This window comes from Aegilops tauschii, chromosome 6 (genome assembly GCF_002575655.3).
Source record: "Aegilops tauschii subsp. strangulata cultivar AL8/78 chromosome 6, Aet v6.0, whole genome shotgun sequence".
Lineage (NCBI taxonomy): Eukaryota > Viridiplantae > Streptophyta > Magnoliopsida > Poales > Poaceae > Aegilops > Aegilops tauschii.
In genome coordinates this window covers 375,962,297-376,023,244 of record NC_053040.3, presented here as the reverse complement: position 1 = coordinate 376,023,244, position 60,948 = coordinate 375,962,297, and the positions used below count along the sequence as shown (strand labels likewise).

The 60,948-nt window shown below is 46.4% G+C and overlaps 1 protein-coding gene and 1 pseudogene across 1 annotated transcript; one reads left to right on the top strand and one right to left on the bottom strand.

Annotated features, from left to right (window-relative positions):
* Window positions 1-24,692: 24,692 nt before the first annotated feature.
* On the bottom strand, window positions 24,693-32,471 carry LOC109741495 (uncharacterized). The gene is made up of 6 exons (XM_020300587.2): window positions 32,284-32,471; window positions 27,522-27,649; window positions 26,395-26,903; window positions 26,123-26,296; window positions 25,690-25,828; window positions 24,693-25,181 (listed from the first exon to the last, which is right to left on the bottom strand). The coding sequence occupies exons 1-6, from the start codon at window positions 32,356-32,358 to the stop codon at window positions 25,139-25,141; spliced, it is 1,068 nt and encodes a 355-aa protein (XP_020156176.1). The 5' UTR covers window positions 32,359-32,471; the 3' UTR covers window positions 24,693-25,138.
* LOC120966534 (cold-regulated 413 inner membrane protein 1, chloroplastic-like) lies at window positions 27,660-30,955 on the top strand (annotated as a pseudogene).
* Window positions 32,472-60,948: the final 28,477 nt, after the last annotated feature.

Below are 60,948 nucleotides of genomic sequence, written 5' to 3'. Positions count from 1 at the left end.
TATCATCAGATTCGCATTCATGAAGAAGATATTCCCAAGACAACTTTCAGAACAAGCTTTGGTTCCTATGAATATACTGTCATGTCTTTCGGCCTTGTCAATGCTCCTCCAACATTCTCTCGGATGATGAATTTCATCTTCAACCCCTATACCAATGAATTCGTCCTGGTGTATCTCGATGATATCTTGGTCTTCTCCAAGAATAAGAAGGATCATGCCAAACATTTGCGATTGGTGCTCGACAAGCTCAGAGAGTATCAATTCTATGCGAAGTTTTCCAAATGTGAGTTTTGGCTTGATGAAGTTCTTTACCTTGGTCATATCATCTCTGCCAAGGGCATCGCTGTTAATCCCGAGAAGGTGTCTGCAATTGTGAATTGGGAACCTCCTCAGAATGTCAAGCAGCTTCGCAGTTTCCTTGGTCTTGCAAGCTATTGCCGAAGATTCGTTGAGAATTTCTCTAAGATTGCAAAACCTCTTTCCAACCTCCTCCAGAAGCATGTGAAGTATGTCTGGACTCCTGAGTGTGACGTTGCTTTCAACACTCTCAAAGAGAAACTCGTCACAGCTCCTGTCTTAACTCCTCCTGACGAATCCAAGCCATTCGAAGTTTTCTGTGATGCTTCTCTTCAAGGTCTCGGTGCTGTGTTAATGCAAAAGAAGAAAGTTGTGGCCTATACCTCTCGTCAGTTGAAGCCCAACGAAAAGAACTACCCCACTCACGATCTTGAGTTGGCGGCAGTTGTCCATGCATTAATAACATGGAGACATCTCTTGTTGGGAACAAAAGTGGACATATTCACCGATCACAAGAGTCTCAAGTACATCTTCACTCAGCCCAACCTCAACCTCAGACAGACTCGATGGGTCGAGATGATTCAAGAGTACAATCCGAGTATTGAATATACTCCAGGCAAGGCCAATGTCATTGCAGATGCTTTGAGCAGGAAGGCTTATTGCAACAGCTTCTCAAGCCATTCCAACCGGATCTTTGTGAAGCTTTCCGCAAGCTGAATCTCCAAGTTGTTCCTCAAGGCTTTCTTGCCAACCTCCTAGTCTCTCCTACTTTGGAAGATCAAATTCGTGAGGCACAACTTCTTGATGCCATGGTGAAGAAGGTGAAACGTGGTATCGACAAGGGTCTATCCAAATACAAGTGCTATCGCATTGATGACAGAGACACTTTATTCTTCGAGGACCGGATTGTGGTTCCTAAAGGTGATCTAAGGAAAGTCATTATGAACAAGGCGCACAATTCTCTTCTTTCCATTCATCCTGGAAGTACGAAGATGTACCATGACCTCAAGCAGTCGTATTGGTGGACTCGAATGAAGCGAGAAATCACTCGATTCATGAATGATTGTGATGTCTGTTGAAGGGTGAAAGCAGAACACCAACGACCAGCTGGTCTCCTCCAACCTCTTGCTATACCAGAATGGAAGTTTGATCATATTGAAATGGACTTCGTGACTGGATTTCCCAAGTCCAAGCGCGGAAATGATGCTATCTTCGTTGTCATTGACAAGCTTACTAAAGTGGCTCATTTCCTTCCAATCAAAGAATCTATCACAGCAGCTCAGTTGGCAGAGCTATACACCTCCGGGATTGTCTCCTTGCACGGCATTCCACAATTGATTTCTTCAGATCGTGGAAGCATCTTCACTTCTAAGTTCTGGGACTCCTTCCAGAAGGCCATGGGCACCAACATTTGCTTCAGCACAGCTTTCCATCCTCAAACTAGTGGCCAAGTCAAGCGAGTCAATCAAATCCTTGAAGATATGCTCAGGGCTTGTGTCATTTCCTTTGGCTTGAAGTGGGAAGATTGTCTTCCATATGCCGAGTTCTCCTACAACAACAGCTTCCAAGCGAGTTCGGGCAAGGCCCCATTCGAGATTCTATATGGCAGAAAGTGTCGTACTCCTCTCAATTGGTCAGAGACTGGTGAACGCCAACTTCTTGGCAATGACTTAATCACAGAGGCTGAAGAAATGTGTAAAGTCATCGGTGAAAATCTCAAAGCCGCGCAATCGCGCCAGAAGAGTTACTATGATAGCAAGCACCGTGATGTGGCTTTCGAGATCGGAGACCATGTCTACCTCCGCGTCTCTCCAATGAAAGGCACTCGTCGCTTCGGTATCAAAGGGAAGCTTGCTCCTAGATACGTGGGTCCTTTCAAGATCATTGGCAAAAGAGGCAACCTCGCCTATCAACTTGAGCTTCCCTCCAACTTCGCAAACGTGCACGACGTGTTCCACGTGTCACAGCTCCGCAAGTGCTTCAAGACTCCTGAGCGCACCATCAACTTTGAAGAGATTGACCTCCAAGAAGATCTGTCTTATCATGAGCACCCCGTTGCTATTCTTGAAGAAACTGAGCACAAGACTCGCAACAAGTCAATCAAATTCCTGAAAGTGAAGTGGTCACACTGTTGTGGAATTGTCACGGCAGATGTCCTCATGCTAGGACTTAGTCGTGGAGCCATCGCCGCTAGGAAGCTTGAAGGGGTTAAACGGGACAAGGAACACGAGGGTTTATACTGGTTCGGCCCCTTACGGTGAAGGTAAAAGCCTACGTCCAGTTGAGGTGGTATTGATTAGGGTTTCGATGACCAGGGAGCTTAACCGCTATGCCTGGCTCTCGATGAGATCTTTCTTGTCCCCAAACCGCTGCCGGGTCGTCCCTTTATATAGAGAGGTTGACGCCCCGCAGCTCTTAGAGTCCCTCGCCGGCTCATAAGAGTGTCCGGCTCGGACTCTCTACTATTCTTGCCTTACACTACAAGTTCTACCATAATAATAATTGTAACTACGGGCTTTAAACCATCTCCGGGTCTTAAGCCCATCTTTGGCCCACTGTCTTCAAGCTTGGCGCCGGGCTTCAGGTGATGACCATTATGAGTAACCCGGCCCCGGCTGGCAGGTGACTCTAGGGTTTATATCGTCAACATTAGGCCCCAGATTGACATGGGCCGGCTCATGTCAATCTTCAATTCTTTCGACAGAAAAATCTTCGACTTACAATTGCGTGAAGGCCATAACCCGGCGTGACGTCATCCTTTGGAGTCCGGGTAATCCGCCGTGACGTCATCTTCCATTAATCCGTTTTTTACTCCACCATATCCGCAACGGATCTTATCTTTACTGCCATCCCGAAAATCGAGGCGTTTTATGGTGAGATAACCGCGCCGTGGCCTCCTCGTTTCTCGCGCCCACTTATGAGTCTGGCCTTATAAATAGCCCGGCCCATTGAGCCTCCAGCAGCCCGTCTTCCTCCTCGCGCCACTGCTCCTTCGCTCGAGCTCTGTTGCTGTCGCCGCCGCGGGTCTCCTCCTCCTCACCAACTCCGGCCGCTGCATCAACCTGTTGTGTCCAGAGAGAACGGCGGCGACCTCCGCGACTCACCAGCACCTGTAAGTCCTGGCTGCCCCGTAGAACAGATCTGCGGTAGGGTTCGTCCTGTTCTTCCGTGTTCTTCGCCGTCGCCCACGAGCTCTTGGTAGTTTTTATTTTTACTACCCTTCTTGATCTTAGACCTGTATAGACCTGCCGCGGTAGCTGTTTGGCACCCATTTCAAATGCAAATATATCTCTCTTTACTGCATAGAATCCCTGTTTGAGCCTGCGAACTTCTCCTGCGTCTGCTTTAGGTCTAGGAATTTTTCCCTTTAGTCGACCATTTTGATCCGAAATTTTCACTGCGATCTGTGAAACTTGTTTTCACCATACTTAGTAAAAAACTGCTTCTGCTGAGCTATGGCGGCTTACATTTCCGGCTCAAAGAAACCACGCGCCGTGAAATTTCCGGCTTATGATGAAATGATGAACAATTGAATCACTCTCATCACCTCCAGCGGCTTAGATAACCCAATGCAATTAGATATATGTCATTAGGCCCCTCCATAAGCCGCCACTTTAACACTGAACTGTAAATTTCCTCCGGCTTATAATTAAACCGGATGTTTCCTTTCATCATAGGCTTCCGACTTTCACCATGCCTCCCAAAGCTCCCAAAGCACCCATCACATGCAATTGGATGAGGTCCAACGTCACCGACGAGACCTTAGCGGACTTTGTAAAGTCGGGTTACCTGCCCAAGAAGGACGTCATGTCCTACCGTGCCCCTGACCCATCAGAGGAGAGACCACAGCCAAGGGACGGGGAGGTGGTAGTTTTTGCGGATCATATGAGCCGGGGCTTCGCACCGCCCGGCTCAAAGTTCTTCAGAGATGTGCTGAATTTCTTCGACCCGCGGCCTCAAGACATAGGACCCAACTCGGTGTCAAATATATGCAATTTCCAAGTGTTCTGTGAGGTCTACCTTGGAGAAGAACCCAGCCTGCTGCTCTTCAGAGAGCTCTTCTACCTGAACCGTCAGAACGAGTGCGCCAACGGGCCAAGCTTGGAACTTGGTGGCATCTCCATCCAGCGACGGAGGGACTACCTTTTCCCTTACGCCGAGCCGCCAAGCCACCCAAAAGACTGGAACCAGACGTGGTTCTATTGCCAAGACACGTCGCCGGCTGATGAGAGCCCGCTGCCCGGCTTTCGCCCCTCGCGTCTGGAACCAACACACCCTCTGTCAGACAAGCTAACTCAAGCGGAGCGCCAACCTCTGCTCCCCACCATTAACAAGATCAAGGCTCTCCTGGGCAATGGTCTCAACGGAATTGACCTGGTCCGGGTCTGGATCTCGTGGCGGGTGATCCCCTTGAGCCGCCGCCCCGGCTTAATGTGCGAGTACACAGGCCGGAAAGATGACCCCCTACGACACAGCCGCAACGATCTTCCTGAAGACGTTGCTGAGGACATGACCAAGGCTCTTTTGAACAAGAGCTTGGCAGACTGCGGAAGGACCGGGTTAAGCCCCTTCTGCAAGACCAACCCAGCCCTAGCGGTAAGCCGCTGATCTGAACATCTTATTTTCTTCTGTAGATAGCTTTCATCTGAACTTTAAGAAATCGTCATTGTACTTTTCAGGCTGATGACAAATTCTGGAAGGTCAAATATGACCATGAAGTGGCCAAGAAGGCCAGGAAGGCTAAGAAAGCCGCCAAGAGAGCCGCTCCCCGCAAGAAGGGAAGCAGGCCTACTGCTTCAGAGCTGCTGCAACTAAGCGACAGCTCCGAGTCAGAGGTAACCCCTGAACCTGTAAGATTTTGTTGTGTTTGTTGTTTATCTCTGTCCGCCTTATCAATACTGTTCATCAACAGGATGACACCGGAGCCAGTAACCCGGTGGTTGACGAGGTAATGACACTTTCCTCTGACTCGGAGCCCTTGCCAAGGCTGAAAGTCCGAAGGGTAACCCGGAAAGTAAGATTTTCACATCCTTTAGCTTATCAAGATCCTCAATTTCTTTTGAAGCAACAGATTCATGAGAGCAGGCGGCACACCCGGACCAACAAGGACGCCGACCTCTCTTCCGGCTTACCTGATGCGTCGAGGAAACGCTGGACCGAGGTGATCTCAAACTTGTACCCTTTTCATCCTTTGGCGGGTGTTATACGTCAACCGCTCAACTCTTCTGACTCAAATTATCAGGAAACTTCCCCCTCTTCTGGCGACTCTATGCAGTCGAACCTGCCGGCTTTCAAGACCGTGCCCGGGTAATGATGATCATCTCATGTTGTACTTGTCTTTACTTACACTTTTGTGCTTTAACCTTTTTGTCTTTTCAGTGCCCAGGCAAAACTCAGCAAAAGGGCGAAGAAGAACAAGCCGGTCGAAGAGCCGGACTTGCCTGAACCGGAGGTAGCCGCTCAAGAACCGCCAGCTGCCTCTGCTCCGGAAGCCACTGCTCCAACCGACAAGCCAATAGCAGAAGCTTCTGCTAACTCGGAGGCCTCCAGCTCGGCTCAGCCGGCAGATGACCCGGATGTGGTAATCACCCGGACGGAATTTGTTGAGCTGGGGAGACCTACTGCGCTGGCCAAGTGCTCCGCTAAGGAGGAGTTGTTAGGGCGCCACCGGGCCAATCTGGACCTCACCGACTATGCCAATCTGAGCATCGGAGAGATCATCTCCGGCTATGTCAGCCAGGTGCACAAGAGCCGGGACCTAGAGATTGCCATGGTGAACCAGATTCTGCAGAAGTCTGAGGTATTACTCTTCTGTCTTCTTACTTACTGCATAGTTATCTTGTTATTCTTACCATACTCTAGCCCCCAAGTCTACTACTTATGATAGAATATGTTGTAGACTTAAGTTCCGGTTTACTCGTTTGACCCGGTAATTTGTAAATAGAAACGTTCGATATGCATTAGCCCCCAAGTGCCAAGTGTCTTTGCTTGGAAAGGGCTTGGGACTTTAAAATTGCATAGTAACTGTTCATCCTATGATCCGGAAATTATGCAGGCTGCTGGCAAGAAGTTTGAAGCTGACATCTCCGATCTCAAGACCCGCCTGAAGACGGAAGAAACTAAGATCCGGAAAGCCAATGCCAAATTTGTGTCCAGTATTGCTACGCAAGAAAAGCTGAAGACGGACTTTGACGCTAAACGGAAGGCTTGGGCTGAAGAAAAGGCTACTCTGGTGAACCGGGCCGAACAGGCGGAGAAGGCTCTGACAGAGAAGACCGCCGAACTCTCCGGCTTAAAGCGCCAAGTGTCCCAGATGGTTGCCGCAATCTTCGGTAAGTCATTCCACCGGCTTTCGTCCAATTTATAATTTTTATGCCTCGTAACCCATCATTGCCGGCGGCTTATCTTACTCTGTTAAACAGGTCCCAGAAGCGCCAACCTCAACCAAAGTGTGGTGACCAAGCTGAAGGCCGTGTACACCCTGGTGGAACAACTCTACACCGGGTCACAGCGCGCCTTGGCCGTGGTGGCCCTATCCAATGAGGTGCCGACTCACCTGGCGGAAGTTCTTCGCCGGCTTGCCGTTCTTCCTCAGCGGGTCCAAGAGCTGCGACGGGCCTCTGCAAGAGCCGGAGCCATAGCTGCTCTGAGCCGGGCCAAGGCGTTCCTTCCAGAACTAGACCCGGCGGACATTGCCCTTGGCTATCCCAGTTTGAAGGAAGACGGCACCCCCTTCGACCAAAGGGACTTTGCAGCCTGCGTGAAGATCGTACGCCCGGTGGCCACTCTGATAGGAAACGACACGGATCTGACCAAGTATCAGCCAGGTTACGACGCAGAAAATCAGAGGATTCCCACTCCGCGTTATGAAGCCATCCGCTTAGTCCCGCCGACTCTTAAGCACACCTTTGCCCCGGAGATTGACCCGGCCGGGTTAATTGATGAGGAAGCTCAATTCGAAGCTCTGAGCGGCATTGACTCGAAATCGTCAACCTTCCAGGTCTTGGGAACAACCGGAGGAGCGGAGAGGGATGAGCCGGAAGCGTCGACCCAGCAAGCATCGTAACTCTGTAGGCGGCTTATTTAAACAATGCTTCACCCTTTTGGACTCGAGGAGTCTTTGTAATAGAATAGTACCAACACTTTAATTTTGCCGGGCCATCGTGCACATGTTGAATGCTGAATTCCATTGAAGTTGCTTCCTTATATTTCTCCGGGTCATAATTTGATCATTCATTTTCCTTAAGCTCAAATAGTTGCCTTTAACTATCCTGCATAAAAAGACAAATCACAAGTCTCTAGGCGGCTTACCGCGCTGAGAATCATAGTTTTATACGTATAACCCGGAATATGAATCAAAAAAGACTGGTCCTCAATTATGTCCTTGATATACCCATAATAACACACTTACCGGCCTGCAAGCACACTTCCGGCTTACATAACCCGGGTAATAAGGTTGGCACCTCAATTCCGGTTGACCAGTCTTAATAACACCGATCGTATTCGACTAGTACTGTAAATCAAAGTTAAGCCGGCAAAGTGATACCCGCCATGCGCATTATTGAAATAATCAGAAGAACTTTTTGTAACTCAGAAAAGCTTAGGGGCTTCCGGTTCGAATACGACCAGAGACCCGTCCCAAAGGGGTTATGCTAAGATTCGAATACAATCATATAGCCCCCAGTGGGTGTGGCGATGCCAATCAAGAGGGTACCGATAGCCATGTTCTCTTTGGTTCGAATACGACCCATGTTTGAACAAGAAGCCCCCAAATGACCTTAAGAATTGTTTAACGACGCTGATTCGAATACGATCCACGTCGGTTCCCAAAGGGGTTAAACTATGATGCAAATATGATCAAAGAAAAACTCCCCAATGAGCTCGGCACTTTGCCAATCAAATGGGTATCGACAACTATGTTCTCTTTGGTTCGAATACGACCTATGTTTGAACAGGAAGCCCCCAAGTGACTATATTGTGTATGGCTAGATTCGAATACGATCATAAGCCGGATCCTCCTTCAAGTTATCACATGATCTTTGTAATGAAAGTAACACATTCATCTTTGGAGGAGAAAAAAGGACAGAAGTCCTGCTTTATTGCTTATCATAATATATACATGGCTTAGAGAAGTATGTACATTATGAGAGCCGGTGGCTCAAGTGTAATAAGGCCGAAGCTGAGCTATGTTCCACGGCCGACGGGTCTCTTCCTCCGACTTACGTGAATCTTTGTGCTCCCGAACGTCAATGAGGTAATATGACCCGTTGTGCAAATTCTTGCTGACCACAAAGGGCCCTTCCCAAGGCGGGGATAACTTGTGCACATCTGTTTGATCTTGGATGAGCCAGAGCACCAGATCGCCTTCCTGGAAGACCCGGGTTTTAACCCGGCGACTATGATAACGGCGCAGGTCTTGTTGGTAAATCGCTGAGCGAGCTGCTGCCACATCACGCTGTTCGTCCAACAAGTCAAGAGCGTCTTGGCGCGCCTGTTCGTTATCCGCCTCCACATAAGCCGCCACTCGAGGTGAGTCATGACGGATGTCACTGGGGAGAACTGCTTCCGCTCCATAAACCATGAAGAAAGGCGTGAAACCTGTGGACCTGTTAGAAGTAGTGTTGATGCTCCACAACACGGAGGGTAACTCCTCCACCCAACAACCCGGCGTCCGTTGTAAAGGGACCAAAAGCCGGGGTTTGATGCCTTTCAGAATCTTCTGATTAGCCCTCTCAGCTTGACCATTGGATTGAGGATGAGCCACTGATGAAACATCAAGTCTAATGTGCTCTCGTTGACAAAACTCCTCCATGGCGCCTTTGGATAGATTGGTACCATTGTCAGTTATAATGCTGTGTGGGAAGCCAAAACGAAAGATCACCTTTTTCATAAACTGAACTGCCGTGGCGGCATCACACTTGCTAACTGGCTCCGCTTCAACCCACTTGGTAAATTTGTCAACTGCCACCAAGAGGTGGGTCTTCTTATCCTTGGACCTTTTAAAAGGCCCAACCATATCAAGCCCCCAGACCGCAAAGGGCCAAGTAATTGGGATCATCCTCAGCTCCTGAGCCGGCACATGATCCCGTCGCGAGAACCTTTGGCAACCATCACATTTGCTGACCAAGTCCTCCGCATCAGCATGAGCCGTCAGCCAATAAAAGCCATGACGAAAGCCTTGGCCACAAGAGACTTTGAGCCGGCGTGATGGCCACAATCCCCTTCATGAATCTCACGCAAGATCTCTTGACCTTCCTCAGGGGAGACACAACGCTGGAACGCTCCCGTAACACTGCGGCGATGCAACTAACCATTGACAACAATCATTGACTTAGACCGCCGGGTTATTTGTCTGGCCAAAGTTTCATCCTCAGGCAAATCTCCCCGGGTCATGTAAGCCAGATAAGGCACTGTCCAGTCCGGGATGATGTGGAGAGCCGCCACCAGTCGTGCCTCCGGGTCAGGGACAGCCAAATCTTCCTCTGTAGGCAACTTAACAGAAGGGCTATGCAGGACATCCAGGAAAATATTAGGCGGCACCGGTTTTCGCTGAGAGCCCAGCCGGCTTAAAGCATCAGCCGCCTCGTTCTTCCTGCGATCGATGTGCTCTACTTGGTAACCCTGAAAGTGCCCAGCAATGGCATCAACTTCGCGGTGATAAGCCGCCATGAGAGGGTCCTTGGAGTCCCACTTTCCTGATACATGTTGAGCCACCAAATCTGAGTCGCCGAAGCACCTTATCCGGCTCAAGCTCATCTCCTTAGCCATCCGAAGGCCGTGGAGCAAGGCCTCGTACTCAGCTGCATTGTTGGTGCAAGGAAACATCAACTGTAGCACATAATGGAACTTGTCACCTTTAGGGGAAGCCAATACGACTCCAGCCCCCGAGCCCTCCAATTGCCTGGATCCATCGAAGTGAATAGTCCAATATGTGTTATCCGGATTCAGTTCGGGCACTTGTAGCTCTGTCCAATCATTGATGAAATCCACCAAGGCCTGAGATTTAACAGCAGTGTGTGGCACATACTTCAGACCATGAGGTCCGAGCTCTATAGCCCACTTAGCCACTCTCCCTGTGGCCTCTCTGTTTTGAATGATATCTCCAAGGGGGGCAGAACTGACCACAGTGATGGGGTGACCATGAAAATAATGCTTAAGCTTCCGGCTTGCCATGAACACACCATAAACAAGCTTCTGCCAATGCGGATACCGCTGCTTGGACTCAATGAGTACTTCACTGACATAATAAACCGGCCGCTGAACCGGATGCTCCTTACCCTCTTCCTTGCGCTCCACCACCACAGCCACACTGACGGCTCGTGTGTTAGCAGCCACATACAGTAATAAAGGCTCCTTGTCAACCGGAGCAGCAAGGATTGGGGGCTCGGCCAGCTGCCTTTTCAAATCCTCAAAAGCAGTATTAGCTGCATCATTCCAGACAAAGTCATCAGTTTTCTTCATCAATTGATATAATGGCATGGCCTTCTCCCCAAACGACTTATAAAGCGGCTTAAAGCAGCAATACGACCCGCCAAGCGCTGGACGTCGTTTATGCACGCCGGCTTAGCCAGAGAGGTGATTGCCTTGATCTTCTCCGGGTTAGCTTCAATACCTCTGTTAGAAACCAAGAAACCCAAGAGCTTGCCTGCAGGAACACCAAAAACACATTTGGCCGGGTTAAGCATCATCTTGTAGACTCGTAGGTTATCAAAGGTTTCCCTCAGATCATCTATCAAGGTTTCCTCCTTCCTGGATTTAACCACAATATCATCCACATAAGCATGAACATTGCACCCAATCTGGTTATGAAGACAGTTCTGCACGCAACGCTGGTAAGTCGCCTGTGCACTCTTGAGTCCAAAGGGCATAGACACATAGCAGAAGGCTCCAAAGGGAGTGATGAACGCCGTCTTCTCCTGGTCCTTAACTGCCATCTTAATCTGATGATATCCAGAATAAGCATCCAAGAAACTTAAACGCTCACAACCCGCCGTAGCATCAATGATTTGATCAATACGGGGAAGGGCAAAAGGATCAGCCGGACACGCTTTGTTCAAGTCCGTGTAGTCCACACACATCCGCCAGGTGCCGTTCTTCTTGAGCACGAGCACCGGGTTAGCTAACCACTCTGGGTGAAAGACTTCAACGATAAACCCGGCCGCCAAGAGCCGGGCCACCTCTTCACCAATAGCTTTCCGCCTCTCTTCATTAAACCGCCGAAGGAATTGCCTGATTGGCTTAAATTTCGGATCAACATTGAGAGTGTGCTCAGCGAGTTCTCTAGGTACACCTGGCATGTCAGAAGGCTTCCATGCAAAAATGTCCCTATTCTCACGGATGAACTCGATGAGCGCGCTTTCCTATTTTGGATCCAGATTGGCACTGATGCTAAACTGCTGAGATGAATCACCTGGAACAAAATCAACAAGTTTAGTCTCATCAGCCGATTTAAATTTCATTGCCGGCTCATGCTCCGTAGTCGGCTTTTTCAGAGAGGTCATATCTGTTGGGTCAACATTGTCCTTGTAAAACTTCAACTCTTCCGTTGCACAAACAGATTCTGCATAAGCCGCATCGCCTTCCTCACACTCCAAGGCTACCTTCCGGCTGCCGTGAACCGTAATGGTCCCGTTATGATCCGGCATCTTGAGCTGTAAATACACGTAACACGGCCGTGCCATGAACTTGGCGTAAGCCGGCCGCCCAAATATGGCATGGTACGGACTTCTTATCTTGACCACCTCAAAGGTCAATTTTTCCACCCTGTAATTGTGCTTGTCTCCAAAGGCCACTTCCAACTCGATCTTGCCGACTGGGTAAGCCGACTTACCAGGTACCACACCGTGGAAAATGGTGTTTGACTGGCTGAGGTTCTTATCAATCAACCCCATACGACGGAATGTCTCATAATAGAGGATGTTGATGCTGCTGCCTCCATCCATGAGCACTTTAGTGAACTTATATCCTCCCACCTGAGGAGCCACCACCAAGGCCAAGTGACCCGGATTATCCACCCGGGGAGGGTGATCCTCCCTACTCCACACTATAGGCTGCTCAGACCATCGTAAATAGCGTGGAACCGCCGGCTCAACAGCATTCACAGCCCTTTTATGAAGCTTCTGATCTCGCTTACACAGACTGGTGGTAAATACATGGTACTGTCCACCGCTAAGCTGCTTTGGATTGGTCTGATAACCCCCCTGCTGCTGTTGATGGCCCTGGCCGGACTGCTGATTAAAGCCCCCTTGACTGTTCTGAGGTTTAAAATTTGAGCCGCTGCCCGGGCCATGAAAGCCGCCGGCGCCTGAGCCACCGCCCGGGCCATTGTTGCCGTTAAAGGCGTCAGAATTCTTAAAAGCCTTCATGATTGCACAGTCCTTCCATAGATGAGTAGCTAGCCTCTCTCTAGAGCCATGCCTTGGACAAGGCTCATTCAGCAGCTGCTCCAGCGTCGGGCCTGACCCGCCGGCTCGGGGAGGTGGCCTCCCCTTGCGTCGCTGGTTATTGCCCTGTGAGCTAGCGTTGGCCACGAACTCTAGGCTGCCGTCGGCCTTGCGCTTGCCACCTCCTTGGTTCCCAGGGTTATGCTGAGGACCCTTGCCATTGCCATTCTTCTTTCCCTTCCCTGTCCTTTCATCATCTGAAGCGGGGTCCTTGGTACTATCAGAATCGGCATACTTGACGAGAGCTGCCATCAGCGTACCCATGTCATTACAATCACGCTTGAGCCGCCCGAGTTTCATCTTCAGGGGCAGAAAGCGACAATTCTGTTCCAACATTAAAACTGCAGAGCCGGCATCCATCTTATCAGATGAGTGTATTATTTCCTTAACCCGGCGAACCCAATGTGTCGTAGACTCACTCTCCTGCTGCTTACAGTTAGTCAAATCCACAATTGACATAGACTGCCTACAGGTATCCTTGAAATTTTGGATGAACCGGGCTTTCAGCTCAGCCCAAGACCCGATGGAGTTCGGTGGTAGCCCTTTCAACCACGTGCGGGCAGTCCCATCTAACATCATGGTGAAATACTTGGCCATCGCTGCTTCACTGACCTCCAGCAATTCCATGGCCATTTCATAACTCTCGATCCAGGCTCCGGGTTGTAAGTCGGCCGTGTAATTAGGCACCTTCCTAGGCCCTTTGAAGTCCTTGGGTAGACGTTCATTGCGGAGAGCCGGCACTAAACAAGGGACACCTCCAGTCCTGGTAGAGATACCCGCGTCGACGGAAGTTGTCGGATAAGCCGGGGGAGTCTGGTAAGCCGTCAACTGAGGCACCTGCTCCGCCTCTTGCCGCGCTCTGTCTTGGTCTGCTGCGTGAAAGGCTCCGTTATGAGCCGGGCCATGGCCAGGGGGCGGGTCATGGCGTCGGACATTACTTGAGCCGGTCGCTGAGACCATGTGTCTGCTGTAACTCGGGCTCCGGCCTGGACGAGGGGTCGAGTGGATCCTATCCCGGCTGTAAGAGTACGCCTCTTGCTGCGCCAGTGCTGTCTAAAGAAGTTCCCTGACCCGGCGGGTTTCAATAGCCGTCGGAGAGTCGCCGTCAATTGGGAGGGCCGCCAGCCGTGCTGCTGCGGCGACCATGTTCTCCAGCGGGTTAGCATAATGACCCGGTGGTATTGGCACATACTGAGGCGGGGCAGGGTTCACCCGGGGAGGCCCCATCACTTGTGGCTGAACAGGGGTCCCAGACCCGGGCACTATGACCCCTGGCGGGTTACTAGACCCTGCACCTGGCGTGTTGAAGAGGTTTCGAGGATCGTAAATCGGAGGGAGTCGAGATTGGGCCTTTTGATGCCTCCTTCTCATGACCTCATTGGATGCGTTCTGATCCATCGTGAGCCGGAAGGATTGCGCTTGAATCAACTGAGTTTGGGCGTCGAGAGCCGCCCTCTCCGCAGCCATCCTGATCCCTTCCGCTGCCAGATCCTCTTTGGCTTTCACGAGATCTAATTTTAACTGCGCCACCTCCGCGTCATGCTGAGCTTGATCCGCCGGGTCAACCGCGGCGGTCAACAGGACCGTCATCTTGTCCGTGAGATCCATCAGCACCTGAGCCGGCGAAGGCACCGGGTTTCCTGCCCCAGCAGCAGGGTTCTGAACGGGCTGCGCACCGGCCATGAAGATTCCGACCCGGCTCGGCGGCTCAAACGGGTCCGGAACACTGTCACCATCGGAACAACCCATGAGCCTACCATCTTGAAGTTGGTACAACGAGTTTGACTCATCTGTGGTCGACTCGCCGTCAGAGCCGGCGGCCGTCTCATCACCAGATCCAGATCTATCAGAGTGCCCTCCATGGACACATCCCACAAAAGCATGCTTCAAGGCAGGCAGGGCCCGGGCGGGTCGGGCGCGCTGAGCCGTCTCGACGAGATCGGCGCAGAGATCCAGCTCAGGGCCCGGCTCACCAATCTTGCCAATGAAAACATGAATTTCGCCAAAGGGGACCCGGTATCCGTACTCGATTGAGTCGGCGTTGGGGCCCCAGCTTGCATCGTCGATGTAGAGCTTGCCGCGACGACTCTTGGTCATCCGGCCCACAGCGTATCCCTTGAGCCCTTCGAAGCTGCCCTTCAAGAACTCAAATCCACCGTGCGCTGGCCCCACGGTGGGCGCCAACTGTCGTGGAATTGTCACGGCAGATGTCCTCAAGCTAGGACTTAGTCGTGGAGCCATCGCCGCTAGGAAGCTTGAAGGGGTTAAACGGGACAAGGAACACGAGGGTTTATATTGGTTCGGCCCCTTACGGTGAAGGTAAAAGCCTACGTCCAGTTGAGGTGGTATTGATTAGGGTTTCGATGACCAGGGAGCTTAACCGCTATGCCTGGCTCTCGATGAGATCTTTCTTGTCCCCAAACCGCTGCCGGGTCATCCCTTTATATAGAGAGGTTGACGCCCCGCAGCTCTCAGAGTCCCTCGCCGGCTCATAAGAGTGTCCGGCTCGGACTCTCTACTATTCTTGCCTTACACTACAAGTTCTACCATAATAATAATTGTAACTACGGGCTTTAAACCATCTCTGGGTCTTAAGCCCATCTTTGGCCCACTGTCTTCAAGCTTGGCGTCGGGCTTCAGGTGATGACCATTATGAGTAACCCGGCCCCGGCTGGCGGGTGACTCTAGGGTTTATATCCTCAACACACACCATTCCGACCGAGAAGCCACCTGGGAACGCAAGGACCACCTCCATTCCGAATATCCGGAGTTCTTTCAGTCCTAGATCTTGGGACAAGATCCTCTCGTAGTGGTGGAGTGTTGTAACTCCCCGGATGTAACTTTCCATATTTGTAACTCCAACTCTTGCCATTTTCGGCTATGTGTTATGATATTCCCTCTGTGGTTGGGTTTTGTCTTTCGTTTTGCATTTTGTTCATGTCATGCATCCCATATCATGTCATCATGTGCATCTCATTTGCATACGTGTTCGTCTCATCCATCCGAGCATTTTCCCCGTTGTCCGTTTTGCAATCCGACACTCCCACGTGCACCGGCGCACCCCTCTTGTTTCTTTTCGTGAGCGGGTGTTAAACATTCTCAGAATGGACCGAGGTTTTCCAAGTGGCCTTGGTATACCACCAGTAGACCACCTGTCAAGTTTCGTTCCATTTGGAGGTCGTTTGATGCTCCAACGGTTAACCGGGTAACTGCAAAGGCCTTTTGTGTGTTGCAGCAAAACCCCCCTCCAAACAGCCCAATAACCCATCTAAGTCACTTCCATGCTCTCGGTCGTTCGATCACGATCGTGTGGGCGAAAACCGCACTCCATTTGGAGTCTCCTAGCTCCCTATGCCTATATAAACACCTCCCCCTCCGAATTTTTCGGGCAAACCCTAGTCTTCCCCTTCCTCCGCGCGCCGGACACGTCCGCCCGGCACCAGACGCATCCGCCGCCGCACCCGTCCAACCAGAGAGCGCCACATGGCCTCCCGGCCGCCCGTGCCGCCGCCGGCCCGCGAAGCCCGCGGGCCCGTTCGCCGCCGTCCGTCCCCGCGCTCCCCGTCGCCCCACGCCGCCTCCACTCCGCCCGTGCGCCGCCTGGGCACCGCGCCCCACGCCGCCTCCACTCCGCCCGTGCGCCGCCTGGGCACCGCGCCCCACGCCGCCGTTCCCGCCGGCGCCGCCGCCCGCACCCGCGGCCGCCCGCGGCCACCGGCGCCGCCGCCGTCCTCGCCGCCCGCCGACGCCCAGCGCCGCCGCCCGCCGTCCTCGCCTGTCTCCGCTCGCTTCCCTCCGCCGTTCGCCGCCTCCTGCCTCCTCCACTCCATCTCCGGCGAGTAGCCTCCGGTGACCCTCGATCCCTGCGCCAGATCCGAACTGGAGAGGTTGATTCCCCCCCACCCCCCCCCCCCCCGAAATTCTCTAAGTCCCGAAGTATTTTCACATTATGTGCTCATGTTCATCGCATCATATCTCATTGCATACTGCTCCGATTCATGCGCATGATATATAGAAATGTTCGTCACGAGATGCTCTTCATTTTGTTCCATTGTGCCATGCTCGTTTGAGTCCATCTCGATGCCCAAATCTCTGTTGCAAGAGTGCTATATGATGTTTACTGCTGTTACTTATCAGAACTTGGTGTTTTGTTATTTTTGCTACTTTTCATGTGTGCATCTTATGGGCATGAGCTCTACAGGTGTTTTTATCTATTACATGCCATCTTTACAAAGGTGTATGCCATGTATTTTTGTGATCTATGTGGTGACTAGCACAAGCATGCAAACTAGGCTTCGTGATGTTTCTGTTTTCAGGGACTTAGGTTTTTGCTGTCTGTTACTGCTGTTATTTTGTTGCCATGTATCCATGTGTCTACAGTGAGATCCATTCTTCTTTTGAGCATGTTCAGTAAGGATGTTTTGTAGATATAGTTGTGCTCTATCCATCCGTGCCCTTTTTTGCAATTATGGAGTGTCCTAGCATCTCTTAATCTTGCTCTACTTTTGCTATAAAATATTTCTGGTAGATTGTTAACATGATATTCAATTTTGCCAAGGTTGTTGTAGTTGATCCATACATGCTATGAGCTTTCTCTTGCCATGGTTAGCTTCATAAACATGCCATCTTGCTGTAGGTATGCTTGTTTTGTCATGAATTGCTTTGTGATGAGTGCATGAAGCTCACCCAAATGCCCTCATAATTTCTGTTAATGTCATGTTCTGTTTTCTGCAAAGTCTGAAACCTGTTGACGAAACTTGCTATGTATACATGGGTGCCATTATATCTTCTTATCCTTTTTGGCTTATGGTCAGTAAGGGACCTTTTTTCTATGCATTTAGTAGATTCATGCCATGCCTTGCTTTGCTACGTTAAGTTCCTGTACCATGTGTTTTTCTTGCTCTGAACATTACTACCTGATGCTGTTTCTGCCATGTCCAGTATTTTTACCGAGTCTGTGAACCTGATATCTTTTGCACTTTTGCCATACTTGTTTGAACCTGTTATGTTGTGATCTAGCCATAGCTCAGTGTTCATCTTTTGTCAAGCATCTCCTGTGGATTACTGCCATATGCTTTGTTGCTATGTTGGGGTGCTGTAGCATAGTTGCTTGATGTACTCTTAGTGCTATCTTGCTGTTAATCGCAGAATCGTGCCATTCTTGTTTTGCTTGCCATTTGCAAACCGTGCATCCGTTTCCGGTGATCTTTATATCGATTTCGACCGAAATCATCTCATCTTTCCAGTGGCATACTTGGTTTGCCAAGTTACTGCCTTGTTCATCCTTTTTCTTCCGGAGCACGCATACGCATCGCATATCATATCTCGCATATCATGCATGTTTTGCATCATGTTGCTTGTGCATTTCCCGTGATTGATTGTGGTTCCATTGCTTGTGTTCTTGTTGTGGGTAGAGCCGGGAGACGAGTTCGTGAACGAGGAGCCTGTTGAGTACGCTTACGAGGATCAAGCTTTCGACAACTCTGAGAACCTTGCAGGCATGATGACCATACCCTCGAAATCACTTCTATCTTTGCTTTGCTAGTTGTTCGCTCTATTGCCATGCTGCGCTACCTACCACTTGCTATATCATGCCTCCCATATTGCCATGTCAAGCCTCTAACCATCCTTTCCTAGCAAGCCGTTGTTTGGCTAAGTTACCGCTTTTGCTCAGCCCTTCTTATAGCGTTGCTAGTTGCAGGTGAAGTTGAAGTTGGTTCCATGTTGGAACATGGATATTTTGGAATATCACAATATCTCTTATTTAATTAATGCATCTATATATTTGGTAAAGGGTGGAAGGCTCGGCCTTATGCCTGATGTTTTGTTCCACTCTTGCCGCCCTAGTTTCCGTCATACCGGTATTATGTTCCTTGAGTTTGCGTTCCTTACGCGGTTGGGTGATTTATGGGACCCCCTTGACAGTTCGCCTTGAATAAAACTCCTCCAGCAAGGCCCAACCTTGGTTTTACCATTTGCCACCTAAGCCTTTTTCCCTTGGGTTTTCGCGAGCCCGAGGGTCATCTTTATTTAAACCCCCGGGCCAGTGTTCCTCTGAGTGCTGGTCGAAACTAGAGCCCTTTGCAGCGCCACCTCGGGGAAGCTTGAGGCCTGGTTTTAGTTGTACGGACTGCTCATCCGGTGTGCCCTGAGAACGAGATATGTGCAGCTCCTATCGGGATTTGTCGGCACATTCGGGCGGCTTTGCTGGTCTTGTTTTACCATTATCGAAACGTCTTGTAAACCGGGATTCCGAGACTGATCGGGTCTTCCCGGGAGAAGGTTTATCCTTCGTTGACCGTGAGAGCTTATAATGGGCTAAGTTGGGACACCCCTGCAGGGTATTATCTTTCGAAAGCCGTGCCCGCGGTTATGAGGCAGATGGGAATTTGTTAATGTCCGGTTGTAGAGAACTTGACACTTGACTTAATTAAAATACATCAACCGTGTGTGTAGCCGTGATGGTCTCTTCTCGGCGGAGTCCGGGAAGTGAACACGGTCTGGGTTATGTATGCACGTAAGTAGTTTCAGGATCATTTCTTGATCATTTCTAGCTTCGCGACCATTGCGTTGCTTCTCTTCCCGCTCTCATTTGCGTATGTTAGCCACCATATATGCTTAGTGCTTGCTGCAGCTCCACCTCATTACACCATCTTTTCCTATAAGCTTAAATAGTCTTGATCTCGCGGGTGTGAGATTGTTGAGTCCTTGTGACTCACAGATTCTACCAAAACAGTTGCAGGTGCCGACGATGTCAGTGCAGATGGCGCAACCGAGCTCAAGTGGGAGTTCGACGAGGAACGTGGTCGTTACTATGTTTCGTTTCCTGATGATCAGTAATGGAGCCCAGTTGGGACGATCGGGGATCTAGCATTTGGGGTTATCTTATTTTCATTTGGATTTGACCGTAGTCGGTCTATGTGTGGATTTTGGATGATGTAAGAATTTATTTATGTATTGTGTGAAGTGGCGATTGTAAGCCAACTCTCGTTACCCCATTCTTGTTCATTACATGGGATTGTGTGAAGATGACCCTTCTTGCGACAAAACCACAATGCGGTTATGCCTCTAAGTCGTGCCTCGACACATGGGAGAAATAGCCGCATCGTGGGCGTTACAGTGATTTGATGTACCGAAGGCTGTTCGGAGTCCCGGATGAGATCACGGACATGACGAGGAGTCTCAAAATGGTCGAGACGTAAAGATCAATATATTGGAAGGCTATATTCGGACATCGGAAAGGTTCTGAGTGATTCGGGTATTTTTCGGAGTACCGGGGAGTTACGGGAATTCCCCGCGAGAAGTAATGGGCCTTATTGGGCTTTAGTGGAGAGAGGGGAGATGGGCCAAGAGGTGGCGCGCGCCTCCCCCCTGCCCAAACCGAATTGGACAAGGGGTGGGGGCGCGGCCCCCCTTTCCTTCTCCCTCTCCCTCTCTTTCCTTCTCTCCTACTCCGAATAGGAAAGAGGAGGGAAATCCTATTTGGACTAGGGAGTCCTAGTAGGATTCCCCACACCTTGGCGCGCCCCCTCTAGGGCCGGCCTCCTCTTCCTCCCTCCTTTATATACGTGGGCAGGGAGCACCCCAAAGGCACTCCAAGATTTATCTTAGCCGTGTGCGGTGCCCCCTCCACAGTTACACACCTCGGTTATATCGTCGTAGTGCTTAGGTAAAGCCCTGCGCCGGTAACTTCATCATCACCGTCGCCACGCCGTCGTGCTGACGGAACTCTCCCTCGACCTCAACTGGATCAAGAGTTCATGGGACGTCATCGAGTTGAACGTGTGCTGAACATGGAGGTGCCGTACGTTCAGTACTTGGATTGGTCGGATTGTGAAGACGTACGACTACATCAACCGCGTTGATTAAACGCTTCCGCTTCGGTCTACGAGGGTACGTGGACAACACTCTCCCCTCTCGTTGCTATGCATCACCTAGATGGATCTTGCGTGTGCGTAGGAAATTTTTGAAATTACTGCATTCCCCAACATGTCTATGGTTAGGAAACATAACCATCTTTGATAAATAAGCTAGTCAAGTAGAGGCATACTAGGGACACTCTGTTTGTCTATGTATTCACACATGTACTAAGTTTCCGGTTAATAAAATTCTAGCATGAATAATAAACATTTATCATGATATAAGGAAATGTAAATAACAAATTTATTATTACCTCTAGGGCACATTTCCTTCAACGGCTTCACCATGGAGCAGGTGCAAACATACTTTAGCGCCGATGAAAGTGCATGTAGCCCCTAATTGTGGTTTTGGTAATTAATGACAATCTCTATGGACTAATATTTTCAGCGAGATATATTTGAAGATATTGTTCTTATATGGTGCCTCAAGGATATTGGATGGAATGAAGGATGAAGTCCACATATATGAAGATATTTTTGCTCTAAACTTTGGTCTTAAATGACAATTTCTATGGAGCATCAAGTAATGGAAATATGCCCTAGAGTCAATAATAAAGTGGTTATTATCATATTTTCCGTTCATGATAAATGTTTATTATTCATGCTAGAATTGTATTGGTCGGAAACTTAAAAATATGTGTGAATACACAAACTACATCGTGTCCCTAGTAAGCCTCTACTAGACTAGCTCGTTGATTAAGGATGGTTATGGTTGGATGATGTGATGGACAATCCCAACCGTAAGCTTAACATCAGATCATTTAGTTATTTGCTATAGCTTTATTCATGTCAAGTATCAGTTCCTTCGACCATGAGATCATACTACTCCCGGATACCGGAGGAATACTTTGTGTGCTATCAAACGTCAGTTCGTAATTGGTGATCATAAAGGTGCTCTACAGGTATCTCCGAAGGTATCTGTTGGTTCGCATGGACCGAGACTGGGATTTGTCGCTCTGTGCGACTGAGAGATATCTCTGGGCCCTCTCGGTAATACAACATCATAAGAACCACTACAAAAAAAATACACTTCCGTGATGATACGTTTTTGTCACAGTAGGTCACGTTTTCTGTCATGCATGTACATCCATGACGATTTTATGACAGAATCAAGATAGTCATACATGTGCTGTCGTAGAAGTGTTCCATAACAATACCAAAATTATCATCACGGAAGTGTTCACTTCCATGATGATAAATGACGCGTCATGGAAGTGCTTTCGTCAAGGGTAACCGACACATGGCATCCACCGTAACGGGTCGCCGTTAAGCTAGCAGGCCCGGTTTTGGATCCGATAACCCGTTAACAGCCCGGGCCAATGGGGATTTTCCACGTGTAAAATTCTCATTGGCCGAAGGGAACACGTGTCAGCTCGTCATTGGGTCAGATAGGCGCCTATGATATGTCGACACGTGCGACGGCCCAACACTGGCCCATTTAGCTTACAAAGGCCGGCCCGTTTGAGTTGGTCAAAAGCTAGCGGGCTGGCCCATGAAAAGCCTGTTAACGGTATGTTCGCATATAGCCCATTTACGGCCCGTTAGGGCCTTCCTGAAATCGGCCCAACAGCGTGATGTGGGCCGTCGAATATAACACCAGCCCGTTTCACTTTCGGCCCATGTATGGCCCACGACGTCTTTCGGCCCATATGAGGCCTTTCGTATCTTTGGGCCCTTTAGTGGCCCACGGTGACTCTGGCCCATAATGAACAGTAAATTTCTTTGTACCCATTAACGACCAATGATTCACATGGGCCGTTTCCAGCCCGTGTTAGCTTTCGGCCTACTGACGACCCATACGTTCTTGGACTCCTTTCCGGCCCTCGATTACTTCCGGCCCGTTACTGGCATGTTCCCCTAATGGGCCAAATTCGGCCCGTGGTTAGAATCGGCCGGTTTGTGGCCTGTTAACCCGTTGCGCCGTTTCTAGCCCGTCCTATATTCTGGCCCATTAACGAATCGTTATGCCTATGACAGAATTAAGCCTTTGCTGTCTTCCGGCCTGTTAACGGCCCGTTATCGTGATGGCCCGATACCAATTGCGCCCGTTTACGGCCCATGTGGGCCCATTTGTCCGACGGCCCGAGGCACACTGATTCTACGGCCCTTAGGAGGCCCATGGATCCTACGCCCTGTAGCAGGCTCAAGGTTACCACGGTCCGTATATGGCCCGTGGTTGTTGCGGCCACTAGCAAACAAGGAAAAATAAGACTAGGAAATAAATAGGCCAGAAACTAACGCTAGGCTATTAAGGCGATTGCACAGATTACATCCACCGGGCATCAAAGTTCGCCACCAGTGCAAATATAGGGAACACCCTGCACTATACAAAAATGGCTTGTTGTTTTCTTCAGTCGATGGTTGCACGTTAAGAACAAATTTTGTATCGCAACAAAACAAATTACAACCATAAACAAAAGGAAGGTTGGCATAAAAGTTAACAGTCCAGCAAATAAATGCACCACCAGAAGTTCAGAAGCTCAGTTCATTTGACCTGGCTGTTACGTTTTCATGTTATACTGTCAGATGGAGCACCATAACCTTCGTCTTCATTTCTCCTAGGCTCCTGAAGAACATAGCAAATGTCTGATAGTCTGGTTCAAAACCATGCATATCTTGACGACATCGAACAATGGATGTCCTTGTTTCACAAAGGGTCTCTGTTAGAGAATGGACTTGTGTCTGAAGCGCAGATATAACATTGTTTTGAGCTTGCATATCTTGCTCATGAGGCAGTTTGGACGAGATTGCCTTAACAACCAACCTAGTATTACGCAGGAACGTGCTTTTGGCACTGTTAGTGGACAGGTACTGACCCACTGCAACAAGAGGTGACATTGCGGCTATAGTTGCCTCGTCACCTTCAGAAGGTGGCGGTTCCATCATTTTTTCCATAGCTTGCTGAAAAGTTGAGTTTTTACATTAGTAGTACCAGAACTGAAGATATTAAGAAGGCAGCAAAACCAAACAAAATAGCTTTGATCTATATACAGAACTTATTTTGATGAACCCGTGTAAAATAGTAGTTGTATTTTACTGCAAAGAACATAATAAAACCAGGTTCCAAACATATGACCATGTACCATGGCTAATGTATTGTCTATTTCTTCACATTGTATTGACAGCTAAGGATAAAGAGACAAAGTTTATAATACGGTAAGCATAGTATGACATCATTCATATCACAAAACAACTAGGAACAGACAAATAGGCAATTGTAACGTTGTGTGGGCAAGTCCAGCACTGAACTAGGTTACATATCAAGATCAAAGGAACATCACTCCTCTCTTTTAAACCTTGTAAGGTGCATGATACGCTAAGACAATTGTGTATAAAGTTGAAAAGAGTAATAGACATTGGATGCAAACCGTGCAGTTCAATGCACAAATCAGAGTAAGTAGTAGTTAAATAGGCATGAGGATTAAGGACTTACAACATCGGCTTTGACTGGTGTAGTCATGCCCTTCGTCTTGCTGGTGTGACAGTCCTTGAAGATTTCCACAACAATTGGTTCAGGTACTTTTTGATCCTTGCGGGCTTTACTCTGATAATATGGCACAGCAAAAAAAATGAAACAGCAGCTAATTACAAGAGCCTCGCAGTATGCAATATAGCTATGAGATCCTATCGTCTGTTGGAATTTCACTTTTGTAACAGTTCACATACAAGCAATGTGGTTGTGGAGTATGAGAAATGCGTTTGCCCGGTCACCTCCTATGGAAGCACCCACGTCTATATAGGGGCCCAAAATTAGGTGACCACAACTGTAGATGCTCTTATGCGTTGTTGTTTTATGTGCGTTCGAGTTGGGGGTGGGTTTTGCTTCTCACCGGGATATCCATAATTCTATATTTTTCTCCCGTGCCTCGTGGGGTGGCAGGTCATACAAGAATACAAGTCACGACATTCCAAAGGTGCCGTCCTGCGACCGCCACATTACATGGACAAATCATCAAAGCCAAAACTTTTCTGCTCGAATTTGGCTGACTTCTTCGTCCAACTGTCAAGATTGGAAGCTGCCAAGTGCAGGCGCTGATGAAAGCTGTGCACATGGCACAAATGGCTACCTGAAGAAAGTAGTTTACACATTACAATTTTCATTACACTGGAGAAGTGGATTCAGCTAATATATATCCATAGTGGGTAGTACTGTATTTCACAAATTTGGGCGACACGGTCATGAATACGTCATCTTTACCCACTTGGAACTTAGTTGAATAGGCAGGCAACAATTCCTGCCAATCTGAAGGGGTTGAGCCAATCCTTACCTATCCAGACAAGCATTTACTGCAAATCACAGCAAATCCATATTCATATGTAAGAATACCCTAATACTTGCTTGAAAAAGTACTGGCTGGCATAAAACAGTGGTTGCAGAACTCCATCAGCATGTTCAGTTACATCATAATTTGAGTGCATATTTCAGTTCTTCCCGAAGTGAATGGGATCCTTGGTGAGCCTCTATATGGCTTTTGGCACTCAATTTTCTCGGGGATTTTTCATCGATTGCTGCATGAGGTACCTGAAGAAAAAAAAACTTCAGATTAATGAGAAAACATGGGGCAAAATGGCATGAGCCACTGCGGAGATGAAAACTCAAGTGTACAGGAACTAAAGACAATTGGTTGAGTTGCAGGTGCAAGAAAAACTGTGAAGTACAAGCATGAAAGTTCTTCACTTAATTCAGCTCTTGTTAGTTGGAACCCAATACAATATGTGCTAAGCCAATAGAGCGAGCCACGTGTTTCTCTGCATTATGGAAGGAGAATAACTAAGTGCTACTTCCTCCGTTTCTAAATATAAGCCTTTTTAGAGATTTCAATGCGGACTACATACGGATGTATATAGACATATTTTAGAGTGTAGATTCACTCATTTTGCTCCGTATGTAGTCTGTATTGAAATCTCTAAAGGGGCTTATATTTAGGAACGGAGGGAGTAAAAGAGAATCACAAAGTAAATGTAGACGACCACAAAGTAAATTGCTGCTTTGCAATCTGAGGACTATGGATTGAGAGGTCAAGGGTTACCTGCCAGTGTAAAACCCTGCTGTATACCATGCATTCAGTACGACAGCGAGATCACTGTCTGCTCCTGTGGTGTCTAAATTCAGGTTCATGCCCAAAGTTGTGTTATTCTCCTTTCCAATTCCACCTTCATTTCCTATGTCTAATCAAGAGAAGAGGTGTCTGGTGAGATAAATTAAATATATATGTGCTATGAAACGTATTAGCATGTTATGATCTCAAGTTGATGAACATTCACGAAATTAAATGTCAGCCTTTACATTGAAGAAACATGCACAAAATGTCCTACCAATCTGATATACAGTTGAAAAGCGGAAATTAGGAGTGCTAGAGGAGAAACTAGCTATTGCATTCTTTTAAGACAGAACTTTAAGATATCCACAGAACAAGCACAGTAGTAGAACTACCAACCATTCATACGAGGGAAAATGCTTACTTGGAAAGGAGGCAGCATCTCCAGATATTGTATTTCTCATGAAATTCATGGCACCTTCAGCAGTCATCATTGCAGCCTTAGCAACTTGATCATCGCCAGTAGATACCTTAGTTGGGAGCTGCGTGAAGGCTGCACCAGTAGGATATGTAGTGCTTGCTCCAGGGCAATGATCACCTGCACATCATGTGGTCCATAGCGATAGGAACAGGGTTAAAAGCTCTGTAATAGGCAAAGAAAACAAGGATATAGGGTTAACCAAACTAGGCACTTACAAGTGAATGATATGCTGCAGCCTCCATTAGGTGGCATACCAGAGGAATCACCACTTTGTTGCCCAGTTGAACAGCAGGAGATTGAAACCATGGGAACATTCAAGGAGCAGCATGAGGTTTGAGTGGTTGAAGAGTTTGGATCTGGTGCTGTGGCAATGTAAGCAGGAACTTGCTGCTGTTGGTATGCTGAAGATTGTTCAGGGGTTTGATAATTCCAAAAATTTGTCTGATGTAATTGCTCAAGAACTTTCTGGCTTTGCACCTCAAGTTCATAGTACTTCCTGAGTAATTCATTGTAGTCCTCTATCTGCTGGTTTGAACTATCCTTTCCCTCGGTATTGGTGACATCTGAGAAGCATGTCTTAGATTCAGAGATCTTTGTCTCTTTGCCCAGATCAGTTTCTTGAAGAGGAGCTTGCTTATCGGTATTTCTTTCCTCACAGGGCTGCTGTGGTGTCTCCACTGGACCAATGGGTAAGTTAGTGCAGCTGTCATTTTTCTCTGTTTGCCTTTACAAACAAAGCAATACTTCATCAATTCTAGGACAATAAAACAAGAATTTAAAATTGTGTAAATTATTGACAAATGTGAATGGAAAGGATAAAACAAGTTCAGGTAAAATAAACAGGTAAGCATTAGGCCATTACACCACTTGATACATTTTAAAGCAAAAGGAAAATTTTGAAGTTTGAAGTTCTCACTTAGCTGAAATAGATTCACAGTGAGCATTCAAAGTTTGAACAACAGACTGGAGAATTTAGCAAGGAATCACTAGATATGTAGCCGGAAATAGTACCAGTGAAACTCCAGCGACAGGTTCAACTAGCATTAGTACTAGCTTAAATCCTTAATTCTAACCACACATGTAGAACTGGTTGACGGTTCCATAACATGAATCCCACACTTAACATCTTCCCACTAATAAAAGTCAAGTTCTAAACGAAACATTCAGGAAAGACAGTTAGACAGAGGAACATAGCACCGTCCTTTCTAGTTTCCACAGACTCCAGTTTCAATAAACAAGCTGAGTAACGTATAGAATTGCTATCTTTGCATAGGATAATCACTGTCATACCAGTAAAACAGGACAAGATATTATCTGAAGCCACAAGCATCAGTCTACTTACTCATCTGCCACTTCAGTAGAGACAGGTTCTTCTGCAACAGCAGCGGCAGCGTACGCGGCAGCAGCAGCTACATCTTCTGACTCTTGTTTCTCAGATGGAGCACCTTGGTTGTTCTTGCCATGCATTGCCTACAAGTCACCACAATGAATTAGCACAATGCAAACGAGCAGTCCAACTATTCGCATAAATGTGGGAGAACCCCTGCGTTCTTCCACATCTCTACTATTAAAGGAGGATCGAACGTCGTGATGGTTCGACCTCTCCACCCGCCCGCCTCGTGCGATAGCTATCCCCATCTCGTGCGATCCCCGCAGAAAAAACCCAGCGAACGAATGAGCCGTTTCCATCAACCTCCGCCCCCACGGTCAGGCCACCCGCACAGCATGGCATGCAAAAAGCAACGATCAGGCACACACGTCTCACGCCCCCGTCGGCACCCAACCTCCTTGCTCCTCCCGATCTCATCTATCTCCTGAAAAAATCGCCACAACCGTCCAGCCCGAAGCAGCCGCTCTCCCTCGTATTCCTCGCCGCCGTCCACTCCTAGAGCTTCCTCCTCCACCAAGCGCCCGCCCTCCCATGGTCGTGGCCCATCCTCCACTTTTCCTCACTGTACATCCCCGCACCGACGTACACAAAGCTCACGCAGGCCGCCATTAATCATGCTCACCACCATCCTCGCGCTCAAGCACAGGCCACACATAGATGATGGCGTTGGCCGCGTAGACGAGGTTGGGAGTCCCTCGACCCAACCCTTGCCCTCGCCTGCATTGACGGGCCCACCCGTGACAGGACTGAGACCATGTCCATCTCGCCGTGCCTCGTGATCCCCACTGCGGCGCCCTGCCCCGTGCTGCTGCCGCAGGCGCGCGGCCCGCCGGGAATGCGGGCTTTTCCCCCGCTGTGCGCACCGACGCGCTCAGGTGAGGCTGCTCGCTCTCGCCGGGTTCCCCCGGCGCCCGCCTTCCGTCTACTCACCGTGCCGTCGGGTGATCTCTTTGTGCGTGTATGCAGGGGATACGCCGCTCTGCCGCAGCCGCTGGTCCGGCCGTGCCGGAGCCGGGGGAGCGCCGTCGTGTGCAACGCGTCGGTGTAGCTCAGCCCGCCCACGACGCAGTGGGTCTCCGTCGCGGCCGCCGCGTGAGTGCCTCCCCTCATCTCCTTGGCGATACCTAAAAGTACCTTTTCCGGTGCAATTTGCTCCTACAGAAACGCATGAGCCCTATCCGGGCTCCGAATCTGTTCGTGCTTTTGCTTGCGAGAGCTGTAAATTGCGCAACTGCTGGTGTCAGATTGTAAGATGCATGATCCTGTCATAGATTCTGCAACCTGTCGATGGTTACTCGTTCAGAACTCAGAGGGCATCATACAACAACTGTTAGATGGAGTTGGTTCTTGATCAAACATGAGCTGATATTTTCACAGCAAGTAAAAAAATAAACGCATCATGTCCACAGCTCTAGGAGGTAGGAGCAACATTAACACACTTCACAAGAACTAGATAGACAGTGTACTTGCAGTACCATATGCTGCGATGACGAATGCTGCTAGATATTCAGTCTGTTTACACATGAACATGACACCTTGTGTTCAGCAGCATCACTCTGTATCACAGGAAAGTGCAATGCATGGTTTTTGTATTAAATGTTTGAATGTCATATAACTCGAATGCAGAAATTTACTCAGCGTTTGGACCACTTGGTGACTTGCTTAGCTTGCTGCAGAATTGTAGTGTTACTTTATGCTTCTGATCCATCATAAGTTACTATCGATCGCATTCATGTTACGATACTAACTTGTCAACACCAAGGTGGTAATCTTGCTTCAGATCTTGGATGAGTTACTGGAGCTATTCAGGCCATGACTCCAAATTGTAATTTCTTTCTTGAGGACCGGCAATCTTGAATAACTAAAAGTAGTAATAATTCTTTGAAAACTCAGCTCTTGCTATTTGCCATGTAGTTTCTTCCATTCTGTGACATATTTGGTTTTGTCATAAAATGTTGGACTATTATTTGAGCATTTTATTTATTACTCTTTTGCCTGTTGCAGAGTGCTCTTGCTTGCTAAAGGCACAGGCATACACAAATCTTTCCTCGTGCCATTGTTTGTTCTGCAAGCACCTAGCCCTGTAATCTCATGGATCAAGTACGGTTCTGCCACTTGGCCCAAAAGAATTATTACCTTTTCCTCTTTTCTTGCTATTTCTACTGGATGTTTATTCTTTTTGAGACAGGAATACTTACTTTTGGCGTACTTATCCTATGGTGTCTATTCCAAATTTTAGGAGTGAATATGGGCTGTGGACTGCTTTTCTTGCGCTTGCAGTGCATTTGTTCTTACCCTTTCCAGGTAGAGTAACAACGAAGATCCATACGTCCTGCTTAAAATCAAGTATGATATTTGACAAGAGATGGAACAGATATATGTTACTTATGCACGTGTGTCTGTCTATTGCAGATGAGCTAGAGCTTCCACTGTCAACGATGCTGGCGGTCAGCATTGCTCCTTACCAGGTGATGAATGTGAGGTATGTAACATTCTCACCAGTTTGAAAGACATTGGCTGTACTGCTGCATATGTCTTTGATAATTCAACCACTTGGTCAATTGTCCACTAGATGAAAAGTGTCTAAAAAGAAAGGAAATTAACCTGTAGAAGAACTTTTAAGCTGAGAATTCATCGCCTAGCTTAGCCAGTGCGACGTGAAAAAGGTATAAGAGGATCTAGCTTAATCCATGTGTATGGTAGCAGATCATATACTTTGCTTTTTTTCAATTTTCTAAATTACAGTTTCACCCCTAGCCACATTTGCGGGTAAAACATTGTAGTTTGCGCAAGCAGCAGATCTAGAGAATCTTTTGTAGGGCGTGAGTTACTTGATAGACATCTAATAAAAAGAGGCATTTTCTTTCAGGTTGATACAGAATATACCAGTGCTATTGGGTGCTCTTTGGTACTACAATTGCCTCACCCACTCTACAAAACCTTGAGTGTATACGGTCTTTTGTTCTTCACTATTACATTATTAAGGCTGCTAATTTGTGACATGTACAGATGAAAACACATAATGCGACATAATTGATTCATCTGACGATCCAGTGTTCCCTGCTCTTTTTGTGTGAACTCCAGCTAGAAAATTTAGCTGGGGTATTTTTTTGCCACTTATTATTTGTTACAAAGAGTTGGGTGTTTCTAGACACAAAATATTTTGTTTACTGGTTTGTACCAATGGGTTAGTTCCATCTCAGGTTAAATTAGTCAGTGTTGATAAAAAAATGAAATTTGGCCATAGGTTGATCGATCGTTGATGGTACAGATGTGAAAAGCAACAATTTTATATCCCACTGTGTTGGACCCAAATACCTTCTGGAAAAAAATTATGAAGGGTGGGATACTAGACCGCCATGTAATTTCAGTTATATCTTTATAAAATAGGTGGAATTTTAGGTATGGTCTGGTATCCCCCCCCCCCCCCCCAACCCCCTCCCTAATTTGGTTCTATTTGTTTTTAAGGTACCTATTTATTTTGAGTTTCTCTATGTCAAACACAGAGGTTGAATGTATGGATGTTTTTTTTGACGGGAGGTTGAATGTATGGCTTAGCACTACATGTGGCTTGTTCTGCTCAAGTTATTTCAGATACATGCCTCAGTTAATCCTTTGCAGGATCTTGAGGAGCTCTTCCGTGTTGTAGTGCTTTGAAGGTGAAGCACGTTCCTTGGATTTTGCTCTGTTATTGTTGTAAGAAGTAGTATCTTTGTGCTTTTAGCATTGAGAATATTCAAGGAACTACCTACTACGACATCATTTTCTAGGAAAATTAGGTCATAACAAGAGACGATGAATCCGTTATTTTCCTTGTTGTGGGTAGGGTCGAATTTTGTATGATTTTGATTGACCAAGCTTGCTTGCTGCTTGCTTGTCAGTCAGGCTATGTTGGTGGATTTTAGAGAGAACTTGTCTTCGAACAATACTATCCAGAAGCAGCAAGGGAAAGACAACCATTGCATTACTACACTTAGATAATTTTGACTTGTTAGCTACACCCTTTGGATGGTGCTACTTGTAGAAAATTATAGACAATCAACCCTTCAAAATTTACCGGACACATCATCCTGGAGTACAAGATATTTTTATAACTATGCCTACAGCTCATGATCTCTATGCCTAAATTTATTATTTGGTGGCATTGTGAGGATATTTTCCACGGTGACCAATATCCATTAAGCTATAAGAGATTTGATTGAGAACATGGAGATACATTTTCTCTTACACATAATGATAAGAATGTATGTCGACTATTTTATGGGTCGAGCGCTTTTGGCAGAGGGCTTGTTAGAGCAAAGAGTTGACCGTGTGTTTGTAGTTGACGGGGAGACAACTGGCAAGGTTGGAACACCAACAATGATGATGAATGACGTGCAAATTTATTGTTCCGTGGCAACGCACGGGCACTAAGCTAGTAACAAGTAAAGGGGGAAACTTAATCGAGCTATTTATCTAACCAGAGAGAAATGCACTGAAAACTAAATCTATCATGTACAGTTATGCTGTACTCATACTACTGCACAGCGGCGAAGAAATTCGACAGAGCAACCCATCCGACCCAAACCCCAGCCACCAAACCAACGCGCGGACCTACTCCAGATGCTCCAGCTCGGACCGCGAATAAGCTCCCAAAACCCTAAACCCTAGCGGCGGCGACGGGGTACCAAATCCGGAATGGGCCAGAGGATCAAAGGGGGGCTAGGGCGCGTACCTTGTAGGTGGCGACGGCGTGGTCGAAGGCGTCCACCAGCGCCGAGTCGTCCCACAGCTCGCCGCCCTTCCCCATCTCCTCTCTCGCCAAGTTCTCACGGCTTCCTCCTCCGACCAGCTGCGCCTTCCCCCGAGCGAAGAGGAAATGCGCCTCCGCTCCAGTAAAACCCGCCGCCGTCACAAGTCGACGAACCGTCCATTCCGCCTACGAGGCGCAAGTAGAGCCCATCAAGTCCCGTGGCAAAACGGGCCGGTCGAACGAGCACGCGAAGGCTTCCTGGGCTAGGCCCAACAAAGGCTGGTCGCTCGGGACGCAGTATTCCTACGTTAGTTCAACCGTTGACTGTTTTGTCCCTTAAAAAACCATTGACTGTTTTGGCTTTGTAAAAAAATGATTCTGAAAAATTCGTAAAAAATATATATAAAGATAAAATTTGAATAAAGTTCATTGATTTTGAAAGACGTCCAATTTGAAAAAAAGTTCACACATTTGAAACAAAGTTCATCAAATTTGGAAAAAAATCATCGAATTTGAAAAAAGTTCATCATTTAAAAAATAAAATCATTGAACTTGAATAAAAATTAATCAAAATAAAAAGATTTCATGCACTTTCAAAAAATAGTTCACAAATTCAGAAAAAGTTCATCAAGTTTGAAAAAAAGTTCATCGATTTTGATAAGAAAAAGTTCACGCATTTTCAAAAAAAAGAAAAAAGGAAAAGAAAGAAAAGAAAAGAAGAAACGAATGAAAAGAAGTAACTAAACACATTCGGGCATGTTGCCTGGTTGGCTACCATAGCTAACACTTGAGGAAGAGGTCGTGCGTTCGAGTCGTAACACTCCCGCGCACTTTCTTGTCGTTTAAAAACAGAAAAAGAATGTAGATGGGCCGGCCCGTGGGGAGGGGGTGTGCGCCTGTTTGCAAAGTATACTATAACAGGCGCCTTAAACGCCATATAGGAAATGCCCGGCCGAACTCGAGGCTTGCGGTAGCATGCTACTGATCTATAATCGGGGCTCCGGAGACCCAAGGTTCTAACACTGGGGTGAGCTCCTTCTCCCGCTTCGTCCTAACCAACGGCCAAACACGGCGACGCTCGCAGCTAACACGATCTAGCGAGGATGAACCGGTGGCACAATGGTTACCCAGGTTCGGGCAATCTTGCGGTGTAAAACCCTACTCGCTTGGTTGGGATTGCTCGTGAGTGAGAGAGTACAAGTGTTGGGGCTCTGGTTTCCAATCCACTTCTACAGCGGTGTCCTATCCTCTTTTATAGTGCCTTTGGTCCTCTTCCCCGAAAATTAATAGCAGGAAGGGTTGCCACAACGACCAATTTGAAGGGGGGCAGGAGCGTAGTCTATCCTGACAAAAGGCGGTCTTAGTTGTAAAGCTTCCCTCCATGACGCGCTGGTGGGGAAGGGTTGCCACAACAGCAAATTTGAAGGGGGGCGGGAGCGTAGTCTATCCTGACAAAAGGCGGTCTTAGTCTGCAAAGCTTCCCTCCATGACGCGCTGGTGGGCTCGGGGATGACCTCTTGCCCCGCGTGTCCGTCATCTTGGTCTTCTTGCACCAAACGGGCAACATTTGGGGGGTTTCTTTGGGAACTAGACCGCTGCCTTGCTTCCTTAGCACGAAAGTGGGAAATCCTCCTCATCTGCGCCTGCTGGCGTGGGCTCTGCCGTCGTTCGTCGTTGCACGCGTCACCCATGTGGTGGCACGGGCCCGCGCGGCCGGGCTGAACTGCTCCTGACCTGCTCGCCTCAGGGAGGTGCCTCGGGGGCAGCCTCACGAGGCTCTTGGTAATGCCGCGGGATCTTGGTAACTCGCCAGCTCTCCAGATGGGGGGGGGTAGTGAGGCGAAGGCTTCACGAAGAGGCTGGCTCGTGACGCCCGCTAGTGGGCCGCTAAGTTGGGCTTTCACCATGCGCCGCGCCCTGGACCAAAGGCAGATGGGCCTGGATACCCTGGGGTCCATGGTCCCGACAGTAGCCCCCGGCCCTGCGGCGCGCATGCTTCCACCAAGAGGGGGCAAAACGGCGCGGGCCCCAACCGCCAAAGGGCCAGGCGTGGCGCGTGGCGCACGAAGGAACATGGAATGCCCCTCTTCTCCCATGATGCCTCGGCAACCGCCCGTGCTGACATAAAGCTTGCCTGCGCAAGGCGCGAGGCCATCATTGCTTCTCCTACGCGCATCCGGCTTGCACTTGTTGAAAGCGAAGGGCGCAGGCCACGCCTTCCTTGCGAGCTATATATAAGGTCGAGGGGGAAGGTTTCCCGGTCCATCTTCTTCCTCCGGGTCTTTCCTCCTGCTTCTTGATCCAAGTACTCCCGACAGCGATGGCGAGGGGAAGGGGCCGCGCTCGCGCATCTGCGCGTCACCCAGGGTGCCGCCCTGGGGGCGCGGGCGTTCTTCGGCGTCCGTCGATGTTGGACCCAGCGGCTACGGATGGGCGCCGTCCGCGGTCGTGGGAGCGGGGGGCGAGCCGCCCGCGGCCGAGGTGGCCGAGGCGGCCGAGGAGGCGCAGCAGCCATGCTTCCCCAGGTGGGGAGCCATTCATCTGAGGCGGCCCGCGAGTTCCTTGTGGACATGCACCATCGTCCATGCTCCTGGGCCCGGCTCCCCTATTCCTTTGCGGAGGCAATGGCGGACTGAGCGCCGGTGGGCCTGTGGGTGCACACGGACGGCTGCCGCAATGGTCCCTCCTAGGTGGCGACGGAGTTCACCCCCACCGGCTTCATGTTCCTGAGGCAGGGTGGAAGTCGTTCGCCCTCGCCCGCGGCCTGAAGCGAGGCCACGTCCTCCTGTTCAAGTACGACGGAGCCGCTACGCTCTTCGTGAAGATCTTCTGGGTCACTGGCAGCCGCCTAGATTGTTGCATGGAGAACAACGATGGCAGCAGCTCCTGCGGAGACGACGGTAGCGGCAGTGGCGACTCCTTCCTTGGAGGGAGTGGGAGCGACGACGACTCCCCCGCGTCAAGATCGAGGAGGAGACTCCGACTAGGCGCGGTCGGCGCCCACGCTGGAGCCCTGAGGACGGCCGCTCTCCGCCTTAGGGTTTCTCTTTATTTAGCTCCTTTTCCTGCACCAGGTTGAAGCAAGCCCACTGGGAGGGGTGTGTAAGAACAATGACTCTCGTGTTTTTAATTTAATGCGTTCATGGCACAAGATGTATGCCCCCTCCTGTGGTTCCCCTGCAAGGGAAAGGGACAGAGGATCAAAGGGGGGCGAGGGCGGGGGCGCGTACCTTGTAGGTGGCGATGGCGTGGTCGAAGGCGTCCACCAGTGCCGAGTCGTCCCACATCTCGCCGCCCTTCCCCATCTCCTCTCTCGCCAACTTCTCACGGCTTCCTCCTCCGACCTGTTGCGCCTTACCACTAGCGAAGAGGACGAAAAGGAAAAGGCGCCTCCGCTCTAGTAAAATCCGCCGCCGTCACAAGTCGACGAACCGTCCATTCCGCCTAGGAGGCGCAAGTATTTTTTTTTTGAGCAAAAGGAGGCGCAAGTAGAGCCCATCAAGTGTCGTAGCGAAATGGGTCGGTCCAACGGGAGGTCTCTATATTGCGGCGCTCACGCGAAGGCTTCTTGGGCCTGGACCAACAAAGGCTGGTCGCTCGTCAGCTCAACCATTGACTGTTTTGCCTTTGTAAAAAATGAAGCGGTCGTAAATTTTTTTAAAAAAATTGAAGCTAAAAAGTTCAAAAAAAAGTATATAAAAACTTAAATTTGAACAAAATTCACAGATTTGGAAAAAGTTCATTGATTTTGTAAAAAGTTCATCAATTTTAAAAAAAAATCATTGATTTGAAAAAAATTTATCATTTTTGAAAAATAAATCATCAAATTTAAATTAAAATTTAACAAATTAAAAATGTTCATGGTTTTAAAAAAACCAAAATTTGAAAAAAAAATCGATTTGAAAAGTTCATCAATTTTGATAAGAACAAGTTCACGCATTTAAAAAAAGAAAAAGAAAGAAAAAAAAGAAGAAGAAAGAATGAAAAGAAGTAACTAAACACATTTGGATGCGTTGCCTTGTTGGCTACTGTAGCTAGCACTTGAGACAGAGGTGTGTTCGAGTTGTAACACTCGTGCGTGCTTTCTTGGTGGTTAAAAATAGAAAAAGAATGTAGATGGGCTGGACCGGCGGGGAGGGGGTGTGCGTCCGTTTGCAAACTATACTATAACAGGCGCCTTAAACGCCATATAGGAAATGCCCGGTCGAACTCGAGCCTTAAGGTAATGCTACTTCTTGAGTTTGCGTTGGTTTTTTTCCTTAAAGAGGAAAGGGTGATGCAGTAAAGTAGAGATAAGTATTTCCCTCAGTTAAGAACCAATGTATCAATCTAGTAGAAGAAGAACGCATAAATCACCAATACCTGCACAAACAATCAAACACTTGCACCCAACGCGATAAAGGGGTTGTCAATCCCTTCACGGTCACTTGCAAAGGTGAGATCTGATAGAGATAGATAAATAAATCTAAACAAAAAATAAAATATTTTTTGGGTTTTTTGGTTTATTGATCTGAAAGTAAAAGACTGCAAAATAGTAGATCGGAAACTTATATGATGAAAAATAGACCAGGGGGCCATAGGTTTCACTAGAGGCTTCTCTCATGAAGGCAAATAATACGGTGGCTGAACAAATTACTGTCGAGCAATTGATAGAAAAGCGCAAAGTTATGACGATATCCAAGGCAATGATTATGTAATATAGGTATCACGTCCGTGTCAAGTAGACCGACTCCTGCCTGCATCTACTATTATTACTCCACACATCAACCGCTATCCAGCTTGCATCTAGAGTATTAAGTTCATAAAGACGGAGTAATGCCTTAAGTAAGATGACATGATGTAGAGGAATAAACTCATGCAATATGATGAAAACGCCATCTTTTTATCCTCGATGGCAACAAGTCAATACGTGTCTCGCTACCCCTACTTTGTCACTGGGTGAAATCAAGCAAGATTGAACCCAAAGCTAAGCACCTCTCTCATTGCAAGAAAAACCAATCTAGTTGGCCAGACCATTTCGAAGAGAAATACAAAGATACCAAATCATGCATAAAAGAATTCAGAGAAGATTCAAATAATATTCATAGATAAGCTGATCATAAATCCATAATTCATCGGATCTTGACAAACACACCGCAAAAGAAGATTACATCGGATAGATCTCCAAGAACATCGAGGAGAACATGGTATTGAGAATCAAAGAGAGAGAATAAGCCATCTAGCTACTAGCTATGGACTCGTAGGTCTGAGGTAAACTACTCACGCTTCATTGGAAGGGCAATAGAGTTGATGTAGATGCCCTCCATGATCGAATCCCCCTCCGGCAGGATGCCGAAAAAGGCCCCAAGATGGGATCTCACGGGAACAGAAGGTTGCGGCGGTGGAAAAGTGTTTTCGTGGATGCTTCTGGTGGTTTGGGAATATATGTGAATATATAGGAGGAAGAACTAGGTCAGGGGGTCACCGAGGGGCCCACAAGGTAGGGGGCGCGCCTTACCCCCTGGGCACGCCCTCCACCCTTGTCGCCGCTGATGACCCACAAGTATAGAGGATCAATTGTAGCTCTTTTCAATAAGTAAGAGTGTCGAACCCAACGAGGAGCAGAAGGAAATGACAAGTACTTCCTCCGTTCCTAAATATAAGTCTTTTTAGAGATTTCAATATGGACCACATACGGATGTATATAGACATACTTTAGAGTGTAGATTCACTTATTTTGCTCTGTATGTAGTCCGTAATGGAATATCTAGAAAGACTTATATTTAGGAACGGAGGGAGTAGTTTTCAGTAAGGCAATGTCTGCAAGTGCTGAAATTGTAAGTAGCGTAGTAGTTTGATAGCAAGATAATTTGTAACAAGCAAGTAACGATAGTAGTAACAAATATGCAGCAAAGTAGCCCAATCCTTTTGAGGCAAAGGACAGGCCAAAATGGTCTCTTATGATAAGCAAAGCATTCTTGAGGGTACACGGGAATTTCATCTAGTCACTTTCATCATGTTGGTTTAATTCGTGTTCGCTACTTTGATAATTTGATATGTGGGTGGACCGATGCTTAGGTGATGTTCTTACTTGAACAAACCTCCTACTTATGATTAACCCTCCGCAACCATGAGAAAAGTATTAAGAATGAATTCTAGCCATAGTATTAAACTTTAGGGTCCAATCGGTCCCTTACGGAATAGCGCATAAACTGGGGTTTAAGCTTCTGTCACTCTCGCAACCCATCATCTAATTGCTACTCCACAATGCATTCCCTTAGGCCCAAATATGGTGAAGTGTCATGTAGTCGACATTCACATGACACCACTAAGGGAATAACAACATACATACTATCAAAATATTGAACACATATCAAATTTACATGATTACTTGCAACATGATTTCTCCCGTGACCTCAAGAACAAAAGTAATTACTCACAAATGATAAACATGTTCATGATCAGAGGAGTATTAAATAGCATAATGGATCTGAACATATAATCTTCCACCATATAAACCATATAGTAATCAACTACAAGATGGAATCAACACTACTAGTCACCCACAAGTACCAATCTATAGTTCCCGTAACAAGATTGAACACAAGAGATGAACTAGGGTTTTAGATGGTGCTGTTGAATATGTTGATGGAGATTGCCCTCCCCAAGATGGGAGAGTTGTTGGAGATGATGATGACGATGATTTCCCCCTCCGGGAGGGAAGTTCCCCCAGCGGAATTGCTCCGCCGGAGGGCAAAAGTGCTCCTGCCCAAGTTCCGCCTCGAGACGGCGACGCTCCATCCCGAAAGTCTTCACATTTTTTTCTAGGTCAAAATGACCTATATACCAAAAGATGGTCACCGGAGGTGGGCCGAGGAGGGCACAACCCACCAGGGCGCGCCTGGGCTCCCTGGCGCGCCCAGGTGGGTTGTGCCCACCTGGTGGGCCCCCTCTGGTAGTTATTTGCTCCAATAATTCTTATATATTCCATAAAAAATCTCCGTGAAGTTTCAGCTCATTTAGAGTTGTGCAGAATGGGTAGCCTGACGTAGCTTTTTCAGGTCCAGATTTCCAGCTGCCGGAATTCTCCCTCTTTGTGTGTACCTTGCAAATTATGAGAGAAAAGGCATTGGAATTACTACAAAAAGCATTATTATGGATAAAAACATCATAAATAACAGTAAGAAAACATGATGCAAAATGGACGTATCAACTCCCCCAAGCTTAGACCTCGCTTGTCCTCAAGCGAAAACCAAAATAAAAAAACATGTCCACATGCTTTGCGAGAGAGGTGTCGATAAAAACAAAATACGGACATAGAAGCATCATGTTGATTATTAAAACAGCAACAAATTTAAACATAGGACTTTTATCATAGAACTTTTATCATACACTTCTCATGAATAACTAATAGTTCATCACATAATCGAAGTATGAAGCAAAAAGTCTATTACAAACCAACAAACTATGTTCTCAGTCAACTTTGCAACTTTAATTCATCATCTTTTCAGGAAGAGTCACGTGTCGGAGCCTTTAGACAAGTCCACAGACTCAACCATCATATGGTCTTCTATGATTGTTAACACTCACCGCGTACACATGAGCAAAACACTTCAACTGGACACATAGAAAGATAGGGGCTTATAGTTTCGCCTCCCAACATATTCACCTCAAGGGTGATGTCAACAATAATAACTCATGCTATCTATATTCAACTGGACATATGTGCCTAGATCTTTCCTCACCACATGATGTTTGCCAAAGGAGAAAAATAAAAAGGAATAGAAGGAAAACTTTGACTCTTTGCGTAAAAGTAAATACATAAAAGTAAAAGATAGGTCCTTCGCGGAGGAAAGCAGAGGTTGCCATGCACTTATTTGTTTGTATGCTCAACCCCTTAGTGCAAAAGAACGTCACATTGTATTGCCCCTTAAGATGACAACCTTTATTATGCAGTCTGTCGCTTTTATTCTTTGTCATCCAAGTTCGTACAATGCTCAATTTTCTCTTACACTAAATGATTTCACACATTTAGAAGCAATTTTTATTGCCTTTTTGCACCGATGACAACTTACTTGAGGGATCTTGCTCAATCCCTAGGTAGGTATGGTGGACACTTGAAAATAAGATTTGGGTTTAAGGGTTTTGGATGCGCAAGTAGTATCTCTACTTAGTGCGGAATTTTTGGCTAGAAAATATAGGGGGCAAGCACCACATGTTGAAGGATCTATGACAATATGACTTCTGTGTGAATATAAACAAACATAAACCATTAAGTTGTCTTCCTTGTCCAACGTCAACAATTTTGGCATATAATATTTTGATGAGGGCTCACAATCACAAAATATTTATAGGATAGTATATTTATATGTGAATCTTCTCTTCCCTTATTAATTCTTTCATAAGTTGCATCATTGACTAATGCTATGTTTGTCAATCTGTAATAAAATTTTCTACCTATACTTTTCCTTATGTGGTGCTATCATCTACCATAGGATTAGTATATGATCTTATTGATTTATTTTCTTTCTTTTATTTATTTACTTTCTTCTTTTTCTTTTCTTATTTCTTTTCTTTATTTGCAACATGAAAGTAAAGAAAGCAAAAACTCAAACTAAACTTTATTATATAACTTGCACACGATTACAAGGATAGATCACTAAGCAAACTTCTCAAATAAGAAAGGATCGAACTAAACTTTTATTCATTCTAAAGCAAAAGATCGAACTAAATAAGTAAAAGTAAAAGGATAGTGGGATGATACGATACCGGGGCACCTCCCCAAGCTTGGCGGAAGCCAAGGGGAGTGCCCATACCCGATACTCAGTTCTGCTTTGGTGGTGAAGAAGATGGTGGTGGTGAAGAAGCGATCCTATCCTTAAGGATCAAGAGATTCTCCAACCGACGGATGACGCTCCGGAGATAGGTGATATGCTCTTGATGCAAAATATTTCTGTGAGTGAGATACTTATTTTGTATGCAAACTATTTCAATGACGCGAAAAGCTTTAATCTCAGCAGGAGTAAGATGAGTAAGATAGGGCTTGAGGATATCTTCTTCCTCCTCCTCGGCCAGCAATGCTTGTGCTGCCACCTGGGATGGATCTATGGTAGCTTCCTTGCCCTTGTCTCCCTTGACGGCGTCCGTAGGCTCCTCCCTCTTCGTCTCGATCTTCATCAGCCAAGCATCTTCTTCCATGTTGTTGGAGGAGCAGGAAGACATGATGCCTGGCTTGACAAATCAGATCGGAAACAGCAAGAAAAGAGAACAGAGGATTTCTTCACGATACGGTGGTTAACAGGTTCGGGAAGTATATATAGATTTTTTTATCTTGGAGGACAAGCAAGCTGTAGAAAAACGGAGTCCGGGAGGTGTCCCAGGTGGGCACAACCCACCTGGGAGCGCCAGGTGGCGCGCCCTGGTGTCTTGTGCCCACTAGGGGACGCTTCCTGAGAGTTTCTTTATTTCCAAAATTCTAAAATATTCCAAAACTGATAAAAATATTTTTGCGGATTTTCGGAGTCCGTTTACTTACCGTATCACGTACCTCCTTATTTTCATGATTCCGGAGTGTTCCGGAAGGACTCTTTTATGTGTTCTTTCGGTGTCAAAGTTTGGATAATATTACTTTCAACATTAATAGGCGTACCTGAGATATAATGCTTTATTCGTTGCCCATTGACAACCTTCGGGTTAGTACCTTCGGAATTATTTATTTTGATGGCTCCAGACCGGTAAACCTCCTCGATAACATATGGGCCTTCCCATTTTGAGAGGAGCTTTCCTGCAAAGAATCTAAAACGAGAGTTGTACAAAAGAACATATTCTCCGACTTTAAACTCACACTTTTGAATTCTTTTGTCATGCCATCTTTTAACTTTCTCTTTGAATAATTTTGCATTTTCATAGGCTTGGATTCTCCATTCATCTAATGAGCTTATATCAAATAACCTCTTTTCACCGGCAAGTTTGAAATCATAGTTGAGTTCTTTAACTACCCAAAATGCTTTATGTTCCAATTCAAGAGGCAAATGACAAGCTTTTCCATAAACCATTTTATAAGGAGACATACCCATAGGATTTTTATATGCTGTTCTATAAGCCCAAAGTGCATCATCTAATTTCTTAGACCAATTCTTCCTGGACCTATTGACAGTCTTTTGCAAAATTAATTTTATTTGTCTATTGCTAAGTTCAACTTGACCACTAGACTGAGGATGATAGGGTGATGCAATTCTATGGTTAACATCATACTTGGCAAGCATTTTACGAAAAGCACCATGAATAAAGTGTGAACCACCATCAGTCATTAAATATCTAGGGACTCCAAACCTTGGGAAAATAACTTCCTTAAGCATTTTAATAGAGGTGTTGTGATCAACACTACTGGTTGGAATAGCTTCTACCCATTTAGTGACATAATCAACAGCAACCAAAATATGTGTATACCCATTAGAGGAAGGAAAAGGTCCCATGTAATCAAATCCCCAAACATCAAATGGTTCAACAGCAAGTGAATAATTCATAGGAATTTCTTGACGCTTACCGATATTACCTATTCTTTGACATTCATCACAAGATGAGACGTACTTACGGGCATCCTTGAAGAGAGTGGGCCAATAAAATCCAGACTGCAATACCTTATGAGCAGTTCTATCTCCAGCATGATGCCCTCCATAAGCTTCGGAGTGACATTTCCGTAGGATTTGTCCCTGTTCATGCTCAGGTACACAACGTCTAATAATACCATCTACTCCTTCTTTATAAAGATGTGGGTCATCCCAAAGGTAATGTCTTAAATCATAGAAGAATTTTTTCTTTTGTTGGTATGTAAAGCTAGGTGGTAAATATTTAGCAACAATGTAATTAGCATAGTCAGCATACCAAGGAGTACCATTAGAAACATTTATTGCAGCTAACTGCTCATCAGGAAAACTATCATCAATAGGCAGTGGGTCATCAAGCACATTTTCAAGCCTAGACAAGTTATCAGCTACGGGGTTCTCAGCTCCTTTCCTATCAATGATATGTAAATGCCTAGACAAGTTATCAGCTACGGGGTTCTCAGCTCCTTTCCTATCAATGATATGTAAATCAAATTCTTGTAACAAGAGAACCCATCAAACAAGTCTAGGTTTAGCATCTTTTTTTCCATAAGATATTTAATAGCAGCATGGTCTATGTGAACATTTACTTTAGAATCTACAATATAAGGTCTAAATTTATCACAAGCAAACACCACTGCTAAGAATGCTTTTTCAGTAGTAGCATAATTTCTTTGAGCACTGTCTAGAGTTTTACTAGCATAATGAATAACATTCAATTTCTTATCAACTATCTGTCCTAGAACAACACCAATAGCATAATCACTAGCATCACACATAATTTCAAAAGGCAAGTTCCAATCAGGTGGTTGAACAATAGGTGCAGAAATTAAGGCTTTCTTAAGTGTTTCAAAAGCTTCTAAACAATCATCATCAAACACAAAGGGAATATCCTTTTGCAAGAGACTAGTGAGAGGCCTAGAAATTTTAGAAAAGTCTTTGATAAATCTCCTATAGAAACCAACATGACCTAGGAAACTACGAATACCTTTTATATCTTTAGGACATGGCATTTTCTCAGTTGCATCAACCTTAGCTTGGTCCACTTCGATACCTCTTTCAGAAATTTTATGACCCAAGACAATACCTTCATTAACCATAAAGTGGCACTTCTCCCAATTCAAGACAAGATTTGTTTGTTCACATCTCTGCAAAATTCGCTCAAGATTGCTTAAACAATCATCAAAAGACCTCCCATAAACAGAAAAGTCATCCATGAAAACCTCAACAATCTTTTCACAAAAATCAGAGAATATAGCAGTCATACATCTTTGAAAGGTAGCAGGTGCATTGCATAAACCAAAAGGCATACGTCTATAAGCATAGGTTCCAAAAGGACAAGTAAAAGTGGTCTTTTCTTGATCAGGTTGAGAAACAGGTATTTGTGAAAAGCCAGAATATCCATCAAGGAAGCAGAAGTGTGTGTGCTTAGATAATCTTTCAAGGATTTGATCAATAAAAGGCAAAGGGTAATGATCTTTTCTAGTTGCTTTGTTTAATTTTCCAAAATCAATTACCATTCTATAGTCTATAACAATTCTTTGTGGAATAAGTTCATTCTTATCATTAGGAACAACAGTAATACCTCCTTTCTTAGGGACACAATGAACATGACTTACCCATCTACTATCAGCTATGGGATAGATTATACCTGCCTCCAGAAGTTTTAATATTCCGTTCTTACCACCTCTTTCATCTTCGGATTTAACTGATGTTGGTGATCAACAACGGGTTTAGCATCAGGTTCCATATTAATTTTGTGCTGACATAGAGTGGACTAATGCCCTTTAAATCATCAACAGTATATCCAATAGCAGCTCGGTGCTTCCTTAGAACTTTCAATAATCTTTTTTCTTCATGTTCTGAAAGGTTAGCATTGATAATAACAGGATATATTTTCTTTTCATCAAGATAAGCATATTTCAAAGTGTTTGGCAATTGTTTCAATTCAAACACAGGATCACCTTTAGGTGGAGGAGGACCTCCTAGAGTTTCAATAGGCAAATTGTGTTTAAGTAGAGGACGTTGTTCAAAGAAAATCTTATCTATTTCATTTCTTTCATGCATATGTAAATCGTTTTCATGGTCTAGCAAATATTGTTCTAGTGGGTCAGTAGGTGACACAACAATAGAAGCAAGACCAATTAATTCATCCTTACTAGGTAATTCTTTTTCATGAAGCTTTCTGCTAAACTTGGAAAAATTAAACTCATGAGACTCGTCACCAAAACTAACACCCACAGTTTGTTTCTTACAATCTATCTTAGCATTAACTGTGTTCAAGAAATGTCTACCAAAAATAATGGGACGGAAGTCATCTTGTGGGGAACCAAGAACAAGAAAATCAGTAGGGTATTTTATTTTCCCACACAAGACTTCAACATCTCTAACAATCCCAAATGGTGATATGGTGTCTCTATTAGCAAGTTTAATAGTAACATCTATGTCTTCTAACTCTGCAGGTGCTATGTCTTTCATAATTTCTTGATATAAGGAGTAAGGAATAGCACTCACACTAGCACTCATGTCACATAAACCATGATAATAGTGATCTCCTATTTTAACTGACATGACAGGCATGCCAACAACATGTCTATGTTTATCTTTTTTATCAGGTTTAGCAATTCTAGCAGCTTCTTCACAGAAGTAAATAACATGCCCATCTGTATCTTCTTCCAAGAGATCTTTAACCATAGCAATGCTAGGTTCTACTTTAATTTGTTCATCAGATTTAGGTGTTCTAATATAGCTTTTGTTAACCACAATTGAAAATTTAGCATGTTCCTTTATCCTAACAGGAAAAGGTGGTTTCTCAATATAAGCAGAAGGGACAATCGGATTAACATTATAAAGTATAGTTTCTTCTTTAACTGGTACCGGTTCTTTAATAGGTGGGTGATATTTAAACCACTTCTCTTTAGGGAGTTCAACATGAGTAGCAAATGATTCACAAAAAGAGGCTACTATCTCAGAGTCAAGTCCATATTTAATGCTAAACTTTTGAAAAGCATCGGTATTCATAAAAGATTTAACACAATCATACTTAAGCTTAATACCTGACTCTTTACCTTCGCCGAGTTCCCAATCTTCAGAGTTGAAATATCCCACCGGAATTCAATAGTCTTCTTCATAAAAGAACCAGCACAAGAAGTATCAAGCATGGTTTGATCATTACGAGAAAGCCGAGCATAAAAGTTCTGGATAATAATTTCTCTTGAGAGCTCATGATTGGGGCATGAATATAACATTGACTTAAGCCACCCCAAGATAGAGTGATACTTTCTCCTTCACGAGGCCAAAAACTATATATATAATTCCGATCACGATGAACTAGATGCATAGGATAATTTTTTGGTGAAACTCCAATTTCAAACTATTCCAATTCCATGATCCAATATCATCGCATAGCCTATACCATGCCAATGCTTTTCCCTTCAAAGATAAAGGGAAAACCTTTTTCATAACTTCATCTCCGGGTAAACCTGCAAGCTTAAACAATCCACAAATTTGTTCTACATATATCAAGTGCATATCAGGATGTTCGGTTCCATCTCCTGCATAAGGATTAGCTAGCAGTTGTTCTATCATACCCGAAGGAATTTCATATTCAATATTTTCAGTAGGTGCAGTAGGTTGAGGGGTAGCTAATTGTGGTTCCGTATGAGGTGAAGATACCTCGAACAAACCCCTCAAAGGATTGCTTTCCATAGTAACAAGTGACAAAAAAATTCAGCACACTATATAAATGTTTCCTTACCGCCACTTACCAAAGGCGCTTCACTCCCCGGCAACGGCGCCAGAAAATAGCCTTGATGACCCACAAGTATAGAGGATCAATTGTAGCTCTTTTCGATAAGTAAGAGTGTCGAACCCAACGAGGAGCAGAAGGAAATGACAAGTAGTTTTCAGTAAGGCAATGTCTGCAAGTGCTGAAATTGTAAGAAGCGGAGTAGTTTGATAGCAAGATAATTTGTAACGAGCAAGTAACGATAGTAGTAAAAAATATGTAGCAAATTATCCCAATCCTTTTGAGGCAAAGGACATGCCAAAACGGTCTCTTATGATAAGCAAAGCGTTCTTGAGGGTACACGGGAATTTCATCTAGTCACTTTCATCATGTTGGTTTAATTCGTGTTCGCTACCTTGATAATTTGATATGTGGGTGGACCGGTGCTTAGGTGCTGTTCTTACTTGAACAAACCTCCTACTTATGATTAACCCTCCTGCAAGCATCCGCAAGTATGAGAAAAGTATTAATAATAAATTCTAACCACAGCATTAAACTTTAGGGTCCAATCGGTCCCTTACGGAATAGCGCATAAACTAGGGTTTAAGCTTCTGTCACTCTCGCAACCCATCATCTAATTGCTACTCTATAATGCATTCCCTTAGGCCCAAATATGGTGAAGTGTCATGTAGTCGACGTTCACATGACACCACTAAGGGAATAACAACATACATACTATCAAAATATCGAACACATATCAAATTCACATGATTACTTGCAACATGATTTCTCCCATGACCTCAAGAACAAAAGTAACTACTCACAAATGATAAACATGTTCATGATCAGAGGAGTATTAAATAGCATAATGGATCTGAACATATAATCTTCCACCAAATAAACCATATAGTAATCAACTACAAGATGTAATCAACACTACTAGTCACCCACAAGTACCAATCTATACTTCCGGTAACAAGATGGAACACAAGAGATGAACTAGGGTTTGAGACGGGATGGTGCTGTTGAAGATGTTGATGGAGATTGTCCTCCCCAAGATGGGAGAGTTGTTGGTGATGATGATGACGATGATTGCCCCTTCTGGGAGGGAAGTTCCCCCGGCCGAATCGCTCCGCCGGAGGGCAAAATTGCTCCTGCCCAAGTTCCGCCTCGAGACGGTGGCGCTCCGTCCCGAAAGTCTTCTCCTCATTTTTTTCTAGGTAAAAATGACCTATATACCAGAAGATGGGCATCGGAGGTGGGCCGAGGAGGGCACAACCCACCAGGGCGCCCTTGGGCTCCCCGGCGCGCCCAGGTGGGTTGTGCCCCACCTGGTGGGCCCCCTCTAGTAGTTATTTGCTCCAATAATTCTTATATATTCCATAAAAAATCTCCGTGAAGTTTCAGCTCATTTGGAGTTGTGCAGAATAGGTAGCCTGACGTAGCTTTTTCAGGTCCAGATTTCCAACTGCCGGAATTCTCCCTCTTTGTGTGTACCTTGCAAATTATGAGAGAAAAGGCATTAGAATTACTCCAAATAGCATTATTATGGATAAAAACATTATAAATAACAGTAAGAAAACATGATGCAAAATGGACGTATCAGCCGCCTCGTGGCTCTTATGACTTGAACTCCAAGTCTCCTGGGTGTCTTCTGGTCCAAGAAAAATCATCCTAAAGTTTTATTCCGTTTGGAATCCATTTGGTATTCCTTTTTTGCTAAGCTCAAAACCAAGGAAAAACAGAAACTGGCACTGGGCTCTAGGTTAATAGGTTAGTCCCAAAAATAATATAAGATTGCATATTAATGCATATAAAACATCCAAAACAGTTAATATAATAGCATGGAACAATAAAAATTATAGATACATTGGAGACGTTTCAAGCATCCTCAAGCTTAATTCATGCTCGTCCTCGAGTAGGTAAATGATAAAAACAGAATTTTTGATGTGGAATGCTACCTAACATATTTATCCATGTAATCTTCTTTATTGTGGCATGAATGTTCAGATCCATAAGATTCAAAACAAAAGTTTAATATTGACATAAAAATGATAATACTTCAAGCATAATAACAAGGCAATTATGTCTTCTCAAAATAACATGGCCAAATAAAGCTCATCCCTACAAAATCATATAGTCTGGCTATGCTCCATCTTCATCACACAAAATATTCAAATCATGCACAACCCCGATGACAAGCCAAGCAATTGTTTCATACTTTTGATGTTCTCAAGCTTTTTCAACTTTCACGCAATACATGAGCGTGAGCCATGGACATAGCACTATAGGTGGAATATAATATGGTGATTGTGGAGTAGACAAAAAGAAGGAGATAGTCTCACATCAACTAGGCGTATCAACGGGCTATGGAGATGCCCATCAATAGATATCAATGTGAGTGAGTAGGGATTGCCATGCAACAGATGCACTAGAGCTATAAGTTTATGAAAGCTCAAAAGAAAACTAAGTGGGTGTGCATCGAACTTGCTTGCTCACGAAGACCTAGGACAATTTGAGGAAGCCCATCGTTGGAATATACAAGCAAAGTTCTATAATGAAAAATTCCCACTAGTATATGAATGTGACAACATAGGAGACTCTCTATCATGAAGACCATGGTGCTACTTTGAAGCACAAGTGTGGAAAAAGGATAGTAACATTGCCCCTTCTCTCTTTTCTCTCTTTTTTTGTTTGGCTTCTTTGGCCTCTTTTATTTTTCCTCACATAGGGCAATGTTCTAATAATGAAGATCATCGCACTTTTATTTACTTACAACTCGATACTTAGAACAAAATATGACTCTATATGAATGCCTCCGGCGGTGTACCGGGATATGCAATGACTCAAGAGTGACATGTATGAAAATTATGAACGGTGGCTTTGCCACAAATACTATGTCAACTACATGATCATGCAAAGCAATATGACAAGGATGAAGCGTGTCATAATAGACGGAACTGTGGAAAGTTGCATGGCAATATATCTCGGAATGGCTATGGAAATGCCATAATAGGTAGGTATGGTGGCTGTTTTGAGGAAGGGTAAAAGATGGGTGTATGGCACCGGTGAAAGTTGCGCGGTACTAGAGAGGCTAGCAATGGTGTAACGATGAGAGTGCCTATAATCCGTTGACTCAACATTAGTCATAAAGAACTCATATACTTATTGCAAAAATCTATTAGTAATCGAAACAAAGTACTACGCGCATGCTCCTAGGGGATAGATTGGTAGGAAAAGACCATCGCTCGTCCCCGACCGCCACTCATAAGGAAGACAATAAATAAATAAATCATGCTCCAACTTCGTTACATAACGGTTCACCATATGTGCATGCTACGGGAGTCACAAATAAACCTGGGAATAGTTTGGATTGAAACCTTAGTTTCAGTTCGGTTTTCCTACAAAACTGTCTTTGGATTGGATTGAATGGGCTGAGCCCCTAGCGTAATCTGGTGTGGTCTAGGTTGTGCGTATTGTTGGATTAGTTTAGTTCGGTTTGGACACAAACAAAATGGTTTCAGACTGTTTCAACCCACGGTCAAAGACCAAATCCAGTGACCAAACTGTATTTTGGGATGGGGGCGCACTTGTGCACGATGCAGGCCTAGCGCATGCTGCGAGTTCATTTTTGTTCCGGTGTTCGCACCCGGCAGAGGTGGAGGCTGCCGCGAGCGTGTCCCCGGCGGTCGAAGCCCTCGGTGTCTCAGAGCAGCGCGGAGTGCGATGACAGTGGCGTCCATCCTGGAGCTCCAGGAGATGAGGTCCTGATGGCACCACATGGCCCAACGTGCATGGCAACGATGGGACGTCGACGCCGCAGATGCGCGACTGCAGCGAGACAAGCAACTGCACAAGGTCGGCTGGCGACGCTTGACGTCACTAGCGGCTTGATGGCGTGTGAAATCAGCTGGTTCTACTTCTACCTCCCCTGTGTTGCGCTCGCTGATTCTAGTATAGAATTCTTACTAGAGTACCAGTCCGTTAGATACACATGTGCATATGGATTTGTCTATGGTTTGAATCTGTGGATTCCATCCAAAAATAGGAAACAGTTTGGATTGGTTTGGGTGAAAAGCTCATACAGTTTGGTTTGGTCTGGACTCTAGTCAACAAAGTTTGGTTTGATTTGGTTTCGATGATGGACATGCAGTCCTATAGTTTGGCTTGGATTTAGTTTGGATGACAAACTATTCTCAGGTTTAGTCACAAACCTCAACACAAGTATTTCTCCAATCCACAATTACTCACTAGCATTACTCTAATATCACCATCTTCATATCTCAAAACGATCAAAGGAATCAAACTTCTCATAGTATTCAATGCACTTTATATGAATTTTTTTATTATATCCCTCTTGGATGCCTATCATATTAGGACCAAATTTATAACCAAAGCAAATTACCATGCTGTAGAAAGAATCTCAAATAATATAAGTGAAAAATGAGATTTCAATAATTTCTACAAAATAAAGCCACCACCGTGCTCTAAAAAGATATAAGTGAAGCACTAGAGCAAAATTGCCTAGCTCAAAAGATATAAGTGAAGCACATAGAGTATTCTAATAAATCACGACTCATGCGTGTCCCTCTCAAAAGGTGTGTACAACAAGGATGATTGTGGCAAACTAAAAATTAAAGACTCATATCATACAAGACGCTCCAAGCAAAACACATATCATGTGGTGAATAAAAATATAGCCTCAAGTAAAGTTACCGATAAACGAAGACGAAAGAGGGGATGCCTTCCGGGGCATACCCAAGCTTAGGCTCTTGGTTGTCCTTATTACCATTGGGTGCCTTGGGCATCCCCAAGCTTAGGCTCTTGTCACTCCTTATTCCATAGTCCATCAAATCCTTGCCCAAAACTCGAAAACTTCACAACACAAAACTCAACAGAAAATCTCATGAGATCCGTTAGTATAAGAAAATAAATCACCACTTCTGGTATTGTTGTGAACTCATTCTTTATTTATATTGGTGTAATATCTACTGTATTCCAACTTCTTCATGGTTCATACTGTTGGGAAACATAGCATGCAATTTCAAAAAAATTCCTACGCTCACGCAAGATCTAGCTAGGAGATGCATAGCAACGAGAGGGGGAGAGTGTGTCCACGTACCCTCGTAGATCGAAAGCGGAAGCATTTGACAACGCGGTTGATGTAGTCGAACTTCTTCTCGTTTCGACCGATCAAGCACCGAACGTACGGCACCTCCGAGTTCTGCACACGTTCAGCTCGATGACGTCCCTCGAACTCTTGATCCAGCAAAGTGTCGAGGGAGAGTTCCGTCAGCACGACATCATGGTGATGGTGAAGTGATCCATGCAGGGCTTCGCCTAAGCACTACATGAATATTACCGGAGGCGTAAACTGTGGAGGGGGGCGCTGCACATGGCTAGGAATCAATGTTGTGTGCTCTTGCGGTGCCTCCCCCTCATATATATAGGTTGGAGGGGAGGAGAGGAAGCCAAAGGGGCCGCCCCAAGTAGGAGGAATCCTACTTGGGCGCCTCCCAATTCGGTCTCCCCCCTTCCATATTCATCCTGAGGGGGAAGAAAGGAGGAGGGAGGAGAGAAGGAAGGGGGAGACCGAATCCCTCCCCTTCCTTTCCCTCTTCTCCTCTTTCCTTCCCCCTATTTTGGCCTACATGGGGCACACCAGTCCCCTAGGGGCTGGTCTATCCCCTTCTTGGCCCATTAGGCCCATGTAGTTGCCGGGGGGATGCGCGGAACCCCTTCTGGTGACCCGTTACGTACCCGGTACCCTCGGAACACTTCTGGTGTCCGAATATTATCGTCCTATATATGAATCTTTACCTCTCGACCATTTCGAGACTCCTCGTCATGTCCGTGATCTCATTCGGGACTCCGAACAACATTCGGTCACCAAATCACATAACTCATATAATACAAAATCGTCATCAAACGTTAAGCGTGCGGACCCTACGGGTTCGAGAACTCTGTAGACATGACCGAGACACCTCTCCGGTCAATAACCAATAGCGGAACCTGGATGCTCATATTGGTTCCTACATATTCTATGAAGATCTTTATCGGTCGTACCACAATGACAACATACGTTATTCCCTTTGTCATCGGTATGTTACTTGCCCGAGATTCGATCGTCGGTATCTTCATACCTAGTTCAATCTCGTTACCGGCATGTATCTTTACTCGTTCCATACTACATCATCCCGCAACTAACTCATTAGTCACATTGCTTGCAAGGCTTATTATGATTTGCATTACTGAGAGGGCCCAGAGATACCTCTCCGATACTCGGAGTGACAAATCCTAATCTCGATCTATGCTAACCTAACAAACACCTTTAGAGATACCTGTAGAGCATCTTTATAATCACCCAGTTACGTTGTGACGTTTGATAGCACACAAGGTATTCCTCCGGTATCCTGGAGTTGCATAATCTCATAGTCAAAGGAATATGTATATGATATGAAGAAAGCAATAGCAATAAAACTAAACGATCAATATGCTAAGCTAATGGACGGGTCTTGTCCATCACATAATTCTCCTAATGACGTGATCCCGTTCATCAAATGACAACACATGTCTATGGTTAGGAAACTTAACCATCTTTGATTAACGAGCTAGTCTAGTAGAGGCTTACTAGGGACACAGTGTTTTGTCTATGTATCCACACATGTATCAAGTTTCCAGTTAATACAATTCTAGCATGAATAATAAACATTTATCATGATATAAGGAAATATAAAATAACAACTTTATTATTGCTTATAGGGCATATTTCCTTCAGTCTCCCACTTGCACTAGAGTCAATAATCTAGTTCACATCGCCATGTGATTAACACCAATAGTACACATCGTCATGTGATTAACACCTATAGTTCACATCGCCATGTGATCAACACCCAAAGGGTTTACTAGAGTCAATAATCCAGTTCACATCGCCATGTGATTAACACCCAAAGAGTACTAAGGTGTGATCATGTTTTGCTTGTGAGAGAAGTTTAGTCAACGGGTCTGTTACATTCAGATCCGTATGCATTTTGCAAATTTCTATGTCTACAATGCTCCACATGGAGCTACTCTAGCTAATTGCTCCCACTTTCAATATGTATCTAGATTGAGACTTAGAGTCATCTAGATCAGTGTCAAAGCTTGCATCGACATAAGTATTTACGATGAACTCTTTATCACCTCCATAATCGAGAAACATTTCCTTAGTCCTCTTAGGTAACTAAGGATAATTTTGACCGTTGTACAGTGATCTACTCCTGGATCACTATTGTACCCCTTGCCAAACTCATGGCAAGGTACACAATAGGTCTGGTATACAACATGGCATACTTTATAGAACATATGGCTGAGGCATAGGGAATGACTCTCATTCTCTCTCTATCTTTTGTCGTGGTCGGGGTTTGAGTCTTACTCAACTTCATACCTTACAACTCAAGCAAGAACTCCTTCTTTGACTGATCTATTTTGAACTCCTTCAAAATCTTATCAAGGTATGTACTCATTGAAAGTCTTATCAAGCGTCTTGATCTATCTCTATAGATCTTGATGCCCAATATGTAAGCAGCTTCACTGAGGTCCTTCTTTGAAAAAACTCCTTTCAAACACTCCTTTATGCTTTCCAGAAAATTCTACATCATTTTGTTGGGAAATGCAGTAATTTCAAAAAAATCCTACGATCACGCAAGATCTATCTAGGAGATGCATATCAACGAGAGGGGAGAGTGTGTCCACGTACCCTCGTAGACCGAAAGCGGAAGCGTTTAGTTACGCGGTTGATGTAGTCGAACTTCTTCGCGATCCAACCGATCCAAGTACCGAACGTACGGCACCTCCGCGTTCAGCACACGTTCAACTCGATGACGTCCCTCGTGCTCTTGGTCCAGTTGAGGACGAGGGTGTGTTCCGTCAGCACGACAGCATGGTGACGGTGATGATGATGTTACCGGCGCAGGGCTTCGCCTAAGCACTACGACGATATGATCGAGGTGTGTAACTGTGGAGGGGGGCACCGCACACGGTTAAGAGAAACGTGTGTGTTCTAGGGTGCTCCCTTGCCCCCGTATATAAAGGAGGGAGGGGGAGGCCGGCCGGCCCTAGGGGCACGCCCAAGGAGACACTACAAAAAAAAGACACATCCGTGACATTTTGGGCCGATCGATTTTTTTTTCTGTCATACATATGACACTTCTATGACGATAATTGTGACAAAACCTGGTATCATCATAGATGTGGTGGGCTCCTACTTCTATGACAAAAAATCATGACAGAAAATGGGCTTTTCGCCCTGGGCGGGCCGGAGACGCAGCTGCATGACATTCTTTGGGCCGTCCATGATGGAAAAAACCGTGGTAGAAGCGAGGGGGAGGAAAATTTCAGGGAGTTCCCGGTTACGGTGGGAGGTCGGGGGCTGAGCGATGCGCGTTTCTCTCGTACACGTACGCGCGTGTGTGCGAGGCGTTGGCTCTAACTGAACCCGAGCGAGGCGTTGGGCTCTAACTGAACCCGAGCGATTGCACTGCGGCTACGCGTTACTGAACCCGAGCGATCGATCGATGGCTGTTAACTGAACCCGATCGAGCGATTCCTTCACTACTGCTGCTAACTGAAGCCGATCGATTGGATGAACAGTGAGCGTTGCGGGGGGGGGGGGGTTGGATGAACAGTGAGCGGTGGCGTTGCCTCTGGATGAACAGGACCCCGTGGTGTGGAGGGCTGGATGAACAGTAGACGGTGGAGGGGTGCCCGTGGAGGGGTGGTTGAACAGGACCCCGTGGTGTGGAGGGCTGGATGAACAGTAGACGGTGGAGGGGTGCCCGTGGAGGGGTGCCCGTGGAGGGGTGGTTGAACAGTAGCCGGTGGAGTACCGCGCGGTGGAGGCTGGATGAACAGGAGCCCGTGGAGGCTGGAGGAGGTCGATAGTAGCCCGTGGAGGCTGGAGGAGGTCGACGGTGGAGATGAACAGTATCCCGTGGAGTCCCGTTTTGCGGTACGCCACACCCCTCCCGATGAACAGGACCCCCGTTTCGACCGTAGGAGGTCCGTTTCGTCCGTTTTGCGGTACGCCACACCCCTCCCGATGAACAGGACCCCCGTTTCGACCGTAGGAGGTCCGTTTCGTCCGTTTTGCGGTACGCCACACCCCTCCCGATCAACAGGACTCCCGTTTCGACCGTAGGAGGTCCGTTTCCTCCGTTTTGCGGCACGCCACACCCCTCCCGATCAACAGGACCCCGTTCCGAACGTAGGAGGTCCGTTTCCTCCATTTTGCGGTACGCCAGGCCTCGTTTCCATCGCCTGTTCCGTCCAAGCCCTCCCGATGAACACGACCACGCATTCCGTTCCGACCCAGCCGGTTGGCTCCCACGCGTTCCGTTGCCTCCCGATGAACACGACGCATTCCGTTGCCTCCCCATGAACACGACGCATTCCGTTGCCTCCCCATGAACAAGACGCATTCCGTTGCCTCCCCATGAACACGACGACGATGCTGTTTCTCCGTTCCGACCCAGCCATGTACACGAGCCCTGGCCGTACATATGCGCGAGTAGGCGTTTGAGACCCCGCCCGTATGTACACATACGTGGCCGTATTTTCTTTCTTGCACCCTGGCCGCTGTACGTACGTGTACATGCTACGTGCGCGCCTCTACTACGACACGTGCGCGCCTCTACATCGACCAGTATGTACGTACACGTTCGCGACCAGAATGACAACGCTACGTACGCTTCGACCAGGTGGGTCCCGACTGTCAGGCACTTCCTTGCCTGCGAAGATGTAGCTGGTGGGTCCCAGCAGTCAGGGGGGCGAATCTTTTTTTGCCCGGACACACTTCCTTGCGTGCGAAGATATAGCCGGTGGGTCCCAGCAGTTAGGGGGGCGAATCGTTTTTTTGCCCGAACGCACTTCCTTGCGTGCGAAGGTGTAGCTGGTGGGTCCCAGCAGTCAGGGGGGCGAATCATTTTTTCCCGGACGCACTTCCTTGCGTGCGAAGATGAAGCTGGTGGGTCCCAGCAGTCAGGGGGAAACGTTTTTTTTCCGCGAAATACAATGGCCCGTCCGGTGGGTCCCAGCTGTCGGGTGGAGGAATCATTATTTTCCGCGTAATAAGGAGGCACTTCCTTGCTGCGGCCGTGGACCCAGCTGTCAGCCTCTCCACGTACAGTCCACGTCTGATGGAAGTCGTTCCTTGACCACGTTGACCAGTCCGCGCCGAGAGCACCACGGCGGTGGACGACGGCGAGGCCTAGGAAGGGGACGACGCGGAGCTGGGGAAGACGCGGCAGTGGAAGCCCGCGCGGAGAGGAGTACGAGGGTTCACTGGTTCGGCTGCGGTGTGAGGCTGTCGTCGCCACAGGGCCTAGCCAGCGGTGGGAATAGTAGGGGCGGTGAGGCCTCCGCGGCAGCACTGCTGGCCACGGGAGGCAGGAGCATGCGGCACGACCGGCGCTGCTTTGGGCGGCTGGAGCAAGAAGACCAGAGGTTGAAGAAGCACTACGGCCGTTGGATGGACATCGTACGGTCACTGGAGCTGGAATTGTTCATATTGACTAAGTTGACAAAGCCCTCCGTCCCCGTCAACTTAGTTGGCCCACAAGTCATCCTCCCACTATGGTGGGTCCCAGCTAGCAGGGGGGTATTCATTTTTTGTGCGTAATAAGGAGGCACTTCCTTGCGTGCGAAGATATAGCTGGTGGGTCCGACATGTCAGCGGGGGAACGTTTTTTTCGCGAAATACAGAGGCCCTTCCGGTGGGTCCCAGCTGTCAGGTGGAGGAATCATTATTTTGCACGTACAGTCCACGGCCGATGGATGTCGTTTGTTGACCATGTTGACCAGGCCGCGCCGAGAGCACCATGGCGGTGGACGACGGCGAGGCCTAGGAAGGGAACGACACGGAGCCGGGGAAGACTCGACAATGGTTGCCCACGCGGTGGAGAGTACGAGGGTTTACTGGTCCGGCTGCCGTCGCCGGAAAATAACAGGAGGTGTGGGTGAGTAGAGGAATGACCTGGCCAGCAATGAAGTAGGGTGGGGTGGTGCGGCCTGTGCGGCAGCACAGCCGGCCACGGGAGGCGGGAGCAGGCAGTCCAACCGGAGCTGGTTTGGGAGATCAGATATTGAAGAAGCAGCACGACCGTTGGATTAACATCCAACGGTCAATGTTGCTAGAATCGTTTGTGGACTAAGTTGACAAAGCCAAAGTACACATCAATCTAGTAGACCCACAAGTCAGCCTCCAAATCTGTCCCAAACAACATACAACCCGAAATTTCTAGCCAGATTCAAATTAATTTTAAATCTAAATACACCTTAATTTAAATTCAATGAAATTTTACCCGCACAAAAACAATGAAATTTAAAATATCAAAATCCGAAAGAAAACAGTATTTTGGAACTAATTGCCTGTTTGCTATATTTTTTCATTTTACAGCCCATTTATTATTACTTATATCCCATTTCTTATTACTTATAGCCCATTTTCTGGGCAAAATGCATCCCTCCTCGTCTTGAAAGATTTCCGGCCCAGCAGGGCGTAGAAAAGCAAGTAGGCCTACGTTGGTTATTCTGCAAAAAACAAAATAGCTGTCTAGCCATTTTCAGAAAGGAAAAAAAAACTGGGCTGGTCATGTGCTAAACATATGAAATAAAAGCCTGGGCTAGACATGCCATGGGTCCCGCACAACCCAGTTGATACCCTTCTCCGTCCCGAAAAAACAAAATTACTGTGCGCGCTGCTGGGTCCCTACTGTCATCCTCACCATGTACAGTCATCTCCTTATTCCTCTCGGTTGTTGACCATGTTGACAACACCGGAGGGCGGCGCCGCGGCGAGCGAACCAAGGCGGAGGACGATGGTGAGGCCTCGGAGGGGAACGAACAGGAGCCGGGGAAGATCACAGCCAGCCGTGGGAGGCGGGAGCAGGCGGTCCCGCCGGTGCTGGTTTGGCTTTGGCGGCTCGAGGAAGAAGAGACTGAAGAAACGCGACAGACGTTGAATGTCAATCCAACGGTCAAGGTTGTCACAATCGTTTGTTGACTAAGCGGACACCAAGTAGCATACTTTTTTATATATAGGAAGAAAACTGCGAGGAAAATGCGTTCGTCTGCCGTCCTCCTCACAGGGAACGTTCGCCACATAAGTGACTAGCACCCTTGGTTTTCAACCGAGAGGTCTTGGGTTCGAGTCCCAGGAACTCTCAATTTTGTCCTCCTTCCTTCCTTGCAAAAAAAGGGAAATAAAATCAAAGACTTGGGAAGGCGTACAGAACAAGCTAGTGTACCAGTAAAGAGACGTTGCCGAGTTTTAGAAAAAAGAAAGACGTGCTTCTATAGCTGGTTCGAATCCAAACCTAGACTATGACTATATATGGTGCTATGCTACTCCGCAAGTAATGAAACTTACATATCCAACGTTCGCTTCTCCTCTTCTCTACTTACTCTGCCTAGCATCAGAAGCTCTGGCCGCAGCAACCATGTCCGCTGGCTGCTCGTCCACCTGCTCTTCAGCAGGCAACAACCATATATGCGCCAAGTCGCCACCTGTACCATCGCCTGTGGGTCTCATCACACCCCCGCTGGCACGCGCACCACAGCCGATTGCTCATCGCAACCCGCTGCCGTTGGTGTGGTGCCACTGCTGCAAATCACGCAGAGTCATCCGTCGCGTCTCAACCACAATCCGCAACCCTGGCCGAGTCTTCTACAAATGCCCGAATCATGGGGTAATAATATGTTTAAGTGTTGTTCTGCTGCTTTTAGTTGCTGATTTTTTTTAATAGTTTGGTTGATGATCTTCCAATTTTATTCGTGTAGAAAAGGGAAGATTCATGTGATTTGTATTTCTGGGAAGTTGCTGATGTGGGGGAATGCAACTACGCTGATTATTTGGTTAGCCGAGGAATCCCAATACCGGCAGGTTGGGGTGTTGGACAAGTAACTGAAGGAACGACAGAAGAGGAAGATGCAGAGCAGAAGGTTAAAGATGCAGCTCCTCTGATCATGGCCAAGCAACAGCTGCTGAACGACCTTGACAGCAATGAGGAGATGAAAGAGCTTGTGAAGATAATGGGCAAAATCGATGTGCTCTGTAGGATGATTGTCTCTTTATTTGCAGTGTATGTAGCACTTGTGATGTATTCAGTGGCTACGACATGAGCACTTTGCTGAAACTAGTAATGAATGAAACCTGTGTAGCAGGCTGGGCGTAGTGTTGTGAACATCTAATGATTTCTATTAACGGAAATCAGGGGGTATCCCCTTTTGCTCATATAAATAAATAAACAGCAGAGGCCCTGTCGGGTCAGCTTTGTTCTCATTCGAAGACGTCGAGCAAATTGCAGTCCAACAGCAAACTATGTCATCAAATTCAAGTTTCACAGCCAAATATGAGTACAACTAAACAACAATGTCATCATGTTTTAGTTGTCATACAATCACCAAACACAAATCAGCATACATAACAAGTGATGTTCTCACAGCAAAATACTAAACAACATGTTCATCAGGTTTCAGTTGTCATAGCAAACACAATTTCACATAGTAGATAAAAAACGTCTTCTGACAGGCAAATACGACAAAAGCAATGTAATCATCATCCACAGCAGCAGCGTCAACGTCTTCGCCATGTGTATCAGTCTGAATCGTAATTCCCCACGGTGTCATCTTCTTCTTCGTCCTCAACGTCCTCGAACGTTGGCTTCTTCTTGATCAAGTCTTGTATGTCCACAGCACGACAGGCAATCTTTTTGCCGGCGTCATTGACGTGATGGTTCTCAAAGATATTAGGAACATCTGTGTTATCTTGTACATCAGGAGCAGTGTAAGCATCATCTTGTTGTGCAACTTCATTAAACGAATTCCTCTGCTCAAACCTTTGCAATACTCTCCAGTCATCGCTACGTGCAAATGTGTCTTCCAAGAAAAATATCTGTGTTGCTTGATTTGCCAAAATAAAAGGCTCGTTGGTCTGGTACGCCGCCTTGACATTGATGGATTTGAAATAATCATCAGCTCTGGGTTTTGCGATCCTGGAAAACAGGTTATACCAACGACAGCACAACAGAACCACACACCGATGATCCTCGAAACTAGAGATATACTGCAACTGAACAATGTCTGTTATGTTAGCATACATTTCAGTTGTCTCTTTGTCATACGTATCCGTGCTCATGATGGCACTGTTTTGTGTCTTCCTGCCTTCGTCTCGTGCAAGGGTGTTGTAGCGCACATCTCCAACAACGCAAGATTCATAATGTCTTACCCGAGTATCAGGACCCATTGCTAGTGAGTAAAGGGCATCATCAACTGCCTGCCCATCCTCCCGCATCTTCTTAA

Bases quoted from the DNA above. Each gene is read 5' to 3' on its own strand.
- LOC109741495 (XM_020300587.2), bottom strand. From the start codon at position 32,358: ATGGGGAAGGGCGGCGAGCTGTGGGACGACTCGGCGCTGGTGGACGCC. The intron at 26,297-26,394 runs GTAAGTGCCTAG...CATGATGTGCAG, and splicing joins CTGCAGCATATCATTCACTT to GTGATCATTGCCCTGGAGCA. The intron at 25,182-25,689 runs GTAACCCTTGAC...TTTTTTCTTCAG, and splicing joins GCAGGGTTTTACACTGGCAG to GTACCTCATGCAGCAATCGA.